General features: G+C 53.0%; 2 protein-coding genes and 1 long non-coding RNA gene across 5 annotated transcripts; 2 read left to right on the top strand and 1 right to left on the bottom strand.

Annotated features, from left to right (window-relative positions):
• Positions 1-4,142: 4,142 nt before the first annotated feature.
• On the bottom strand, positions 4,143-9,421 carry LOC134036048 (N-acetylmuramoyl-L-alanine amidase-like). Of its 2 annotated transcripts, none has more exons than XM_062480768.1 (5): positions 9,244-9,421; positions 7,828-8,697; positions 6,317-6,527; positions 4,949-5,243; positions 4,143-4,282 (listed from the first exon to the last, which is right to left on the bottom strand). In XM_062480768.1, exons 1-5 carry the CDS (start codon positions 9,314-9,316, stop codon positions 4,223-4,225), a joined length of 1,509 nt encoding a protein of 502 aa, XP_062336752.1. In that variant the 5' UTR covers positions 9,317-9,421; the 3' UTR covers positions 4,143-4,222. The 2 variants fall into 2 exon arrangements, with proteins under 2 accessions (XP_062336752.1, XP_062336763.1); XM_062480779.1 differs by lacking the exon at positions 9,244-9,421 and adding an exon at positions 8,956-8,974.
• A 7,897-nt stretch (positions 9,422-17,318) lies between these two features.
• On the top strand, positions 17,319-33,642 carry prr36b (proline rich 36b). Of its 2 annotated transcripts, none has more exons than XM_062480449.1 (5): positions 17,319-17,609; positions 27,728-28,265; positions 28,354-28,414; positions 30,220-30,506; positions 30,686-33,642. In XM_062480449.1, exons 2-5 carry the CDS (start codon positions 27,800-27,802, stop codon positions 32,779-32,781), a joined length of 2,910 nt encoding a protein of 969 aa, XP_062336433.1. In that variant the 5' UTR covers positions 17,319-17,609; positions 27,728-27,799; the 3' UTR covers positions 32,782-33,642. The 2 variants fall into 2 exon arrangements, with proteins under 2 accessions (XP_062336433.1, XP_062336431.1); XM_062480447.1 differs by having other exon boundaries at positions 17,320-17,823.
• A 7,252-nt stretch (positions 33,643-40,894) lies between these two features.
• Positions 40,895-41,925, top strand: LOC134036928 (uncharacterized). The gene is made up of 3 exons (XR_009932467.1): positions 40,895-40,997; positions 41,401-41,570; positions 41,844-41,925. It is a non-coding gene; the product is annotated as an uncharacterized LOC134036928 (long non-coding RNA).
• The last annotated feature ends 28,344 nt before the right edge of the window (positions 41,926-70,269 follow it).

The raw sequence follows: 70,269 nt of genomic DNA, 5'->3' as shown, positions 1-70,269 counted from the left end.
AGAAGCCAGCCTCAGGGAGAAGCCAGCCTCAGGGAGAGGCCAGCCTCAGGGAGAGGCCAGCCTCAGGGAGAGGCCAGCCTCAGAGAGAAGCCAGCCTCAGGGAGAAGCCAGCCTCAGAGAGAGGCAGCCTCAGGGAGAGGCAGCCTCAGGGAGAGGCAGCCTCAGGGAGAGGCAGCCTCAGGGAGAGGCCAGCCTCAGGGAGAGGCCAGCCTCAGAGAGGCAGCCTCAGGGAGAAGCCAGCCTCAGGGAGAGGCCAGCCTCAGGGAGAGGGAGAGGCTAGCCTCAGGGAGAGGCAGCCTCAGGGAGAGGCCAGCCTCAGGGAGAGGCCAGCCTCAGAGAGGCAGCCTCAGAGAGAAGCCAGCCTCAGGGAGAGGCCAGCCTCAGGGAGAGGCCAGCCTCAGGGAGAGGCAGCCTCAGGGAGAGGCCAGCCTCAGAGAGGCAGCCTCAGAGAGAAGCCAGCCTCAGGGAGAGGCCAGCCTCAGGGAGAGGCAGCCTCAGGGAGAGGCAGCCTCAGGGAGAGGCCAGCCTCAGAGAGGCAGCCTCAGGGAGAAGCCAGCCTCAGGGAGAGGCCAGCCTCAGGGAGAGGCCAGCCTCAGGGAGAGGCAGCCTAAGAGAAAGACAGCCTCAGAGAGAGGCAGCCTCAGAGAAAGGCCTAGAGGCCAGTGTGTGTAGTAGTAGTGTAACACCTCCCAGTGTTTTAGAAGCTGTTATGTAAACACACTGATGTCACACAGAAATACACATGATACCAAAGTGTCCATTTGGAGTTATATAGACAAGTCACTATAACGTGAATTTACAAAATAATCAAGCAAAATCATAGCATATCTGTTCTTGTAATTTATGAATCACTATTGTGAATGTCACATTTACTTATTGTTATCATTTTGTTTATTTTTGTCAGTTATCAATTTCATTCATTTTTACATTGAAATAGGATACATCTTTCATAGGACCTACAATTGAACAAGTGGAATATAGTCTCTGACACGAATCCTGTCTTCCAGTCTGTAACGGCGAACAGAGGCGTATCTGTCACATCATCATGCACCCGCAGTGGCCTTTCCGGCTCTGCTTTGGAAACACGCGCTAAATACCGGTCCGAGACGTGCCGGTGTGGAACGGCACCCGGCTCAAGGTGAATGACCGGGCCGGACTGGCAGCGGGGCTACTGCCCGGTCTGTGGCTCTCTCCTACCGGTCTGTGTCCACGTCAATCTGACCGGAATGTCGACATGAACCCGGGTCCGGAGCGACTTTTAACCGGGTGGGTGACGATGATCCGTCAGGGATGTGGGGTTTACTGTCACCTCACGACCTACCGTCTGAAGATACAGTTAGAGAACTTACTTTTAACGGGTCGTTGTTGTTCGCCATCTCCTGTACCGTCCCGTGCGCCGTGGGCAGGTACCGGAGAGTAGGATGACAGTCCCAGGGATCTTGTTTCAACGCGATCGTTTCACACCGTGGCAACAGAGCATGTTAATGAGCGAAACTCGGTCCAGTCGGTGCAAACATTCAGTATAGCTGGTGGAATGTCGGTACATCAGTTAAAAACAAAGACGACGCACTCACTGCAGATGGAGTCCACAAGCTCTTGCTTGACCATTAACAGGTGCGCGCGGACATGTAAAACAGAAACACAAGGTGTTCTATCAACATCCCGTGAGCCAGAAAAGTTACCGGGGTGCCGATGGTCTCGCGTTGGACTGATGTTAACCTCACGGACGTCTCTCTGCCATGAAGGGTAGAGGCTTTCGTCTCGCCTCGGTCCAATGCCCACCGGTTTGTGAACAAAACGCCATTAAAAATCGCCCGCTCGAAGGCAACAGCACACCAAACAACGTGGTGTCCATATCCAAGGTTACCATAAAACATGAAACATGCGGGTGTATTGTTGTTCTAGGTAAACAATAATATTGTTCTCCCGCCACTGTACCCAAAGTGTTAAGGGAGCTTGCTCGACTCCGGCCATCGTCAGTTGGTCAGCGGGTCGTCACTTCACGGATAAACTAATAACGATGCTCGAGGGGGTATACCAGCGGGAAGCGGAGAGCAAGGCTGGCGCGCGCCCTGTTGGTCACCAACCGCAATTCACTGACCTGTTGATGACGTGATCAGGTTATTATTGTATAAACTGCACGATACACTGACTCTCTCTTTCTCTCTCTGTCTGTCTCATGAGTACTGTTGGTCTTGAATCTGAACTGCCTAACCTTGATACAATACACGGAGATTGTAACCCTAACCTTGATATAATTCATAAATAATATAACCGTATAATAACCCGTCTTTGCGTATATTAAATCAAAAGTAATACCATTTTAAGCCTATTCATATAGACTTTTTTACAAGCAATTTCACAGAATGCCTCACAGATGCAGCTATATCGAACATTTAACCTTCATCTCCTTAGAATAACCCTTTACGTCCATATGAAGTCTCTATTATGAGCTGCTATCTGTTATGCATGTATCAGGGGAGTCAGGCGGCCATCCCTGGCACAACCCTCTGCTCCCATACACACACCAGGTACACACACACACACACCAGGTACACACACACACCAGGTACGCACACACACCAGGTACACACACACACACACACACCAGGTACACACACACAGACCAGGTACGCACACACACCAGGTACACACACACACACCAGGTACACACACACACACCAGGTACGCACACACACTAGGTACACATAACAGGTACACACACACACCAGGTACACACACACCAGGTACACACACACACACACCAGGTACGCACACACACTAGGTACACATAACAGGTACACACACACACCAGGTACACACGCACACCAGGTATATACAAACACCCTGCAAGGTGTCAGCCAGCCTCACCCCACCAGATGGCTCAGTCCTCTCCCTCCCCCTCCCCCCTGACAGCAGTCCTCTCCCTCCCTCTCCCCCCTGACAGCAGTCCTCTCCCTCCCCCTCCCCCCTGACAGCAGTCCTCTCCCTCCCCCTCCCCCTCCCCCCTGACAGCAGTCCTCTCCCTCCCCCTCCCCCCTGACAGCAGTCCTCTCCCTCCCCTTCCCCCCTACAGCAGTCCTCTCCCTCCCCCTCCCCCCTGACAGCAGTCCTCTCCCTCCCCCTCCCCCCTGACAGCAGTCCTCTCCCTCCCCCTCCCCCCTGACAGCAGTCCTCTCCCTCCCCCTCCCCCCTACAGCAGTCCTCTCCCTCCCCCTCCCCCCTGACAGCAGTCCTCTCCCTCCCCCTCCCCCCTACAGCAGTCCTCTCCCTCCCCCTCCCCCCTACAGCAGTCCTCTCCCTCCCCCTCCCCCCTGACAGCAGTCCTCTCCCTCCCCCTCCCCCCTACAGCAGTCCTCTCCCTCCCCCTCCCCCCTACAGCAGTCCTCTCCCTCCCCCTCCCCCCTACAGCAGTCCTCTCCCTCCCCCTCCCCCCTGACAGCAGTCCTCTCCCTCCCCCTCCCCCCTGACAGCAGTCCTCTCCCTCCCCCTCCCCCCTACAGCAGTCCTCTCCCTCCCCCTCCCCCTCCCCCCTGACAGCAGTCCTCTCCCTCCCCCTCCCCCCTACAGCAGTCCTCTCCCTCCCCCTCCCCCCTGACAGCAGTCCTCTCCCTCCCCCTCCCCCCTACAGCAGTCCTCTCCCTCCCCCTCCCCCCTACAGCAGTCCTCTCCCTCCCCCTCCCCCCTACAGCAGTCCTCTCCCTCCCTCTCCCCCCTGACAGCAGTCCTCTCCCTCCCCCTCCCCCCTGACAGCAGTCCTCTCCCTCCCTCTCCCCCCTACAGCAGTCCTCTCCCTCCCCCTCCCCCCTGACAGCAGTCCTCTCCCTCCCCCTCCCCCCTGACAGCAGTCCTCTCCCTCCCCCTCCCCCCTGACAGCAGTCCTCTCCCTCCCTCTCCCCCCTGACAGCAGTCCTCTCCCTCCCTCTCCCCCCTACAGCAGCGACAGGAAGGTGAACCAGCGACGCCCCACAGCTGGCAGCATGCTAATGTGCGACAGATGACGGATTAGAGCAGCACATCAAGTTACTGGGAGCATGAGAAATAAGAGTGTTGCAGTTCTGCCTGTGGCCAGAAGATGGCGGTATAGCAGCACCTCTCAGCCCTGGAGGAACCTCATGAAGGAAATCAGACATTTGTTCTTTATTACCACAGCTCTTTATTATGATCACAGCTCATAACCGTGTTTGAAGGAGATACGTAAACGTTTGAAGAAAAAAAAAAATCATTCTTTGTGTAGACGGGAGCTTGGAGTTTCACCGTCCAGACAGAATTTCTGCACTTCCTGTTGTGGATGAAGAGAGGAAGAGTGTTGAGAGCCAGTTCACCCTACACACAGCACTCACAACCCTCGCCCTACACACAGCACTCACAACCCTCACCCTACACACAGCACTAACAACCCTCGCCCTACACACAGCACTCACAACCCTCGCCCTACACACAGCACTCACAACCCTCGCCCTACACACAGCACTCACAACCCTCGCCCTACACACAGCACTAACAACCCTCGCCCTACACACAGCACTAACAACCCTCGCCCTACACACAGCACTCACAACCCTCGCCCTACACACAGCACTAACAACCCTCACCCTACACACAGCACTAACAACCCTCGCCCTACACACAGCACTCACAACCCTCGCCCTACACACAGCACTCACAACACACCTGCTCCCTCTTCTGATGGAGGGACATATGTAGCCTAGGTTACAGGTTACAGTAATTTAGATAACAGTTACCTAGGTTACATGTTATAGTAGCTGAGGTTACAGTTGCCTAGGTTACATGTTATAGTAGCTGAGGTTACAGTTGCCTAGGTTACATTTTATAGTAGCCAAGGTTACAATTGCCTAGGGTATGAGTTACAGTAAGGTAGGTTACAGTAAAATAGATTAAATGTTGCAGCAGGATTCTGGATTACAGCCTAGGTTACAGGACCAACCTTGAAGTGCTCCCAGCCAGTGATCTCGGAATAGAGGGCGTCGCCCGGGCAACTGGTGGAGACCAGCTGCCTGTGTCCATGCAGGGTGTAGTCGGGGAGCAGCCGACCGGCCCCCGTGGCACAGGCCCCTAGCCGGTCCCGGACCAGGTCCAGGGCACTGCGCCCTGGCAGGCTGGAGCTGTAGTCCCCGATGAAGGCCACCCCGTAGCCGCGGGCGTTGTTACCCAGGGTGTGGGCCCCCTGCCACAGCCAGCCACGCCCCTCGTACAGGTAGCCATCGGAGCCCGCCACAAAGCTGGGGAACAAGACGGGCCGTTAGCTAGTGTGTAGTACATTACAGCACAGCGTAGCACAGCCTAGCACAGCCTAGCACAGCCTAGCACAGCCTAGCACAGCACAGCCTAGCACAGCCTAGCACAGCCTAGCACAGCCTAGCACAGCACAGCCTAGCACAGCCTAGCACAGCCTAGCACAGCCTAGCACAGCCTAGCACAGACTAGCACAGCCTAGCACAGCACAGCACAGCCTAGCACAGTCTAGCACAGCCCAGCACAGCCTAGCACAGACTAGCACAGACTAGCACAGCACAGCCTAGCACAGCCCAGCACAGCCTAGCACAGCCTAGCACAGACTAGCACAGCCTAGCACAGCACAGCACAGCCTAGCACAGCCTATCACAGCCTAGCACAGCCTAGCACAGCACAGCACAGCCTAGCACAGCCTAGCACAGACTAGCAAAGCCTAGCATAGCACAGCACAGCACAGCCTAGCACAGCCTAGCACAGCCTAGCACAGCACAGCCTAGCACAGCTTAGCACAGCACAGCCTAGCACAGCCTAGCACAGCCTAGCACAGCACAGCCTAGCACAGCCTAGCACAGCCCAGCACAGCCTAGCACAACACAGCCTAGCACAGCTTAGCACAGCACAGCCTAGCACAGCCTAGAACAGCACAGCCTAGCACAGCCTAGCACAGCCTAGCACAGCACAGTCTAGTACAGCCTAGCACAGACTAGCACAGCCTAGCACAGCCTAGCACAGCCTAGCACAGCACAGTCTAGTACAGCCTAGCACAGCCTAGCACAGCACAGTCTAGTACAGCACAGTCTAGCATAGCACAGCATAGTACACTACAGTATTGTACAAGTATATTGTAGTATAGTATGGTATAGTATAGTGTCGTATAGTACATTACAGTATTATATTATAGTATCGTATAGTACATAACCGTACAGTATAGTACAGTATAGTATATTACAGTATAGTACAGTATAATACAGTACAGCACATTACAGTCTAGCACAGTATAGTACAGTACAGTCTAGCACAGTATAGCACAGTATAGTCTAGTGCAGTAGAAGCAGAGCACCTGTATCCAATGTCGTCCCAGCCGCGGTCATCCTGGTGGAAGCGCTGCATGGCCCTCATGTCACGGGCACAGACCTGGAAGGTGAGGCAGGGCTGGCTGGGCGTGTGTGTGTGGTGGACGTACAGGAAGGACAGGGGCAGGGAGAGCAGCGTGGGGGACCCCCTGTACGGAGACGCACCCCACTGACACCTCGGGATGATGGCTGGACATTCTGGAGAGAGAGGAGAAGGAGGGAGAGAGGAGGGTGAGCAGGGAGAGAGGAGGAGGAGGGAGACAGGAGGAGGAGCAGGGAGAGAGGAGGAGGAGGGAGAGAGGAGGAGGAGCAGGGAGAGAGGAGGAGGGAGAAAGGAGGAGGGAGAGAGGAGGAGCAGGGAGAGAGGAGGAGGAGGGAGAGAGAAGGAGGGAGAGAGAGAGGAGGAGGAGGGAGAGAGGAGGAGGAGGGAGAGAGGAGGAGGAGGGAGAGAGGAGGAGGGAGAGTGGAGGAGGGAAAGAGGAGGAGGAGGGAGAGAGAAGGAGGGAGAGAGGAGGAGGAGGGAGAGAGGAGGAGGAGGGAGAGAGGAGGAGGGAGAGAGGAGGGTGAGCAGGGAGAGAGGAGGAGGAGGGAGACAGGAGGAGGAGCAGGGAGAGAGGAGGAGGAGGGAGAGAGGAGGAGGAGCAGGGAGAGAGGAGGAGGGAGAAAGGAGGAGGGAGAGAGGAGGAGCAGGGAGAGAGGAGGAGGAGGGAGAGAGAAGGAGGGAGAGAGAGAGGAGGAGGAGGGAGAGAGGAGGAGGAGGGAGAGAGGAGGAGGGAGAGTGGAGGAGGGAGAGAGGAGGAGGAGGGAGAGAGAAGGAGCAGGGAGACAGGAGGAGGAGGGAGAGAGGAGGAGGAGGGAGAGAGGAGGAGGAGGAGGCAGAGAGGAGGAGGAGAAGGGAGAGAGGAGGAGCAGCGAGAGAGGAGGAGGAGGGAGAGAGAGGATGGAGTGAGAGAGAGAGGAGGAGGAGGATGGAGAGAGGAGGAGGAGAAGGGAGAGAGGAGGAGGAGGGAGAGAGGAGGAGCAGGGAGAGAGGAGGAGCAGGGAGAGAGGAGGAGGAGGGAGAGAGGAGGAGCAGGGAGAGAGGAGGAGCAGGGAGAGAGAGGAGGAGGAGGAGGGAGAGAGAGGATGGAGTGAGAGAGAGAGAAGGTGATGATGCCATACATAGTTCTTCATGGCCATGGAACCACTTAGCATATTGTAGTAATATAACACAGCCTTCAGATTATTCTAGAGCATGATTCCAGGAAGTCTGAGCTGCATAGTGTCCCAGGACCAGGCTAGGAAGTTTGAGACACAAGTGTAGTTTGTTTTAGGGAGCCCCAATTAGCTACCATTAGCTTTGAGCTCATTCAGGGATATGTTGCTCAAGGTGTCAACTTCCCACTCAATCCGAACTCCCGCGTTGTCGTGACGTTGTTGCCGCAACCTTGAAACACGCCGTTCAAAGACAGAAGTAGACCGAAGTTATCTTAACTAACCTCCTGTGTGCTTCACTTACCCATGTACCTGTGGACGAACTCCTTCATCCCTTCCCTCACCCCAGCCGCCAGTTCCTCTTTCTCCCCCCTCTCCATCTTGGCTCGACCCAGCAACCTGCGCTGTAGTGCCACGGACCGTACCACCTGCCTCTGGAGCAGGGGGGGTCTGACCATCTCTCGGAGGTTGTCTCTGCGGCGTGGGCTGACCAGGCGTGGGGCAGAGTCCAGACCCCCCTCCAGCAGCGGGCGGTAGTAGCTCCTCAGCAGGGCGCTGACCCGGGCAGGGCGCTGGGCAGGCTCCGACACCTCCAGCCCCAGAACCAGCCCATCCATGCCCCCGTTCACCTGTGCCTCCGTGGGCCCGAAGGGAGGCCCTGACAGGGTGAACACCCGGGGGGAGCTCACGCTGTCCCAGCAGCCATCGGGGCCAAGGGCGGGGGCCTGGGCGGGGGCCTGGGCGGGGGCCTGGGCGGGGGCCTGGACGGGGGTGGAGCTGTGGAGCTGCTGGAAGGAGAGAGCCAGGCTGCGGGCTAGGGTGAGCTGGTACAGCCCCCGGACCCGACCAGGTGTGTGGGCCTGCAGCCCCGCCTCCAGGCCCAGCAGGACCGGGGCGAGAGCCACCGTGGTGCCGTCCTGGGTCAGGACCACACCCTCCTCCTGGCCCGCCTCGGTCACCGAATGCTGCGTGGCCCGGCCTAGAGAGGCCAGCAGACCGGCCGCCATGACGGCTCCACTCGAGCCGCTTCCCAGGAAGTGGTGGGTGAGTTCATCGCTGTGATTGGTTGCGGTGCGCAGGGCTCTGAGCATGCCCAGTGGAGTCAGGGCTGGCTCCGCCTCCTCCAGCTGCTCCAGCTGGCTGATGAAGTGTGACATCTTCCTGGGAGGCGAAGCTGTGGCACAACATCAACAACATCAACAACATCAACAACATCAACAACATCAACAACATCAACAACATCAACATCGAGAACATCAACAACATCAACAACATCAACAACATCAACAACATCAACAACATCAACCACATCAACCACATCAACAACATCAACAACATCGATAACAACAGCAAGACAGTGTTTTGGTGGTCAGACTCAAGGTCTGCATTTCTTCAGTTCCCTGTGCTGTGAGGACAGAGCCAGGAGGGTTACCTGTGCTGTGAGGACAGAGCCAGGAGGGTTACCTGTGCTGTGAGGACAGAGCCAGGAGGGTTACCTGTGCTGTGAGGACAGAGCCAGGAGGGTTACCTGTGCTGTGAGGACAGAGCCAGGAGGGTTCCCTGTGCTGTGAGGACAGAGCCAGGAGGGTTCCCTGTGCTGTGAGGACAGAGCCAGGAGGGTTACCTGTGCTGTGAGGACAGAGCCAGGAGGGTTACCTGTGCTGTGAGGACAGAGCCAGGAGGGTTACCTGTGCTGTGAGGACAGAGCCAGGAGGGTTACCTGTGCTGTGAGGACAGAGCCAGGCTGCCAGGAGGGTCAGGGTTAGAGGCAACCATCTCCAGAGATCTTCCATCTGCGTCTCCTGGTTCTTCTCAGCCGGAGAACCGTGTGTCTGACATGAGACACACTCCTTCTTTATAGAGGTCCTGGTGTGACGCAACACCCTCCACACACACCCACGCACACAAACATACATTTTCCTGTCCTGGGCAACATGGGAAATTGGCAGCTGTTGAGAAAATGTTTGTGTGTGTGTGTGTGTGTGTCAAAGGGTGTCAGTGTGTGTGTCAGTGTTTGTTGTGTTATGCCTTTAATCTCCACGTTTTACGCTGTGGGCTTGATTGCATTATTACCAGCCTCCCCCACAGCTGCAACACTACCAGCTCCAGACGGTTAATGATTAGCAGGTCGCCTAGTCCCACGTGACACTCTGCTGGACACATGGGGTCCCATGTTCAACTTTCATGTTTGTTTGCCGCTACAAGTACGTTGCTGTTAGTCTTGCTCCTCTCTACTGTCTCGGATTTTCTTAACCCGTTAAGGAGTAGCGTCACACATATGTGATTCTGAACATTCCAACCGACTATTTTCCGATAGACAAAAACTATATGACAAACGCTATAGTATGGCTTCAAAATTTACAATTAGGAGGCTAACAAGTAACACTAGCAGGTAGTAGCATTGCTACGAGTATTATGCTAGGTTGCTAGGTAACGGAAGCTAACTAAAACTAGCTAGCTTCCGTTTTGGAAAAATAACTCACTCCTTTAAAGGTTAAATCCTGTGAAGAAAGAAATGATTAGTAGGGAAAGGATGAAAGAAGGAGGGAAAGAGAGGAGGGAGGTAGAGAGGATGAGGAAGGAGAGAGAGAGAGTAGAGAGAGAGTGAGAACGTAGGCAGAAAGAAAAAGGAGGAGGCATAGAGAAGGAGGGAAGCAGAGGGGGAGAGATAGAGGGAGAGAAAATGAAGAGGAAGATAGAGAGGAAGTTGTAGAGAATGAAAGGAGGAGAGAGAGACGGGGAGGAGGAGAGAGAGAGGGGAGGAGGGAGAGAGGAGGAGAGAGAGGGGAGGAGGAGAGAGGGGAAGAGGGAGAGAGGAGGAGAGAGAGGGGAGGAGGAGAGAGAGGGGAGAGAGGGGAGGAGGAGGGAGAGAGGGGAGGAGGAGAGAGAGAGGGGGAGGAGGGAGAGAGGGGAGGAGGAGAGAGAGAGGTGGAGGATGAGGGAGAGGGGAGGAGGAGGGAGAGAGGGGGAAACAGAGAAAGGTTAAAGGCTCCATATGGAGAGTTAGGATCAGATCCCCCCCACCACTCCCACATCACTGCGCAAGATGGCAAAAACAGAGGGCATTCCAACTTCCTGTCAAACAGGAAGCACTCATGACACGTACCCCCCTGACAGGAAGTGTCTTTGAGGCAGAGTGCCCCAAGTGAGCGCCAACACCACGCTCTCTTGGTACAGCATTGCCTGTTGAAATCACGGCCTGTTCCATGACGACAGCAGTGGTTGTTGTGTCTGTGCAGAGCCGGTAATTCCTACAGACGACATAGGCAGCAGCCTAGGGCGGCATGAAGAGAGCGTTTGGGGGGGCGGCCCGGGGGGGGGTGGGGGGGCGGCACCTCGATTTAGAGCCCTACACTAAGGTGTAATCAGTGTCATACTATTATATTTATGTACAGCCTTTTGTATATATTTTGGGGGTTATTACACTGTTATAACATAGTTATTACATATAGTCATTACATGGTTATTACATACTTATCATCCACCTGGCTTATTCCAACCCCTACCTGCTCCGGCCCCACCCTGTCACCATGTCATGTGATGTCATGTGATGTCATGTTCCACAGGTGCAGCCAGGTGTGATAGGGAGAGTGTTTCAGGCTCGCTGTCTCAGCAAAAGCCAGCGTCTGGGTGATCTGAGGTCTCCAACACGCCCTGCCTGCTTCCTGCTATCAGCAGAGACACACAGGCAGACAGACTCACCAGCCTCCCTCCAGCCCTGCTCCTGCCCCACCAGCCTCCAGCCTCCCTCCAGCCCTGCTCACCCAGCCTCCAGCCTCCCTCCAGCCCCGCTCCTGCCCCACCAGCCTCCCTCCAGCCCTGCTCCTGCCCCACCAGCCTCCAGCCTCCCTCCAGCCCTGCTCCTGCCCCACCAGCCTCCAGCCTCCCTCCAGCCCTGCTCCTGCCCCACCAGCCTCCAGCCTCCCTCCAGCCCTGCTCCTGCCCCACCAGCCTCCCTCCAGCCCTGCTCCTGCCCCACCAGCCTCCCTCCAGCCCTGCTCCTGCCCCTCCAGCCTCCCTCCAGCCCTGCTCCTGCCCCTCCAGCCTCCCTCCAGCCCTGCTCCTGCCCCACCAGCCTCCCTCCAGCCCTGCTCCTGCCCCTCCAGCCTCCCTCCAGCCCTGCTCCTGCCCCACCAGCCTCCCTCCAGCCCTGCTCCTGCCCCACCAGCCTCCAGCCTCCCTCCAGCCCTGCTCCTGCCCCACCAGCCTCCCTCCAGCCCTGCTCCTGCCCCACCAGCCTCCAGCCTCCCTCCAGCCCTGCTCCTGCCCCACCAGCCTCCCTCCAGCCCTGCTCCTGCCCCTCCAGCCTCCCTCCAGCCCTGCTCCTGCCCCTCCAGCCTCCCTCCAGCCCTGCTCCTGCCCCACCAGCCTCCCTCCAGCCCTGCTCCTGCCCCACCAGCCTCCCTCCAGCCCTGCTCCTGCTCCAGCAGCACCAGGGACCCCTGGCTCCCAGTGAACCCAGGCGGGCTGACCAGCTGTGACGCCTGGCATGGAGAGAGAGTCTTATCTAAGTTGTGTTAGTGCTGTGTGTGTGTGTGTGTGTGTGTGTGTGTGGGGGGGGGGGGGGGGAAGAAGGGATGGATGCACAGAGGGATGGATGGTGGGAGGGAGGGAGGATTGGGCGGGAGAAGGGATGGAGAGAGTGAGAGACAGAGGTAGGGAGGGAAGGAGAGAGTGAGAGACAGAGGTAGGGAGGGAAGGAGAGAGTGAGAGACAGAGGTAGGGAGGGAAGGAGAGAGTGAGAGACAGAGGTAGGGAGGGAAGGAGAGAGTGAGAGACAGAGGTAGGGAGGGAAGGAGAGTGGAAGAGCTTGTCTAGTTTTTGTGTGTTTGTGAAGGCGTGTGTGTTTGTATGTGTGCGTTTGTGTGTGTGTGTTTCTATGTTACATATAGTCATTACATGGTTATTACATACTTATCATCCACCTGGCTTATTCCAACCCCTACCTGCTCCGGCCCCACCCTGTCACCATGTCATGTGATGTCATGTGATGTCATGTTCCACAGGTGCAGCCAGGTGTGATAGGGAGAGTGTTTCAGGCTCGCTGTCTCAGCAAAAGCCAGCGTCTGGGTGATCTGAGGTCTCCAACACGCCCTGCCTGCTTCCTGCTATCAGCAGAGACACACAGGCAGACAGACTCACCAGCCTCCCTCCAGCCCTGCTCCTGCCCCACCAGCCTCCAGCCTCCCTCCAGCCCTGCTCACCCAGCCTCCAGCCTCCCTCCAGCCCCGCTCCTGCCCCACCAGCCTCCCTCCAGCCCTGCTCCTGCCCCACCAGCCTCCAGCCTCCCTCCAGCCCTGCTCCTGCCCCACCAGCCTCCAGCCTCCCTCCAGCCCTGCTCCTGCCCCACCAGCCTCCAGCCTCCCTCCAGCCCTGCTCCTGCCCCACCAGCCTCCAGCCTCCCTCCAGCCCTGCTCCTGCCCCACCAGCCTCCAGCCTCCCTCCAGCCCTGCTCCTGCCCCACCAGCCTCCCTCCAGCCCTGCTCCTGCCCCACCAGCCTCCCTCCAGCCCTGCTCCTGCCCCTCCAGCCTCCCTCCAGCCCTGCTCCTGCCCCTCCAGCCTCCCTCCAGCCCTGCTCCTGCCCCACCAGCCTCCCTCCAGCCCTGCTCCTGCCCCTCCAGCCTCCCTCCAGCCCTGCTCCTGCCCCACCAGCCTCCCTCCAGCCCTGCTCCTGCCCCACCAGCCTCCAGCCTCCCTCCAGCCCTGCTCCTGCCCCACCAGCCTCCCTCCAGCCCTGCTCCTGCTCCACCAGCCTCCCTCCAGCCCTGCTCCTGCCCCACCAGCCTCCAGCCTCCCTCCAGCCCTGCTCCTGCCCCACCAGCCTCCCTCCAGCCCTGCTCCTGCCCCTCCAGCCTCCCTCCAGCCCTGCTCCTGCCCCACCAGCCTCCTCCAGCCCTGCTCCTGCCCCACCAGCCTCCCTCCAGCCCTGCTCCTGCCCCACCAGCCTCCAGCCTCCCTCCAGCCCTGCTCCTGCCCCACCAGCCTCCCTCCAGCCCTGCTCCTGCCCCCACCAGCCTCCCTCCAGCCCTGCTCCTGCTCCAGCAGCACCAGGGACCCCTGGCTCCCAGTGAACCCAGGCGGGCTGACCAGCTGTGACGCCTGGCATGGAGAGAGAGTCTTATCTAAGTTGTGTTAGTGCTGTGTGTGTGTGTGTGTGTGTGTGTGTGTGTGTGTGTGTGGGGGGGGGGGGGGAAGAAGGGATGGATGCACAGAGGGATGGATGGTGGGAGGGAGGGAGGATTGGGCGGGAGAAGGGATGGAGAGAGTGAGAGACAGAGGTAGGGAGGGAAGGAGAGAGTGAGAGACAGAGGTAGGGAGGGAAGGAGAGAGTGAGAGACAGAGGTAGGGAGGGAAGGAGAGAGTGAGAGACAGAGGTAGGGAGGGAAGGAGAGTGGAAGAGCTTGTCTAGTTTTTGTGTGTTTGTGAAGGCGTGTGTGTTTGTATGTGTGCGTTTGTGTGTGTGTGTTTCTACAAAGTAATTACACTGTCTTTCTCTGACAACAATCGGATGGTATCTTCGTGTCTCTCTCTGGACAGATGCACCAATGGCAGGAGACCTAGTGGGTCACCCGATGTGGACACCACCGCCCTCTGCTGTCATTTATGGAGAATTGCACCTGATTTATAAAAACATCACTGACACTAACCTAACCCAGTCTGTGCATGTAAATACAGCAAAGTGACTCTGTGCTGGCAGGTGAGATGACGTGAAGTTCACATGTAAACTCCACACAGAAAGGGTTAGTGTTGGGGTTAAAGAAAGGCCTGGGACAGGACAGGGGGATGAACCTAAGCACCTTTGCTTTTAACTTGCCTCACTATATGTGTCTGTACATTGTATTCCTGTTATTGAACAAACACATTTCTATTTTTTGATGAAGGTCGTTAGCAGGAGGTTGTCGTTCCACACAGCCTCCACTAGGGGGCCTCTCTCAGAGGAAACTGAAGCACTTTCATGTTTTTCTAGATTCTGGATTAATGTTTTTATTGATGTTTTTTTATTGTGGTTTGGTTCAGCGTTTATAGATCTGATTTATTCTAGATGTTTTTATGTGTGTTGACCTACTGAGCAGGGAGCCTCTCTGTGGATGAATCACCATATGTGACTCACACACTCAAACACACACACACAGACAGACAGACACACACACACACTGACATAAACACACAAAGAAGCAGGCCACTGAGGATGTTAAGTGCTGCGTGTTGCTGCTCTGCGGTACCTGGGGCACTTTCATTGGAGCCTGTTTTTATCCTTCCCTCTCCATCTCTCCTTCCTCCGCCCCCCTCTTCACCTCTTCCCCCTCCACCCCCTCTCCATCTCTCCCCCCTCCACCCCCTCTCCACCTCTCCACCCCCCCTCTCCATCTCTCCTTCCTCCACCCCCCTCTACATCTCCCTTGATCTCGAGTCTCCATCTCCCCTCTCTCCACCACTCCATCCCTCCTTTTCTTGTCCATCCCTCCATCCTCGCCTCTTCCCTCCACATCACTCCTGGGGCAGACACTGCAACAGGATATGACATCATTGTGCTGTTCTGCACCCACCCGAACGGATAGAGAGAGCAGGACTAAGGGGATGTGTGTGTGTGTGTGTTTGTGTTGTATGGCTATAACCAGCCAGCCAGACAGTCACCCAGCCAGCCAGCCAGCCAGCCAGCCAGCCAGCCATCCAGCCAGTCACCCAGCCAGCCAGCCATCCAGCCAGCCAGCCAGCCAGCCAGCCAGTCACCTGTCACATCAAGAACAGGTCCAAGGGGCAACAGGATAGTGGTGGAACTGAGACAGGAGTATAAGAGGGAGGGGGAGGAAGGGGAGGAGTGGGACACTATCCAGTCTACATCAGACAAGGGTTTAATCGGTATAAATGTTTGGCACGGTTTTAACCTGCATGAGAGGAGGAGAGAGCAGGGAGGAGGAGAGGAAGAGAGGAGAAGAGGAGGAGGAGAGGAAGAGGAGGAGGAGAGAAGGAGGAGGAGAGGAAGAGAGGAGGAGAGGAGGAAGAGGAGGAAGAGGAGGGGAAGAGAGGAGGAGAGGAGGAAGAGGAGGGGAAGAGAGGAGGAGAGTGTGTCTGTGCGTGCGTGTGAGTGTGTGTGTGTGTATGTGTGTGTGTTTGTGAGTGTGTGTGCATGTGTGTGTAGGGGGGGGGTTGTTGGGTAACCTGGCGCCCTGCAGCAGCTCTGGCTGCTCTCTCAGTCAGCATCTATAATTTACAGCGTGCTGCTTCCAGCACTCAGGAGTTCTCACAATGATTACACTGAGACTGGTGATGGGGCTGGGATGAGGCCGCTGAGTCTGCATGAGTTGGTGTTCAGTGAGCATGCATATCACACAGCAGGCTTGTGTGTTAGCGTGTGTTAGCATGTGTTAGCATGTGTTAGCATGTAAGCCTGCACATGTTGTTGATATGATATGCTGCGTCAGAACCTTTGTGTTCCCTGAGAGAGAAAGCTAAGAACACACTAAGAACACGCTAAGAACATGTTAAGAACATGAAAAGAACATGCTAAGAACACGCTAGAGACACAGATCAGCTACTGCCTTGCGTGTCCTAACACGTGATAACATCAACACACCCACTGCTCCCTGACAGGGGTCTGCTCCTGTACCACTTCCTGTTCACAGATACACTTCCTGTCAGCTGAGCTCTGGATCAGGAAGTTGTCTAGTGGGGGCGTGGCTCCATAACAACCATGTTGCAGCTGTGAGGAGCTGAACCACAGCAGCACTGGCAGAGAGCGTGTGTTCATGTGGAAGCTGGTTGGTATGTATGCTTAGGTGTGTTAGTGTGTGCGTTTTCCATGTGTGTGTGTCTGATATGTCTGTGTACTTGGATTTATGGTGTGTGTGTATAGTGTGTGTATGGTGTGTGTGTTTATAGTGTGTGTATGGGGTGTGTGTGTACAGTGTGTGTATGGTGTGTGTGTGTGTGTGTACAGTGTGTGTATGGTGTGTGTGTGCTGCCCCAGCTGGCGGAGGAAACAAGAGAAAGGACCGGGATCACAGTGGCTTGTACCCGGCCACGCCCCTTCCTGTCCCTGCGGCTACGCCCCTTCCTGTCCCTGATGCCCGGCTGGAACTAACTTCCTGTCTTTGTTGTTCCTGGTTGATTATGCCAACATGTACATCAGTGTCAATACAGGAGCACCCCACACACACCTGTAGACTAGTAACACCACACACACACACCTGTTCTACAGGTCAACGTGACTACAGGGCAAAGCAGGTCACAGCAACAAAGCCATGGCTTAAACATCTCAAGGAGACACCTATTGTTGGTGTGTACACCTGCTGTGTGTCTGTGTGTTATCACAGGCCAGGCCACACTGAACCCCACTCCAGGGTAACAAGTAAAGACAGGCAGACACTGAGCCAGGCAGGGAGGCACGGGGGAGACCGAGAGAAAACTGACAGGAATATAACAATACAGAAGTGTAGCATGACAGTTTGTTGTTATTTTTGCAGTGAAATTATTTAACGATAACGAACGGAAAACACTTGACTCTCCATAACTTCAATTTATCTGGTCACATAGCCTAACTGCCATCAACACAAACTGAATAATTTCATCTCGCTGTTGTATGGCAATTTTTACATAAAATAATGCATACATTAACTGTAACAACGTGACAATAAAGTACCGCCACGCGGACATTATACATTGCTAGTTTAACCGTCCCAGCATCATGGAGGGCCCGTGCATGCCGCCATTGTATGAGGCGCATGCACCGCTGAATGAAACCGCGGGAGGTGTGTGCTACATGCGCGTGCACTCGGGAAGGGAAGAAAAAAGGGTGGAGGGGTACGGGAAGCGGGCGACAACCGGAGGAACTCGAGAAGGAAGGGGGAGACACAGAGGGTGACTTAGGGAATGACATCATCCCTCATTTGAATACATCCCAGTCTGGGCAGCGATTGGTCACGAGCGGGATGAACGGGAGTTCTTTGGCTATTCATTCCTTTCAATTTCACCCCCGCGCGCTCCACCGTGGTAAAGCCCTCTCCTCCGCCTGTCCGTCCGTCCACCGGCCTCCGGGAGTGTGTGTGTGCGTGGACTGCTAAGCGCTGCTCCTTTCTTTTGGCGAGGTACGTGCATCATTTCAGAAAACGGAGACCGACAAAGAAGTTCCTTTACGACCTGGCACCGCTACTTTCTCCTCTCTCTCTCGTGTCTCGTTCGGTTTCATTTTAAGATTTGTTCCACTTTGTGCCTTAGCACCGTGAAAAGGCGTCAGAGGGAAATCGGTTGAACACTGGGCGTATCTGAAGAGGATTTGTAGCCAGAGCGAGCGTTACATCGGTAAGGCCACACTCCGCTCAAGTATGTTTAGTAGCTTGTACAATCTGTTTAACAGCGGTAGTTTTTATTATTTAGCTACTCTTTTCTATTTGAAAGTCATTTCTACCATGTATGAGCAGCAACGCTGAATAGCAGCATCTTGCAACTTGTATATCCTGTTAATGTTTTTGTTCACTGCGTTCACATTTAGACTACTATGCATCGCTACCAGGGCCGGTAAGCTATTCTAAATCTAATGAATGCGTTCATAATTTGTGGGCTAGCCTAGCTACATGAACACGGGCTAGCTAGTTTGCCATTATGTCCGTTGTTGTAAACGGCGCAAAAAAAAGAAAGAAAAAAAATCATTGTAATGCTAAATAGTTCAAGCATCACTACACATTGTTTCACGGCTGTCCTAACATCATTCGTTGAAGCTGCTGAAAGGCGTGTTTTCATTATTTTTGTTTCCTAGTTTAGGGCTTTCCCTCCATCTTAAATGAGCTAGCTAGTCAGACACACTTTGTACTAAGTAGCATTGTCAGCTAGTTACCCACTCCAGTCTTCAGAGACGGGGGGGAGAGAGAGTCTAAATTCGATTATAGCGCCCGGGGTCGGTGGAGGGGCGGTGGCACGGTAGCTTGTGTGCATGTCTGCTTGTTGGATGAAATTGATCGTCATGTATCCAACCTGCGGGTGAACCGGGACGAATCCATAGCGAAGTCTTTGTTAAAATATTTCCCAATGTTTTACCCAGGCTTCATATAATCCCTATAATCATTTTGAAGTCCTTCACTACATGTCTAAACTTTTTTCTGCCCCCTTCGTCATCCTCCATCGCGGATGGCCATTGTTCTGAGAAGTGATTCATTCACTGCGCCGCGGGCCAAATGTCGGCTAATTTAGCGCTAATAATTTCACCCAGGCTCACTTAGTTTGGATCACGGTTCGTTGGCAGACTTTTGTAATTCGTATTCAGGCTACAGTTGATCTTCTTAACAAGCTATGCCTGCGATGGCGAAGTCCAAGTGTTGCTGTCGTGACCAGTGCGCCCCAGTTACCAGACTAGCTGCCGGTAATGTGATTTAAGATGAGTCGCTCCCCTCCGAGCCCTTGCTAGCTAATGTTAGCTCCAGAACAAAAGAGACGGAGAGAAAGAAGACTGGTTCAGTTTGAATTTGGTATCACTAACCTGTCTACAGTACTGTACGATTTAATACAGTTAATCTATGTAGCTAATGCCCCAGGACAGGCACCAGCACCGATCAGGGTGTGATAGCTACTTGTCGATTTAGCTGACATGATCTGCCTGGTGAATATCGATACTACTCTGGATAGACTGTGGCCTGGGGGGATTCATGTGGGCATTTTCCTGGCGAGGTTCGTCTGGCTTGGAGACGGTCCAGAATGACGGACAGGGAGGGGGGGGGGGAGACCCAAATAAATGGAGGTGAACACAAACTGTCAGAAAGAGAGATACAGGTGGATGAGAGAGAGAGACTTTCGGAGAGAGACTATCAGAGAGAGGGGGGGGGGGGGGCGAGATGTAGGCAGAAAGGGCGGATACATACTGGCTAAAAGAGACAGACAGAAACACACAGACAGACACAGGCAGACACAGACCGACAGGCAGACACACACAGGCAGACACAGACAGGCAGACACAGACAGGCAGACACAGACACACACACAGGCAGACACACAGACAGACACAGGCAGACACAGACAGACACACAGAGAGAGGGAGAGAGGTTGTTGTGTTGATATGCCAGGTCAGGCTCCAGGTCCAGGACAGAGTCCAGTACGTTTCTCTCCTGAACAGATACAAACCACCACAGAGACAACACGGTTATTCACATCCCATATTCACATCATAACTATGTGTAGCCTATAACAACTGTATACAGTAAATTATTATGATTATAACTACATAATCTATAACGTAGTTATAACTATACCAATATGTTTTTTAGGTTCCTGTACACACTACATCCAACCAGCCAACCAGTCAGAGACTAAAATATATTTTTTTTATAGTGTTACTGCAAAGAGCCACATTATACACACAGACACACATGAACATCCTCTCTCTCTCTCTCTCTCTCTCTCTCTCTCTCTCTCTCTCTCTCTCTCTCTCACACACAGGCACACATGAACATCGCCCCATCCCTTCCTCACTCTCTCTCTCTCACACACACACACACACACACACAGACAGACAGACACACAAACAGAGAGAGAGAGACAGACACGCACACAGACAGACACACAGAGAGAGAGAGACAGACAGACACACAGACAGAGAGAGAGAGACAGACAGACACGCACACAGACAGACACACAGAGAGAGAGAGACAGACAGACACACAGACAGAGAGAGACAGACCTCTGCTCAGACAGATTTACTGTACGTCACACACCAACATGATAATGACAGAAATTGACTCCTACCGTACTAATACCACATGCCAGGCCAGTCATGTTCCAAGCCACTAGATACAAACAGTATGGTCTCTGAGTGCTTTGTACATTTTTGGAACAACTATATCTGCTTTTGTGCCTGACTTTTCAAAGTGATTACCTTGTGCTTGCGAAATTCAGTCCCTTTTGGAAATCCCTGGTCAATGTTAGCAGGGAGTGAGCTGAAGTGGCACTGAAGATTTGAAGCCTTGAAATGCGCTAATGAGGCATGGCATAAGGCAGAATGGCTTGCCATTACGTTCAACAAAAAAATATAAACTCTCCCTGTTAAAAACGTCCTGTGTTCATCTTCATATTTTCGTTTTGCTGAGCATTTTTTCCCTGCCATTTTCAGAGCGAACTTGACACTAATTGTTTACTCAACAATAAGGTTTCCCCTCCCTCCAAGCTGAGCGTGGAGTTTTATGTTGGTCCACACCAAACGCGTTTCGCGTGTCTATTTTAGATACAAAGTGAATTTATACAGACGCGATCACTTCTAACGTGCATTTGCATGGGATGAAAATATTGAACTCAACATAAATTTGAACACACATACATAAAAAAAAACAACACAAAATTCGATATGAGTGTAAGAGCCGCATGAAACCAGGCAAAGAGCCGCATGCGGCTCGGGAGCCGCGGGCAGGCCAGGCCTTCACTACATGGGTATAACTGTAAAGAACATGGTTATAACTATACATAGAACACGGTTATAACTATATAGAAAATGGGTATAACTATACATAGAACATGGTTATAACTATATAGAACATGGTGATAACTATATAGAACATGGTTATAACGATATAGAACATGAGTATAACTATACATAGAACATGGTTATAACTATATAGAACATGGTTATAACTAGACATAGAACATGGTTATAACTATAGAACATGGTGATAACCATATAGAACACGGTTATAACTATATAGAACATGGGTATAACTATACATAGAACATGGTTATAACTAGACATAGAACATGGTTATAACAATACATAGAACATGGTTATAACTATATAGAACATGGTGATAACTAGACATAGAACATGGTTATAATTATACATAGAACATGGTTATAACTATATAGAACATGGTGATAACTAGACATAGAACATGGTTATAACTATACATAGAACATGGTTATAACTATATAGAACATGGTTATAACTATACATAGAACATGGTTATAACTATGCATATAACATGGTTATAACTATACATAGAACATGGTTATAACTAGGGGTGGGCGATATGGCCAAAATCTTCTATCACGGTATGAGTCATTTTATATCGCGGTTACGGTATATATCACGGTATAGTAATTGTTCTGTAAATTCAATTAAGAAATGGTACAAAATAACCATACCATACTTAATCATCACACTCGATTATTTATTACAAACAAAAACAACTGCCTCACATGAGACAACGCTTGAGTTAAAAACAAAAGACTAAAAAAAGTTAAGAGTACGAGCGTTTCGATTGGCTGATGCGCAGTCATGCCATCCGCGTGGTGACCTACTCACAGTTCAATACGGATCCGTAATGCCCTCCGTCGAAAATTTCAAAATGAGCGAAAGCGATCAGTCTGAGTTTTACTTTCCATATCTAACTTCGGTTTTGGCATATCAACCTCGTTAAAGCTCGGTCGATATGTTAAAGCCTCAGTTTGATATTTCCCGGCATGACCTCACTCTCAGTTAGTAAGTAGTTAGCCTTCACTAGTCATCCTTGATAAAGAATGCTAGCAACGCCACCAGTGTAATTTTACAACAATAATTTTACAGCAGGAGACATAAAACTTGAACAACAAATCGAATTGGTTACCTGCAGAATGGGTCATCAAATATATAATTAATTAGCATCGGCCTGAATGTGGTCCGCTTAGACAAAATACACTCTGTGGCGTCAGACCAACGCAAATGTGCTTCAAGGTCAAACGAAAATAGCAAATCAAATAAAAGTTCAACTACAATTCTAAATATCGCAAGAATGCGATTTATATGATGGCTTATATACAATACAACAACCAGACATTTAATTGACACGTGTAATACAAAAATATAGTATAAAAGTATACCGCGGTTGAAACGGTATAGCCAAATCTCTCCCGGTAGACACATTTCTACTGTCGCACGGTATATACCGTCATACCGCCCAGCCCCAGTTATAACTATATTGAACATGGTTATATAGAGAACATGGTTATAACCAGGGCTGTCCCCACTCAGTCGACTAGTCGAGTGTTTGGTCGATATGCTCTTGGTCGGCTAAGATTTGTATGGCAGTGTGAGATCTGATTCCCGCTTGTGTCACCATTGCTGAATTAATTAAATGTTCTACAGAAATTGTAAATTATATTACTGAAGACAAATAAAGCAACTCTAAAAATATATACTTAACCCATTAACCCATTAAAGAGTAGCGTCGCACATATGTGATCGTTCAAATGCGGGTCTCATAGCGTAACGTCGCACATATGCGATTTCGAACATTTCAACTGAATATTTGCCGATAGACAAAAACTATATGACAAACGCTATAGTATGGCTTCAAAATGTACTAATGAAGAGGCTAACAAGTAAGACTAGCAGGTAGTACCATTGCTACGAGTATTATGCTAGGTTGCTAGGTAACGGAAGCCAACTAAAGCTAGCTAGTTTCCATTTCGGAAAAATAACTCACGCTGTGGGGATCGGCGGAAATATTTAGAACTCGCGCATCTAAATGTAAAAAAAAAAAAGGTGTTACTGTTTTCCCTTTTGTTAATCTGCGTTTTGTTTTTTTTTGCACACGGCACATGAGCACAATTGTAGCTGTTAGCCGAACTACAAACTCTACCATAGGGCTACTTTGTCGAGAGTTGGTGACGTTATTAATCCTTCAGGCAAAGTGGCAAAGAAATCTGTGGTATGGAAGCATTTCATAAAAGTACCTGTCTTCTACGTATGGTAAGTTCGCATGCTGCACTTTTTCAGGCAGTGAATGTCGCTGTCTGTGGTTCTGAAAAAGTCTCCAGTATGCACCCTTTAATTGGCGTGCTCTGATGATTTGCATGTTAAACAAACAATAATTCGTAGTACATTGTAAGAGATAATAAATAATAACCAGGCATTTTTAATTATATCTGCATTCGTTAACAACAGGACTGGTGACACGAGGCTTATTATTAGTAATAGCTAATTTCATAGCGGACGAATCTTGAATGTCCAGCAGCTACATTGAGTCAGATCGGGAAAATGTTTGTACATTCAGATCGTGGCACGGGGGGGGGGGTCTTTGTCAAGCATGCTACTATGCTGCCTCTACCATGCTGCCTCTACCATGCTGCCTCTACCATGCTGCCTCTACTATGCTGCCTCTACCATGCTGCCTCTACCATGCTGCCTCTACCATGCTGCCTCTACCATGCTGTCTCTACCATGCTGCCTCTACCATGCTGCCTCTACCATGCTGCCTCTACCATGCTGTCTCTACCATGCTGTCTCTACCATGCTGCCTCTACCATGCTGCCTCTACCATGCTGCCTCTACCATGCTGTCTCTACCATGCTGCCTCTACCATGCTGTCTCTACCATGCTGTCTCTACCATGCTGCCTCTACCATGCTGCCTCTACTATGCTGCCTCTACTATGCTGTCTCTACCATGCTGTCTCTACCATGCTGTCTCTACCATGCTGCCTCTACCATGCTGCCTCTACCATGCTGTCTCTACCATGCTGCCTCTACCATGCTGCCTCTACCATGCTGTCTCTACCATGCTGCCTCTACCATGCTGCCTCTACCATGCTGTCTCTACCATGCTGTCTCTACCATGCTGTCTCTACCATGCTGCCTCTACCATGCTGCCTCTACCATGCTGCCTCTACCATGCTGTCTCTACCATGCTGCCTCTACCATGCTGTCTCTACCATGCTGTCTCTACCATGCTGCCTCTACCATGCTGTCTCTACCATGCTGCCTCTACCATGCTGCCTCTACCATGCTGCCTCTACCATGCTGTCTCTACCATGCTGTCTCTACCATGCTGCCTCTACCATGCTGTCTCTACCATGCTGTCTCTACCATGCTGGAGAGGAAGAGGGTGGTAGAGGCGGAGGAGGAGAAGGATGAGGTTGGTGGAGGGAGAGGAGGAGGAAGATGGTGGTGGTGGAGGAGGAGGATGGTGGTGGAGGATGGTGGTGGTGGAGGAGGAGGATGGTGGTGGTGGAGGAGGAGGATGGTGGTGGAGGAGGAGGATGGTGGTGGTGGAGGAGGAGGATGGTGGTGGTGGAGGAGGGAGAGGAGGAGGATGGTGATGATGGGAGATTAAAGTGAGTGAGGGAGGTTGGTTAATTAGATGATGAGGATGATGGGAAAGTGATGATGAGGGATTGGCCACCTGTCAGTTGTTTTGTGTTGGAGTTGTCAGAGTTGGTCAGGCGTGTTGTGATTGGCTGTTGAGGTCAGAGTTGGTCAGGCATGTTGTGATTGGCTGTTGTGGTCACCTGGCCAAGGTCCATTTGTACCAGCTGTTTAACAGAAGGAGCTAATCCTCTTACCCTCCCCCCCTGTCCTCCCTACCTCAGGGGAGAGGACAGTGGACCAGTCCAGATGTCTGCTTCCTCTGGTGTCACTGATCCTCCTCACCAGCTGCTGTACTCTACTGCACTCTACTCTACTGCACTCTACTGTACTGTACTGCACTCCACTCTACTGTACTGCACTGCACTCTACTGCACTCTACACTACTCTACTGCACTCTACTGCACTCCACTCTACTCTACTGCACTCTACTCTACTGCACTCCACTCTATTCTACTGTACTGCACTCCACTCTACTGCACTCTACTCTATTCTACTCTACTGCACTCTACTCTACTGCACTCTACTGCACTCTACTCTATTCTACTCTACTGCACTCTACTCTATTCTACTCTACTGCACTCCACTCTACTCTACTGCACTCTACTCTACTGCACTGTACTGCACTGTACTGCACTCTACTCTACTCTACTGCACTCTAATCTACTCTGCTCTATTTCTACACCTGGTCTGTCTCTCTCTCTCCTCTCTAATGGGTTGTGTATGTGTGCTACCGTGCAGTGTACTCTAGTAAAGTGTGTGTGCTTGGAGTGTGATCTAGAAGAGTGTGTGTGTGTGCAGTTTGCTTTAGGACAGTGTGTGTGTGTTATGTAATGCTATTATGATGACTGACCGAGACCTGCAGCAGGGAAGTGGGAGGGGCTTAGCAAGGAGGATGAGAGGGGAGGGGCTTGTGATGTCAGAAGTCCATTCTGTGTGCCGGTGAGGCGGCATGTTTTAGGGTCGGCCAGGGGTCAGGGGTCCTTACTGTGGCATTTAGTCTGTGTGTGTGTGTATGAGTGTATTAGACTGTGTGTGTGTGTGTGTATGAGTGTATTAGACTGTGTGTGTGCGTGTGTGTATGAGTGTATTACACTGTGTGTGTGTGTGTGTGTGTGTGTGTGTATGAGTGTATTAGACTGTGTGTGTGTGTGTGTGTGTGTGTGTGTATGTGTGTATTAGACTGTGTGTGTGTGTGTGTGTGTGTGTATGAGTGTATTAGACTGTGTGTGTGTGTATGAGTGTATTAGACTGTGTGTGTGTGTGTATGAGTGTATTAGACTGTGTGTGTGTATGAGTGTATTAGACTGTGTGTGTGTGTGTGTATGAGTGTATTAGACTGTGTGTGTGTGTGTGTGTGTAATAGAGACTGTGTGTGTGATCAGAAGGATGATCACACCTGTCCAGCTGTCTGACCTCATTAAGCTGCTTTCTCTGATTGAGGATGATTATAAGTGTGTGTGTCTTTGCATTCTCCTTGACATGACCTTAAATAATGAATGTGTTAAACTGTGTGTGTGCGTGTATGTTAGACTGTATATTCTGTATATGTGTGTGTGTTAGAGGGGGGGGGGGCATTCCCAGCTGCAGTGATGGGCTCATTGGGAAGGCTTGAGGAGAATGTAGTGAAGCTGACTGGCTCAGTCTCTAACACACACACACTCCCTCCACAACACACACACACACACACAGAGGAGAGCCTCCTAGCTGTGAGGGTCCTCCAGTCTTCAGGGGTTCAGAGGAGATCTGGCTGGGATGTTTCTTTAAGTGCAGATGTTGTGTGTGTGTGTGTGTGTGTGTGGAAGAGGGAGCGAGAGAGTGTTGTGTGTGTGTGTGTGTCTGGAGAGAGGGAGGGAGAGAGTGTTGTGTGTGTGTGGAGAGAGGGAGAGAGTGTTGTGTGTGTGTGTGTGTGTGGAGAGAGGGAGGGAGAGAGTGTTGTGTGTGTGTGTGTGGAGAGAGGGAGGGAGAGAGTGTTGTGTGTGTGTGTGTGGAGAGAGGGAGGGAGAGAGTGTTGTGTGTGTGTGTGTGGAGAGAGGGAGAGAGTGTTGTGTGTGTGTGTGTGGAGAGAGGGAGGGAGAGAGTGTTGTGTGTGTGTGTGTGGAGAGAGGGAGGGAGAGAGTGTTGTGTGTGTGTGTGTGGAGAGAGGGAGGTAAGGGGGAAGGACAGGGTGTTCTAGAACATAGTGTTTCTGTAAATCAGAATCAGAATGGGATTTATTCGCCATGAAAGTTTGCACAGACAAGGAATTTGCTTTGGCAGGAAGGTGCATACAATAAAAATATACCTAAAATTTAAATATGTGGACTATCTATACTAAGGGTACATAAACTAGCAGTACTAAGTGGGATTAGAATAGAATTAAATATACAATAAAATAAAATATAAGTTGCCGATCTGAAGCTGTACAGTAGAGAAACTTGTTTTCTACCAACACACACACACACCACCTCTGCTTAGCGGAGAAGTGGTGGACAGTGTTACGGAGCTGATTACTTGGTGTGTGTCTACGATGGCTTCTGTTTGAGGGGTGTGTGTGTGTGTGTGTGTGTAGCTGTTTGAGGTGTGTGTGTGTGTGTAGCTGTTTGGGGATGTATGGATTTTCTGAGGGACTTTCCCCTCATCTCAGTTTCTCTTTTCTTTACCCTTCCTCCCCCCCTCCCTCCCCCCTGGCCATGCTCAGCTGCTGATGCCATCTGTGTCAAGAGGGAGGGAGAGAGGAGAGGGGGAGATGGGGAGGGAGGGGGGGAGCTGGAGATGGGGAGGGACCAGCCTGTCCTGGGGTGGTCTGTGATTTGACCAGCCTGCTTTAGTTTAACCCTTGCTTGGGTATAACCCGGGCCAGGGAGTTTCCAGCCGATCAATACTGTTTTGCAAAGTCTGTCTATTCAATCGACCATATTCGCCGTCAAACATCTTTGGTCGCTCCGACATAAGAACAGGAAGGTTAGCGGAATTCCGCAGATTTCCGCAGATTTTCAGTCTGAATAACCGCAGAAAATGTGAAAAAAATCTGCGTATTACGTTTGGGCCTGGGTATAACTCATACTGTACCTATCTCCCTCTGTGAGACATAACCATTTGTTTCTTCTTCTCTCTTCCTCCTCCTCCAGACCTGCCTGACTCCGCCCACTTCCACCTGAGACTCCGCCCCGTCTTTAGACGGCCTAACAGGACCGACGGAGATGAAACCTGATGGGGTTGCCACGGCTGCCATGGAGCCAATGGAAGTGCAGCCCCCGGAGGCAGAGCCTAACCAGGGGGCGGGGCCTGACACCCAGCCGGAGGAGCTGATTGGCCAGCACGGGGAGGCGGGGCAGGGGGAGCCTCAGCCTGAGCCAACCAAGGAGAGTTCTCCCTCCAAAACAGGAACTAACAAGACCAAGCCTGGTGCCCCACCCACCTCCAAGCCCCGCCCCTCTCCGGCCCAGAGCCGACCCACCAATGGCGTCTCCAAGCCCCCGACTAATGGCGTGGCCAGGAAGAGCATGGCCTCCACAGCACCAGAGAAGAAGAGCCCTGCCTCCACCACAGCCAGACGCCCCGCCACCAACAGTGCCGTCAAGGCAACAGGGCCAACAGCCAATAGGAAGACTCCGGCTCCGCCTACTAACGGCGTCAAAACCGCCGCTGCTCCAAAGAAGCCAGCAGGTGGGCTTGTGTGTGAAGCTGTGATTGGTTTAGACCAAGAGAAGTGTGAGTATCGGAAGCACTGATTGGTTGTTGTTTTTCTCTCCAGCTGCCACAAGGCCCTCCTCCTCACTCAAGACTGACAAGCCCCCAGTTACCAAGACAACCAGGTAGGTCAGCCATTAGTGCACAGCTTACAGCATCCTCTGGCCTGTCTGCCTGTCTGTCAGACAGGGAGACAGCTTCGAGCCAGAGGAATGGAGGTGTTGTTGTCTGCAGAGAATCAGGTCACAATGTGCTCTGTACCTGAGTCACACACACACACACTGCCAGGCTGCTTCAGCCTGTAAGTGTGCCAGTAAGTGTGTCAGTAAGTGTGTCTCCTTGTGTGTGTGTGTGTGTGTGTGTGTGTGTGTGTGTGAGTCATCGTGACTATGTCAGTGTGTGATGGGTTGTGACAGGGCCATAAATCTCTGCCTAATTAGATTTAACTCTTATCCCTTTCCGCATCACACACACTCACACACTCACACACACTCACACACTTCCGTTGATTCATCTAATAATGGTAGGACACCGAGTGTGTGTGTGTGTGTGTGAGAGAGAGTTAGTGGAGGTCCACAGCTCTATTTATTGATGTTGCACTTAAGTTTTGTTCTAGTGTAATATTACATCTGTGAAACATGCGGGCGTGCGGGTGAGCTTGTTTCGTTGTCCTGGGCATCTCGCCCATCCTACATGGTTTAGATCTGTCAGGGGGAGACAACAACGCCTGGACGTTACCATGCCGACGATGACCTGGTGTCCCCGGGCAGTGGGTCACATGGTTCTTTATAAGCCCCGCCCCTAGGAAGAGTGTCACTTGGTTCTAGGGCTGGGCGATATATCGAATATCGGTCGATAATATCGCAATAATTTGGACATTTCTTTTTTTTTGCTGGTCTTTGTGTTGCTTGTGTTTTAAGATCACCGTCAGGCTCCTCTGTGTTCACACACACACAAACACACACAGACACACACACACACACACAGTCACACAAACACACACAGACACACACACACAAACTGAAAATTGCATGCGCACAGGCACTCTCTTTTGCTCTCTTTTTGTCCTGTCACATAAGGACCTCTGCATGAATTGTTCCATGTGAGGTCCATTTTGTCAAGTTGCAAGTACCTTGCTATGGCAAATTTAACCAGCCACTGGTTAAATTTGCACTACACATTTTGTACTTTGTAACAATAGCTGTTCTATCTAAATTGTTTTTGTTGTTTTCTAAAGGAGGAAAAAGAAAATAATGTTTTTTTAAATTATGTATTTAAATGCAAACATATCGAGATATATATCGAATATCGTAATTTTTTTAACAATATCGAGATATCATTTTTTTTTATATATATCGTCCAGCCCTACTTGGGTCTCTCCTTCCCTCTCTCTCTCTCTCTCCCTAGAACTGACTTGTATCTTTATTTAGAGCTGTGCTAGTGTGTTGCTAGCATGTCACTGGCGTGTAGCTAGCGTGTCACTGGCGTGTAGCAGCCAATGTAGCGTGATGTGAGAACAGGAGCCAGAGTGTCTGGGTCAGTGGATGTAGGTTATCCAGCCCCAGCCTCACATCCAGCCGCTGTCCCAGCCTCTGCCCTAGCCTCACATCCAGTCTCTGCCCCAGCCTCACATCCAGCCTCTGTCCCAGCCTCACATCCAGCCTCTGCCCCAGCCTCACATCCAGCTGCTGTCCCAGCCTCACATCCAGTCTCTACCCCAGCCTCACATCCAACCTCTGTCCCAGCCTCACATCCAGCCTCTGCCCCAGCCTCACATCCAGCCGCTGTCCCAGCCTCACATCCAGCCTCTGCCCCACCCTCACATCCAGCTTCTGCCCCAGCCTCTGCCCCAGGTCTGGAGAGAGGAGAGAGGTGATTCCCTTCTTGTCTCACTGTCTCTAACCCCACCCCTCCCTGCTGCCCTCCGCAGGCCTTCCACAGCCACTACACCCACCCGCCCAGCCTCCGCCAAGACCACCACACCCACGGCCAAGACCTCCACCCCCACCACCAAGACGGCCACGCCCAAGACAACCACACCCAGACCAGCCTCCTCCGCCCCCAGACCGGCCTCCACCACCCCCAGACCGGCCTCCACCACCCCCAGACCGGCCTCCACCACCCCCAGACCAGCCACCACCCCCAGACCAGCCGCCACCACCACGCCCTCTGCTGGTCGCACCCCCACATCGCAGACTAAAACACCTGTGAAGAAGGGTAAGAGAGCCGTCTTGGTTGGAATGGTGACGGGAAAGTATGATGTAGTATTATAGTCTGTAGACCGGTCTGTTCTCTTGTGCGTCAGTGTTTAACATTTGTAACATCATGAAAGTGTAATGAATGTAATCTGCCATCCTAACCCTAACCCATCTTCTCCATAACCTTGTGTGCTCCAGACGCCCCCAAACCTTCCACCCCGGCCGCCAAGAAGTCCACACCCGTCCCTCTCAGCCGCCCCTCCACAGCCAAGACCGCCAAACCCGACACACCCAAGGTAGTCGCTGCCGCCAAGCCAGACGCCGCTCCCAAGAAGCCTGCGGGGGTCAGCAAGGCTGCCGCCCCGAAGGCCAAGCCCCTGGCCCCCAAAGAGGGAGGCCCGAGGCCCCTGGCCTCCAAGCCCCCGGCCCCCAAGGCCTCCAGCCCCAAGAAGGCTGTTGGTAGCAGCACTCCCATGCCGGTGAAGCGGGGGCCCAAACCCACACTGGCCTCCGAGCCTCGCCCAGAGGAGGCGGGTCAGGAAGGTGAGGCTCCAGCCACTACCGCAGTTGCCGCAGCAACCACCGTTGCTGTAGCAACCGCCGTTGCCGTGGCAGCCGTCGCCACCACCACGGCATCCTCGGAAGATACCAAGCCTCTCCTAGAGCTGGAGGAGGAGATTCCGGTGGCCCCCCAGGCACCCCTGCCCCCAGCCCCCCTGCCCCCGGCCCCACTCCCCCAGCTGTCTGCCCAGCTGGACCTCCTCCACCTGGGGACAGCTGCCCAGGACTCCTCCTCCTCCCTGGGCACCACGGTCCTGTCCCCTCCCTGCTCCCCTCCAGGGCCCCTCTCTCCGGCCCAGGAGCCCCAGGCTGCCTCTCCCCTGCTGGGCCTGCATGCCCAGCCTGACCCCTGGGGCCCCAGCCAGGCCCCTGAGCCCCCGGCCCTGGTCTCACACAGCCTCCAGCAGGCAGCCTCCCCCGGGGCCTCCCCCCTGGCCTCCACCGGGGCCTCCCCCCTGGCCTCACCCTCCCAGGAGAAGGAGGAGGCAGTAGAGAAGGCTGACGATGAGATCAACCAAGACGATGATGAGGAGGAGGAGGAAGAGGAGGAGAGGAAGGTGGGCCTCTCTGAGCCTGCCCACCACTTCCAGGATAACTCCGCTGGTTGGCACGGCGACAACCTGCTGTCCGATACCAGCGCCAGCCAGCAGGAGGAGCCAGAGAGTTTAGACTCCTCCCCCCTCATGGGCTTGGCAAACCAGGAGGCCCCGAGCAAGCATGAGGCGGAGCATGTGGACGACATGGACGTGAGCTCTGAGAAGGCCGACCAGGGCAGGGTCCGTCAGGAGGATGAGGAGGAGGATGAAGATGTGGAGGAGGATGAAGATGTGGAGGAGGAAGAGGATGAAGATGTGGAGATGCCCAGCGAGGGTGGCAGGGAGACAGAGAGCTTCTTCAACCAAGAAGAGCGTCATGACAACCTCAACCACTCTGCCCCGACCCCAGCCCCGCCCCCCTCTGCCTGGGGCCCCTCCTCCTTCTCTGACACCTGGGCCCCGGCCCCCCACGCCTCCCCCAGCCCTGAGCCCCCCACCCAGGCCTGGCTGCAGCCCAGCGGCGCCCCCCTGCCACCCGGCCCCCCCAGCGCGCCCAGCACCCCTGAGGAGGACGACAGCAGCTCGGGAGTGGAGTCTCGCTCCGACAAGCAGGCCACGCCCCTGCCCCCCCGCGGGGCGGAGCAGGAGCAGGACCTGGGCATACACCTGGGGGGCGGGGACGGCGAAGAGGAGGAGCCAGAGACGCTCCCCGCTGATGAGGTTCTGGGCACCGGCCCCCCCACAGCCCCAGCCTCCGCCCCCTCTTCCCCCTCCACATCTGGGGACGAGGCCAGCGACACGGAAGGGGAGATGCAGATCAATGAGCCGGACGAGGAGGGGAGCAGCCTGGCCGCCCTGGGGGAGGAAGGGGAGGAGGGGGAGGAGCCACGGGCCGAGGGGGAGGACGGGGGAGGGGCCACGCCTCAGTCGGCCAACTCGGTGGCGTCGTACGGGTTTGATTGCCCGTCCTCCACCGCAGAGAGCAGCAGGAGGAGCCCAGGGATCTTCTCCCTGGAGGAGATGCTGAGCGAGGAGGCCAAGGAGCCCTCCCTGGTCCAGGAGCCGGGGGGCCCGGGGGCCCTGCTCACCCTCGGTGGGGCCGGCTTACAAGAGGCCGCGGCCCCCGGTGACGCCCACCACCCATACTACTCTGCCATTGGTGATAAGACTGATAGCTTCCTGGCAGGTAACGTATAAGGCCCCCCCCCCCCTTGGAATGCACCTTCTCCCCCGCACCCTCCACCCCCTCCCCCATCTACCTGTGGGTGTGCCCTCCAGGGTTAGAAGTAGAAGAAGGGATGGCGACAGACCGTAGGAAAACGAGAGACAGATTGAGTGAAAGACTGTAGATGTCTGGTGATGCCCCCCCCCCCGCTGTGGTCCTGGTTTTGTGATTGGCTCCTACTCAGTGTGCCGTAGTTAAACCATTTTCTATTCCGATGTTGTTCTGAAGTGAGTCTGCCCGTCCGGGCCCGGGCTCTTAGGACAGACTGGACTACACCTGTACTATCCTACTGTTTTTACCCTAAAAATGTCAACAAACTTCTTTTTTGTACTTGCTGTTTGTATGTGTATTTTTATTTTGGTTGAAACCTTGTCTTCCCTGCCCCATGTACACACTTCCTGTGCTCCTGTCAACATAGCGATACTTCTTCCTTTTTTAAGTTTTGTGTTCTTGTTTTTAAGACTGTTTTAGCGCTAGAATAAAGTCTAGATATTTACAACGCTTCTGCCAGACAATTGTCTTGAGTCGAGGTGGGTATGGGAGTGTAAGGTTTACTGTGGGGTTCCACTGTGGAGTTCCACTGTGGGGGTCCACTGTGGTGTTCCATTCTGGGGGTCCACTGTGGATTTCCACTGTAGGGATCCACTGTGGGGGTCCACTGTGGAGTTCTATCAAAGGGTTTGGATTATTTGGACAGTAACTTGCATGTTTGGTTAACTAACAGACTGGTTTGTGTATCTGAAGACATGACACTGCTTAGGGATGTTCAGAGATACTCTAGACCTCCACACTAACTAGGGGTTCAAAATTCCATTAAACATCATTGCACCCTGGCTGGTTCTCTTCTTTACCCTGCTGAGGTCAGAGGTCAGCACGTTCTCTGTGTCACATGGTCCCACGACATCACTTCCTCTCCTAGCAAACACGCTGGCACTGAGCTGCCGGTGGGTTCTGTAGTACAGCTGTACAACCATGAACACCACCCCAGGTTCCTCACAAAAACGTAACATACAAAGTTGGGAAAAACATATCTGTTCTAACCCATGTTTATGATGTAACAGCTCTGGGACAGTAAACTGTGTTTGTCTTCTGTGAGTTCTATCCTGGTTGAGGAAACTATAATGAAATGTCAGTTAATATAAACAAGGAATATGCTAATAGCTTTACAAGGCTACGGAGATGCTAACTGCACCAGCAGCACTGGTGGTTACTGAGCATCACCATGCCTCTGGCCCAAACAGGCCAACATGATTGGATGCCCTGTGTGGATGTGATAGCAATGCAATTATGACCTCACAACCTCTCCACGGCAACAGCCAGCCACACAGGAAGTGATGTACCTCTGTGGAATGGTGTTGGAACAAAATGGAATTTGGGGAAGTTTGAAAAGTCTGGTCCACCTCCATCCCTGCCCAGCATGCACCTGTTTGTACGTGACCTGCACACCTGAAACCCACCCTCCACACACACACCCTGGTAGGACGTTGTCAAGAGAAGATCACTGCTGTCCCTGTGTTTAACCTCTCTGGTCCTCAAACCTGCCTGTACGCTTCTGAATGCTACAAACACACACACACACACAGATGATGCCACCCTCCTGAATGCGTCCGGAATCTTCATCAGCAGAAGAGGATGAGCTCCCCAGCCTCCACACCTCCTCCTCCTTCCCCCTGTTCCTCCTCCCCCTCCTCTTCCTCTACACCTCCTCCTTCCCCCTGTTCCTCCTCCCCCTCCTCTTCCTCTACACCTCCTTCCCCCTGTTCCTCCTCCCCCTCCTCTTCCTCTACACCTCCTTCCCCCTGTTCCTCCTCCTCTTCCTCTACACCTCCTCCTTCCCCCTGTTCCTCCTCCCCCTCCTCTTCCTCTACACCTCCTTCCCCCTGTTCCTCCTCCTCTTCCTCTACACCTCCTCCTTCCCCCTGTTCCTCCTCCCCCTCTTCCTCTACACCTCCTTCCCCCTGTTCCTCCTCCCCCTCCTCTTCCTCTACACCTCCTCCTTCCCCCTGTTCCTCCTCCCCCTCCTCTTCCTCTACACCTCCTCCTTCCCCCTGTTCCTCCTCCCCCTCCTCTTCCTCTACACCTCCTCCTTCCCCCTGTTCCTCCTCCCCCTCCTCTTCCTCTACACCTCCTCCTTCCCCCTGTTCCTCTTCCTCTACACCTCCTTCCCCCTGTTCCTCTTCCTCTACACCTCCTCCTTCCCCCTGTTCCTCCTCCCCCTCTTCCTCTACACCTCCTTCCCCCTGTTACTCTTCCTCTACACCTCCTCCTTCCCCCTGTTCCTCCTCCTCTTCCTCTACACCTCCTCCTTCCCCCTGTTCCTCCTCCTCTTCCTCTACACCTCCTTCCCCCTGTTCCTCCTCCCCCTCCTTCTTGCTCCTCCCCCTCCTCTTCCTCTTCAGCTCCCCCTCCTCGTCATCTAGTCCTCTGCTCCACTACCTCCTCTCTTCCCCCCACCAGTGATAGAGAGAGACCAGTCCTGACAGGAGGGATGTAGTGGAGAGGCAGAGAGAGAGACCAGAGATAGAGAGAGACCAGTCCTGACAGCAGGGATGTAGTGGAGAGGCAGAGAGAGAGACCAGAGATAGAGAGAGACCAGTCCTGACAGGAGGGATGTAGTGGAGAGGCAGAGAGAGAGAGACCAGTCCTGACAGCAGGGATGTAGTGGAGAGGCAGAAAGAGAGACCAGAGATAGAGAGAGACCAGTCCTGACAGCAGGGATGTAGTGGAGAGGCAGAGAGAGAGAGACCAGAGATAGAGAGAGACCAGTCCTGACAGGAGGGATGTCGTGGAGTGGCAGAGAGAGAGAGACCAGAGATAGAGAGAGACCAGTCCTGACAGCAGGGATGTAGTGGAGAGGCAGAGAGAGAGAGACCAGAGATAGAGAGAGACCAGTCCTGACAGGAGGGATGTCGTGGAGTGGCAGAGAGAGAGAGAGACCAGAGATAGAGAGAGACCAGTCCTGACAGCAGGGATGTAGTGGAGAGGCAGGCGTATTCTCACACTGATGTTATGTCACTAACAAGGGCCTCACTGTTATAACAGGAACTCAGGACTTAGGACCGAGCGACACTGAGGCAGAGGGGGGTGGAGCAGAGAGGAGGAGAGAGAGAGAGAGGAGAGTCAAATAGATGTATTGTTCATATTCCCAATATAACAGGTCATTCTGGAACAAAAAACGTATTTGGACAAAGCAAGGCAACAGCCATTTAGTAGGCATTAAAAAAAGCCCCAAATTACTAACAATCCTGACCAAAATAGCACTAACATCAACACCAATAAAAGTATCAACAGCATTAAAAACCGCAACGGTAAATGGAAATAACAACAGCATTAAAAAATAGTATTAATAAAATGGCAAACCTTAGCAGAGGATATGGGTGTATAAACAGTTACAAGGGGGAATTAAATATAAATATACAGTGATCGAATGGGTGGAGGAGAAGAGAGGGTCCACAGGCTGGGTGGAGGATAAGAGAGGGTCCACAGGCTGGGTGGAGGATAAGAGAGGGTCCACAGGCTGGGTGGAGGATAAGAGGGTCCACAGGCTGGGTGGAGGATAAGAGAGGGTCCACAGGCTGGGTGGAGGATAAGAGAGGGTCCACAGGCTGGGTGGAGGAGAAGAGAGGGTCCACAGGCTGGGTGGAGGAGAAGAGAGTGTCCACAGGCTGGGTGGAGGAGAAGAGAGGGTCCACAGGCTGGGTGGAGGATAAGAGAGGGTCCACAGGCTGGGTGGAGGAGAAGAGAGGGTCCACAGGCTGGGTGGAGGATAAGAGAGGGTCCACAGGCTGGGTGGAGGAGAAGAGAGGGTCCACAGGCTGGGTGGAGGATAAGAGAGGGTCCACAGGCTGGGTGGAGGATAAGAGAGGGTCCACAGGCTGGGTGGAGGAGAAGAGAGGGTCCACAGGCTGGGTGGAAGAGAAGAGAGGGTCCACAGGCTGGGTGGAGGATAAGAGAGGGTCCACAGGCTGGGTGGAGGAGAAGAGAGGGTCCACAGGCTGGGTGGAGGAGAAGAGAGGGTCCACAGGCTGGGTGGAGGATAAGAGAGGGTCCACAGGCTGGGTGGAGGAGAAGAGAGGGTCCACAGGCTGGGTGGAGGAGAAGAGAGGGGAGGTAGGCTGGGTGGAGGAGAAGAGAGGGGAGGTAGGCTGGGTGGAGGAGAAGAGAGGGGAGGTAGGCTGGGTGGAGGAGAAGAGAGGGGAGGTAGGGAGGGGAGGGGGGAGGAGAAGGGAGGGGAGGAGAATAGAGGGGAGGTAAGGAGGAGAAGTAAGGGGAGGTAGGGAGGAGAATGGAGGGAGGAGATGAGAGAGGGGAGGTAGAGGAGAAGAGGAAACGAGGAGAGGAAGAGAAAAGGTAAGGGGTGGGGGAGAGATGAGTAGTTTAATTTGATGTCATTAGCAGCTTTCTTATCTTACTGATTTCAGTTTAGTTTTCTGACCATCCATCCTGCCTCTGTTTAGCCTCACCCCTCTTCCTTCCTGCCTGAACAAAGCCACACCCTGCATCTCCTTTAGCCTCACCCCTCTGGTCCTTCCTGGTTGAAGCCACGCCCCCCCCCCCCCCCCCCCCCCTTGTAGCCCCTTCCCCAGGTGCATGTGTTTCTAAATGACTCCAGATGATGTCAGCTGTCTCACAGCAGGACTGGGAGCAGGACACCAAGCAGAAGGCAGCCAGGACCAGGACCCAGCATCTCTGGACCAGGTAAATGACCAGAACCTGACCTCAGCACCCCTGGACCTTTTAGATGACCTGAACCAGGACCCAGCATCTCTGGACCAGGTAAATGACCAGAACCTGACCTCAGCACCCCTGGACCTGGTAGATGACCTGAACCAGGACCCAGCATCTCTGGACCAGGTAGATGACCAGGACCTGACCACAGCACACCTGGACCAAGTAGATGACCTGAACCAGGACCTGAACCAGGACCCAGCATCACTGGACCAGGTATATGATCAGAAACAGGACCCAACATCTCTGGACCAGGTAGTTGACCAGAACCAGGACCTGAACCAGCACCCAGCATCTCTGGACCATGTAGATGAGCAGAACCAGGACCTGACCACAGCACCCCTGGACCAGGTAGATTATCAACATCTGAACTCTGAAACACTGGAGCTGCTAGATGAGCAGAACCAGGACCCACCAGCACCAAGAGAGTTACAGAACCAGGACCCACCAACACCAAGAGAGTTACAGAACCAGGATCCGAGCCCAGAGCAGAGAGTTGACCCAGATGTGACCCCAGGACCTCTGGAGCTGGTAGGTAACCAGCCCCAGTACCTGACCCAAGCCCAGACAGGTGAGCAGCACTCAGGCCACATCCAGACCCAGTACCAGTGTCAGTTCCAGACTATGACCCAGATTCTCACCCAGGACCAGAAATGGAACCAGGCCCCTCTAGCTCCTCTGGCTAACGGCCACTACCTGGCGAAGGTCGCAGGGAACCGGAGGCCCGCCGACTCGTCGTCCTCCTTCTGCCCCAGGATGACCCCCCAGACGCCAGGCCCAGGCCTCGGCCAGCTGGGGCGCATGGAGCAGCACCAGCTTCAGCTGAGGCAGAGGCAGGAGGAGAGGCAGCAGGAGGAGAGGCAGCAGAAGGAGAGGCAGCAGGAGAGCGTGAAGAAGGAGGAGTATTTGAGGCGGGAGGAGAGGCAGAGGCAGCAGGAGAGCGTGAGGAAGGAACAGGAGGAGTATTTGAGGCGGGACGAGGAGGAGAGGCAGGAGAGGCAGAGGCAGCTAGAGAGGCAGAGGAGGGATCTGCTCCAGCTGCAGCTGCAGCAGCAGGAGCACTGGCAGCGCAGGCAGATCCTGCAGTGGCAGCTCAAACAACAACAACAGAGGAGGAGCCCTCCCGCTATGCTCTCCCCATCCTCAGGGCTGTGCACCATCTACGAGGCCATGGAGACCAGCGAGGAGGAGGAGGAGGAAGAGGAGGAAGAGGTGGAGAGGGACATAAATGTGGCGCGAAGGTTGGAGATGACCAAGAGACCGCTGCCCCCCCAGGATCTGGACTGGGACAGGAAGGTGGACATGGTCCAGCAGCTCATCAACCAGACCCTGCTGCTGTCTGGAGACGGGGGCTGCCCCCCCCTTCTGCTGCTGCCCATGGGGACAGGCTGCTCTCCAGGGGGCTCACTGAGCCCCCTGGAGAGCAGCCTGTGGCCCAGCCTCCTGCCCCCCCTCATCCCCCCCTCCGCCACTGTAACCTCCATCAGCTGCTTCTCTCCAGACAGCCAGGGCAGCTCCCCGCCTGGGGACTGGACTGTGGTAGAGCTGGAGACACAGCACTGAAGCTGGGGGGTGAAGGGGCTGGGGGGCCTGGGGGCCAGGTACTGAGGCTGGGGGGTGGAGGGGCTGGGGGGCCTGGAGACCCAGCCCTGAGGCTGGTGGTAGGTGCCGTGGACTGAAGGAGGGGGGCTGACATGGAACACTTTTGAAGTAGAACACAGAACACTTTTGAAGTAGAACACAGAACACTTCTGAAGTAGAACACAGAACACTTCTGATATAGAACACAGAACACTTCTGATATAGAACACTTCACAATCAGAATACTGAGTCTGACACTATTTATATTATTATTATTATTTAAAAGTAAAAATATGTTTGGATACATGGTTGATACGTCTTGGACTTCGTATTTTACTAGTCCGTATTTGCGTCTAGGCTTCATATTAACCTGTAAGGCTTTTCTGTGTCGACCGACAAAGAAAACTCGTTTGTGTTCTTGTGTGCTGTGTATGTTGTGAACATAGAGCTAGATCAACACCGCCACCTGCCGGCTTCGCTTCCTGTTCCTCTAAACCCGCTCCTGTTCATTGTTCAATTGTTCATTGTACATTGGAAACTTGGCCTAGTATGTGAAATGATACTGTGTGTCCAGAGTGAATGGATTCTTGTTGAAACACTCGAAGCAGCGAATGAGAACTGTTCCTAAATCGAGTGCAGCGCGTGTGAAATAAACATGTCATGGAACACTAATGCTAGACTATTTACTGGAGAATATGATTCTTAGAATATATTATTTCATGAATTTATGCAAGCTACTGCGCATGATGTAGGCCTATCAGATAGACTGTCATAAACTAAAAACATAGAAATAGATTGCTATCTATTACAGCAATTATCTTTCACTGTGCACGATCTACAACCTAGTATTTTTAAGCAGTTCTTACATATGGAAACACAACGTTTTCACATTATTATAACTATGTTATGTTTTGTGTTTCAAACTATGGGCATGTGTTATACATTGAGATGTGTATGAGGCCAGTTGTAATGATCTGAAATTGCAATAAATGGTGTTTTTGACCCTTTCTAATCGAGTTTTAATACCACACAAAGATATACATCCTCCATTGCATACATAATGTGTGCCCTGAATGTTACTATACGTATAACACTAACAAACACACATACATACTGGTAGGCTGAATATGACTGAACTCAATTTATGATTTTTAGGGTGAACATCTTTTTTTTCAGTTCGGATGAAGGATGCTTAAATAAATGACAAAATATTTCAACAAATGTTACAGAAACGTTGCTACCGATTTCAGAAATCCAAACGACAACCCAACTCAACTGGAACTTGCCCGCGCGCCTCAAACTCTTTCCCCCCTCCCGAGCCCCCTAGACCGACGTCACGCACGCTGCCGTGGCGTGGCTGCAAGGCATTTAACATGGAGTCGATTATGTGGTCGCTGCCGAAGGCTCGCGCAAAAAACTGAGTACCGATGCGATCCCGTTAATACAGCAACACACGGCTCGTGCATCTTAGTGCATGCATGGACCGCGGACACCGGCAGCTTTGTTCGGGTAAAAGCATGAAGAAAGCTGCATAATCAAGGCTGTCCTCGAGCCGAGGCCGTTTCTGTAAGTATCAAACCCGTTTGGCTTACAAAAAAATAAAAAATAAACAATTAAAACCAAAAGTAAGACATGTACACTGACACACGAGCTCAGACGGTCTGTCAAAATGATCTGCTAACGACTCAGGCACGCGCTGGTCACCTTGATGTTCACTTGCATCTGCCTGCTTAGAAGGCAGCTGGCGACGAGACGGGGACAAAATTAAAAGTCTAGTTATTAGTGTGTCTTTTGCGGCGTTCGTTCTTATTCTTCAGCTCGGCTGTTAAACTGGGCCAGGGAGACTGACTGCAGGGAAGGGAGGTATGACGTCTACCCGGTAAAAAAAAGAAGCAACATTGCGTAATCGTTCCCCATATCTAATGATCCTACTAGAGGTGTGACGTTCCATTACTAGTTTTAAAATGTCACTACTACGTGTCTCGTGGATCCATGGAGCTGCATGTCACCGTTCTGAACTCTAAAATGTGCATATCTGTGCTTGTGTATCTGCGGTTGTGCATCTGTGTGTGTGTGTGTGTGTGTGTGCTTGTCTGTGTGAATATTGGCTTGGTATATCTGTGATTATGTGTGCTTGTGTTCTTGTGTCTGTGCATGTGTGTGTGTATGTATGTGGGTGTGTGTATGTATGTCTATGTGTGTGTGTTTATGTGTGTGTATGTGTGTGTTTGTGTGTGTGTGTGTGTTTGTGTGTGTGTGTGTGTGTGTGTGTGTGTGTGTAGGGGAAGACAGGAGTGTGATGTAGCAGTGCTGGTGAGGAGGTCGTAGAGGTGTGGTCTGTCCTGGCATTATGGAGCCAGCAGGGGGCGCTCTCTCCCCCCCAGGGCCCAGCCTCGGAGCCCTTCCCTCCCCCCCTGCCCAGAACCCCTCCAGCCTCCATCTCACCTCGCAGGTAAGACCCTTCACCATGGAGACCGGCGCTCCAACACTCCCTGGGCCGACTGACACCATCTAAAGGTCTGCTTCTGAAACTTACCCTTACTCTTCCTCTCTCCCTTCCTTCCCTCTATCCTCCCACCCCGCTCCCCTACTCCCCTCTTCCCTCCCCTCCCACCCTCTCCCACCCCCTCCTCCCACCCACTCCTCCCACCCCGCTCCCCTACTCCCCTCTTCCCTCCCCTCCCACCCTCTCCCACCCCCTCCTCCCTATCTCCCCTCTCCTCAGCAGTCCTGCTCCCTGCCTGGACTGGATCGTGTCCCCAGCAGAGGCCTGTGGTGCGGGCCACCAGAGGGGGCAGGGGAGGGGGTGTGTGGGAGGGCAGGACAGGGGGGGGGTGAGGGGGGAGGTGAGGGGCTGGATGTAGGGAGGAGAGCACAGAGGAGATTCAGATCCTCAGCCTTCCCCTCCTCCCTCACCTGGGACTCTGACTCTGAGAAGGAGACATTAGACGGTAATGCTACTTTAATACTACAATAGAGAATGCGAAGTTATGTCACTGTAGGTTAACGATACGTCACGCCGTGTTGCATGTTTTGACGTCGCTGCCATCTTTGCAGGTACACGCCCTTTCCAGCCGGCCAGTCCAAATATGGGAACTTACATTCCCATGGCTCCTGCCTTAATGTCTTCGCCGTCCAATCACGCATTTTATTTCTGAAAACTTCCAGATACTCATGACAACACAAGCTAAAAGCACATATAATTGGTTAAGGGTTTACTGGGGCGTGAATAATAAATGTATCGTCATCATCATCATCATCCATCTTTTGCCAAGCGGAGCCAGAGTGGATACCATGGGAGATTTCCTACAGTGTTTACTAGTAATTTAATGCTTCAAATTGAAAACAGATGCTATATTTCAATTAACAACAAGTTTTTTTATGTGTTGTAAATTTTGGAAATTAAAAGTCTAAACTTTTTAGTTACAAAGCATTTGTTTGTAGGAGTAACGAGTTTTGGACAAAATGACATGATCAGGCTTCTGCGTTGGTGACAGGCAGCTACTGACCGTAGTAGAGCTGTATAGCCTTGTTTTTTAAATAAATAAACATTAGCTAGCTACACTATTTACCCTTTAAGCTAAATATCTATAACTTGTTTGGCCAATTTGATTGTGGAAAAAAGTCAAACCTTTTTAGTTATGGAGAGGAATATAGCTAGCTAGCGCTAACTAGTTTTTTTTGGGGGGGGGATTCAATTTTTTCCACTAATCACTAGATTGGTCATAACTTTTGATAACATGATATATTTTCAATCTGCTGTTCTACATTGCACACAGATTTATGTATATTTCATATGCTCTAATTTTTCCTCTATCTTGTAATAAAAGTGGTTAAAAATTAAGCTGTATGGACGGAGAAGATTATTGTAAAAATTGGTGTTTGAAATCTTCTTGATAAAGGATGATTTGCCTTAAATAATCGATACACAACGGATGCGGGACAACCTTAGTAAATGTGGCCCAAACAAAACAATGTTGAAATCTACCCAGAATTCAACACGGCGTGACGTCAACTTCGCATTCTCTATACTATATATACTAATATACTACTACTATACTATATATACTACTACAATACTATATATACTACTATACTACTACTATACTATATATACTACTACAATACTATATATACTACTATACTATATATACTACTACTATACTATATATAGTACTATACTACTACTATAATAGATATACTACAATACCACTACTATACTATATACACTACTATACTATATTATTACTATACTTACATTTACATTACATTTAGTCATTTAGAAGACGCTCTTATCCAGAGCGACTTACAGTACTTACAGGGACATTCCCCCCGAGGCAAGTAGGGTGAAGTGCCTTGCCCAAGGAAACAACGTCATTTGGCACGGCCGGGCATCGAACCAGCAACCTTCTGATTACTAGCCCAATTCCCTAACCACTCAGCCACCTGATTTCCCACTACAGTAATCCCTCGTTTATCGCGGGGGTTACGTTCCGAAAATGACCCGCGATAAGTGAAATCCGCGAAATAGAAAACTTTTTTTTTTTTACAATTAGCAACTATTACATGTATACAAATACAGTGACTCACGTGTAGGCCGTTTCACTGCTCTTCAGACTGGGCCGCTGCATCTTGACTGCGCTCTGCAGTGTTCTCTTCTTCTGAAGCCCGCGGTGTAAATTTGCCAAGCTGTTTTATGTACGTACACATACCTGCACGAGACGACAAAATGATAGCACAATTCGTAGCATGTTTTGATACAAGAAGCGGGAGTGAGTTTTTAGCGAATCAGAATGCAGAGCACAATGCACCAAAAAAAATAAAAAAATGCATTATGAAAATCCGCGAAATAGCGAATCCGCGATAAGTGAACCGCGAAGTGGCGAGGGATCACTGTATACTATATATACTACTATACTATACTACTACTACTATACTATATATACTACTATACTACTACTATACTATATACTACTATACTACTACTATACTATGTATACTACTATACTACTACTACACTATACTATACTACTACTGTACTATATATACTACTATACTATGTATACTACTATACTGTACTACTACTGAACTATATATACTACTATACTACTACTATACTGTGTATACTATATATATACTACTATACTATATATACTATAACCATACTATATATACTCTATACTACTACTATACTATACTACAGTACTACCCCTACTTACTATATGACATTACTATAGTTTGCTGAAATAGTGAACTACTACTTACTATACTACTTACACTCATGCACTACAGCACACAAGTATGCTACTGTACTCGGAAACTATTACACTACTGCATACTGTTTGTGTCTGTGTATTTACCTGTGGCAGTCACTGGCTATGTGCAGTGATGTTGTTTGTGTGTATGTACGCTTGTGTGTGTTTACATGTGTGTGTGTGTGTGTGTGTGTGTACGTGTGTGTGCGTCAGAGGAGGAGCTGCAGCACTTTTCTAATCCTCATGGTCTGGCTGCACACAGCCCCGGATCTCCATCATCTGGACTGAGGTGAGAGAGAGAGGGAAGAGAGAGGGGAGAGAGAGGAGAGAGAGAGGAGAGAGAGGAGAGAGAGGAGAGAGAGGAGAGAGAGGGGAGAGAGAGGAGAGAGAGGGGAGAGAGGGGAGAGAGGGGAGAGAGGAGAGAGACAGGGGAGAGAGAGGGGAGAGAGAGGAGAGAGAGGGGAGAGAGAGGAGAGAGAGGGGAGAGAGGAGAGAGACAGGGGAGAGAGGTGAGAGAGAGGAGAGAGGGGAGAGAGAGGGGAGAGAGAGGAGAGAGAGGGGAGAGAGAGGGGAGAGAGAGGAGAGAGAGGAGAGAGAGGGGAGAGAGGGGAGAGACAGGGGAGAGAGAGGAGAGAGAGGGGAGAGAGGAGAGAGAGGGGAGAGAGAGGAGAGAGAGGGGAGAGAGGAGAGAGAGAGGTGAGAGAGAGGAGAGAGGGGAGAGAGAGGGGAGAGAGAGGAGAGAGAGAGAGAGGGGAGAGAGAGGAGAGAGAGAGAGAGAGGGGAGAGAAAGGGAGAGAGGAGAGAGAGAGAGGGGACAGGGGGAGAGAGAGGGGAGAGGGGGTGAGAGAGAGAGGAGAGAGATGATGTGGAGAAACAGACAGACAGACCAGATGTTTGTGTAATTGTGACAGTGCTGTCTCCATGGCAGCAGACTATGAGGATGGTGATGATGTGTCTGACAGACCCATGTGTAACATGTACCTGTTCTCAGATTGGACAGTGAGGAGGACAAGCCCCTCCCCCTCAAGACACACACAGCCAGTCTATTGGAGGGGCGGAGCTTAGCCATGGCAAGCACACAGGGGGATGAGTCAAATACATTACCACTCAGCTCAGCAGAGGGTAAGTATGATGGAGGGAGGAGGGGGTCAGGAGAGAGGGAGAAGGAGGGGGGGGCAGGAGGGAGGGAGGAGGAGGGGGGTCAGGAGGGAGGGAGGGAGGGAGGAGGAAGAGAGAGGGATGGGGAGGAGGGGAGGGAGGGAAGAGGAAAGAGAGAGGGTGAAAAAGTGAGGGAGGGGAAAAGGGGGGGGTGAGGAGGAAAGAGAGGGAGGGAGGAAGGGAGAAGGAGGGAGGGAGGAAGGGAGAAGGAGGGAGGGAGGAGGTAAAGTAGGGGTTGAGGAGGAGGGGAGGGAGGAAGAGGTGACAGAGGTGAGGGAGAAGGGGTGCAGACAGAACATTTTCACCCTTCTCTCTTTTCATCCACAGCGGCAGACGACAAAGTCTGTAATGCACCTGTGGCCAGCGTCACGCCAAAGACACAACACCAAATCGAGGAGGAGGAGGGGGAGGAGGAGGAGGGAGGTGATGGAGGGATGAATAAGGGAAACGATAGGGAGAGAGATGTGTACAGCTTCCCTGGAGACTCGGACGGAGAGAGCCCTCCCCCTGCGCCCTGGGCCCACTGCACCTTCATCCAGAGGCAGCGCAGGAAGCGGGCTCTGCTGCGCCCCTTCTCTGGCCTGGCTGGCCCACCAACCTGGCAATGCAGCCCACCAACCTGGCAACGCAGCCCACCAACCTGGCAACGCAGTGCGGCGGGGGCCAGGAGGGGGACCCCAGAACCCCCGCAGGAGGCTGGAGGGGTCGACGACTTCAGAGAGGAGGAGGCGGCGGTTGGGGAGAAAGGAGGAGAGGGAGGTAGAGGAGTAAAGCAAGAGCTGGAGCAGGAGATCTTCACCTGTGTGGAATGTAGCATTTACTTTAAGAAGCAGATCCACCTGCAGGACCACATGACTGAGCATGCCCAGAGCGCATCGGGGGTGGGCAGGAGGGGGGGCCCAGGGAGGGGGGGCCCAGGGAGGGGGGGCCCGGGGAGGGGGGGCCCGGGGAGGGGGGGCCCGGGGAGGGGGGGCCCGGGGAGGGGGGGCCCGGGGAGGGGGGGCCCAGGGAGGGGGGGGGCGGTTCCGCTGTGTGGAGTGTGGCTGGTGCCTGGCCAGCAGGCTGGCCCTGGCAGAGCACCAGGGATGCCACCAGGAATCCCGCCACAAGATCCTGGAGGGGATCAGGAAGCTGGGGGGCGAGGGGGCCGGAGAAGGGGGGCTGGGTGATGAAGGATGTAGAGAGAGGACGCTGAGAGGGCCGAGAATGGTAGTCAAGCTTGGCAGCTCAGCCTCAGACCTAGCCCCAGTTCCTGTCCCAGATCCAGTCTCTACCCCAGCCTCCACCCCAGCCTCCACCCCGGCCTCCACGACGGCATCTAGACGAGGTGTGCCCCCAGGCCGCCGGCGCTATTTCTGCTCCAAGTGTGACTTTAGCACCAGGACATCCCAGGCACTGGCCAACCACGCAAAGACCCACAACAGGAAACGCTCCAGTGCCCTGCAGCGCACCTCCACCCGTCTGCGCCCCCAGGCCCAGCCCCCTGGGGGAGACCAGACCTCCGGCCAGAGGGGGTTCAGGGAGCTCCCCGGCTCGGCTCCCCCGTTCCAGACCTCTGGCGCTGGGGAGGCTGAGGAGCTGGGCCCCGTGCCTGGTGCTCACCAGCTCACCGGGCTCTGCTCCACAGCTGAGGGGAGAGTTCCAGAGGGCAGGGCCCCCCCCTTGTCTATGGTGGCCAGGGAGGGGGGCAGCAGCCCCGGGGCTCTACCCCCCAAGCGCCCATCTCTCCGCCCCCCAAGAGAGCTGGCCTTCAAGAGCATCGGGACGCAAAGGACCAGCCGGCGAGGGAGCTCCTCCACTCAGCCTCCACCCACACTGGACAACACCACTAGTCTGCCTGGGGCTGAGCGCCCCCAGGGCCAGGACCAGGACCAGGACCAGGGCCAGGGCCAGGGCCAGGACCAGGACCAGGGCCAGGGCCAGGGCCAGGACCAGGACCAGGGCCAGGGCCAGGACCAGGGCTCTGATATGTCGGTGCTGGGACAGAACCGTCTGGGCTCTCAGGTGGAATCCAGACCGGTCACCAGGGCCAGGTGCATGCGAGGTGAGGCCCATCTGAATATAACTGAGTTACCATGGCAACACAACCAATGGGAAACCAGTGGGTTTTGGTTGGTTGTTATGTCATCATTTCACTAGATTATATACATTTTATTGAAGAAATGGTTGTTTTCATATTTTGTTACGGACAGTTAGCCACCATTAGCTTTTAGCTCATTTAGGGATCTGTTGCTATAGGTGTTGAGTCACGACTCATCTGATGTCTGGATTAGGGTAGACTAGGGTAGCTGTCTGGATTAGGGTAGACTGGGGTAGCTGTCTGGATTAGGGTAGACTGGGGTAGCTGTCTGGATTAGGGTAGACTAGGGTAGCTGTCTGGATTAGGGTAGACTAGGGTAGCTGTCTGGATTAGGGTAGACTGGGGTAGCTGTCTGGATTAGGGTAGACTAGGGTAGCTGTCTGGATTAGGGTAGACTGGGGTAGCTGTCTGGATTAGGGTAGACTAGGGTAGCTGTCTGGATTAGGGTAGACTAGGGTAGCTGTCTGGATTAGGGTAGACTGGGGTAGCTGTCTGGATTAGGGTAGACTAGGGTAGCTGTCTGGATTAGGGTAGACTGGGGTAGCTGTCTGGATTAGGGTAGACTAGGGTAGCTGTCTGGATTAGGGTAGACTGGGGTAGCTGTCTGGATTAGGGTAGACTAGGGTAGCTGTCTAGGCAGACACCTTTACCAGGAGCGACATACAGTAGGGTATTCCAACCTTCAACCTTTCGATCTGCAGTCAAATGCTCTAACTGCTGAGCTACATCGACCACCAGCGATCATTTTACCTTTCTCTCTCTTTTAGATGACACGTCTCCACGACAGAAGAAGCTCCCAGCCTCATGCCCTATTGTGGAGAGGGTTGTGAAGCAGGAGGAAGAGGAGGAGGAGGAGGAAGAGGAGGAGAGGACAGTATCATTAGCTCGGAGTGCGGCCTTCACTAAAAACCACAAAGAAGAAGAGGAGGAGGAAGATGAAGAAGAGAGAGTGAGGCGTTTCCTGGCGGAGAGCATCCTGGCTGAGGAAGAGGAGGAGGAAGGTGAGGAGGAGGAGAGCGGGATCCTGAGAGGCGTGGACAGGAAGTGCCCCTACTGCCCCGACCACTTCCACAATGGAATCGGCCTGGCCAATCATGTGAGAGGGCACCTGAATCGAGTGGGCGTGAGCTACAATGTCCGTCACTTTATCTCCCCAGAAGAAGTGAACGCCATCGAGAGGAAGTTCTCTTACCAGAAGAAGAAGAAGAAAGGTCTGTAGCTCTCCTCTCATTGGCTGACCAGAGTATATAACACTCTAACACAGCCTATCAGATGTGCGGATGCACTTCCCTTTATGGAATACACACCTTCCATTTAGCCCTCTAACCCCTGTGACCTTATGTAACCTAGCTGAGATGTGGTTACTTTACACTGTGTCTGGTAGCTGAGGTGTTACTTTACACTGTGTCTGGTAGCTGAGATGTGGTTACTTTACACTGTGTCTGGTAGCTGAGATGTTACTTTAGACTGTGTCTGGTAGCTGAGATGTTACTTTACACTGTGTCTGGTAGATGAGATGTGGTTACTTTACACTGTGTCTGGTAGCTGAGATGTGCTTACTTTAGACTGTGTCTGGTAGCTGAGATGTTACTTTACACTGTGTCTGATAGCTGAGATGTTACTTTACACTGTGTCTGGTAGCTGAGATGTTACTTTACACTGTGTCTGGTAGCTGAGATGTTACTTTACACTGTGTCTGGTAGCTGAGATGTTACTTTACACTGTGTCTGGTAGCTGAGATGTTACTTTACACTGTGTCTGGTAGCTGAGATGTTACTTTACACTGTGTCTGGTAGCTGAGATGTGGTTACTGTACACTGTGTCTGGTAGCTGAGATGTTACTTTACACTGTGTCTGGTAGCTGAGATGTGGTTACTGTACACTGTGTCTGGTAGCTGAGATGTGGTTACTTTACACTGTGTCTGGTAGCTGAAATGTTACTTTACACTGTGTCTGGTAGCTGAGATGTTACTGTACACTGTCTCTGGTAGCTGAGATGTGGTTACTGTACACTGTGTCTGGTAGCTGAGATGTGGTTAAAACTGTCTGCTAAATGAATAAAATGTACATTTTAAACAGGCCTCCTGTTCACCCCTCCCCCTTCCTCCTCCTCCCTCCCGCCTCCCCCCTCCCAGTCGCCAACTTCGACCCGGACACCTTCAGTGTGATGCGCTGTGAGTTCTGCAGCGCTGGGTTCGACACGCGGGCAGGTCTGTCCAGCCACGCCCGCGCCCACCTGCGAGACTTTGGCATCACCAACTGGGAGGTGACTGTCTCGCCCATCCACATCCTGCGGGAGCTGTTCTCCAGCCGCCCCGACCTGGCCCTCCCCACCGCGCCCCCGCGCAGCCCCGGGACCCAGGAGGACGAGGACGAGGAGGAAGGAGGAGAGAGGAGGAGAGCTGCCTCTGAGTCCAGCCTGGTGTCCCTGCCACTCCCCCAGGCCTGGAGGGAGGAGCCCCGGAGAGAGCATGCTTACGGTGGGTGTGTGGGTGTGCCTGGAGGATGTGTGTGGGTGTGCCTGGAGGGTGTGAGTGGGTGTGCCTGGAGGGTGTGTGTGGGTGTGCCTGGAGGGTGTGAGTGGGTGTGACTGGAGGGTGGGTGTGCCTGGAGGGTGTGTGTGGGTGTGACTGGAGGGTGTGTGTGGGTGTGCCTGGAGGGTGTGTGTGGGTGTGTGTGGGTGTGCCTGGAGGGTGTGTGTGGGTGTGCCTGGAGGGTGTGTGTGGGTGTGTGTGGGTGTGCCTGGAGGGTGTGTGTGGGTGTGCCTGGAGGCTGTGTGTGTGTGGGTGTGCCTGGAGGGTGTGTGTGGGTGTGTGAGGGTGTGCCTGGAGGGTGTGTGTGGGTGTGCCTGGAGGATGTGTGTGGGTGTGACTGGAGGGTGTGAGTGGGTGTGACTGGAGGCTGTGTGTGGGTGTGCCTGGAGGGTGTGTGTGGGTGTGACTGGAGGGTGTGAGTGGGTGTGCCTGGAGGGTGTGAGTGGGTGTGACTGGAGGGTGTGTGTGGGTGTGCCTGGAGGGTGTGTGTGGGTGTGACTGGAGGGTGTGAGTGGGTGTGACTGGAGGGTGTGTGTGGGTGTGCCTGGAGGGTGTGTGTGGGTGTGCCTGGAGGATGTGTGTGGGTGTGACTGGAGGGTGTGTGTGGGTGTGCCTGGAGGGTGTGTGTGGGTGTGACTGGAGGGTGTGAGTGGGTGTGCCTGGAGGGTGGGTGTGCCTGGAGGGTGTGAGTGGGTGTGACTGGAGGCTGTGTGTGGGTGTGCCTGGAGGGTGTGTGTGGGTGTGTGTGGGTGTGCCTGGAGGGTGTGTGTGGGTGTGCCTGGAGGGTGGGTGTGCCTGGAGGGTGTGAGTGGGTGTGACTGGAGGCTGTGTGTGGGTGTGCCTGGAGGGTGTGTGTGGGTGTGCCTGGAGGCTGTGTGTGGGTGTGACTGGAGGGTGTGAGTGGGTGTGACTGGAGGCTGTGTGTGGGTGTGCCTGGAGGGTGTGAGTGGGTGTGCCTGGAGGGTGTGTGTGGGTGTGACTGGAGGGTGTGAGTGGGTGTGCCTGGAGGCTGTGTGTGGGTGTGCCTGGAGGGTGTGTGTGGGTGTGCCTGGAGGGTGTGTGTGGGTGTGCCTGGAGGATGTGTGTGGGTGTGCCTGGAGGGTGTGTGTGGGTGTGCCTGGAGGGTGTGTGTGGGTGTGCCTGGAGGGTGTGTGTGGGTGTGTGTGGGTGTGTCTGGAGGGTGTGTGTGGGTGTGCCTGGAGGATGTGTGTGGGTGTGACTGGAGGGTGTGTGTGGGTGTGCCTGGAGGGTGGGTGTGACCGGAGGGTGTGAGTGGGTGTGACTGGAGGGTGTGAGTGGGTGTGACTGGAGGCTGTGTGTGGGTGTGCCTGGAGGGTGTGTGTGGGTGTGACTGGAGGGTGTGAGTGGGTGTGACTGGAGGCTGTGTGTGGGTGTGCCTGGAGGGTGTGTGTGGGTGTGCCTGGAGGGTGTGTGTGGGTGTGACTGGAGGGTGTGAGTGGGTGTGACTGGAGGCTGTGTGTGGGTGTGCCTGGAGGGTGTGAGTGGGTGTTCCTGGAGGGTGTGTGTGGGTGTGCCTGGAGGACGTGAGTGGGTGTGCCTGGAGGGTGTGTGTGGGTGTGCCTGGAGGGTGTGAGTGGGTGTGACTGGAGGCTGTGTGTGGGTGTGCCTGGAGGGTGTGTGTGGGTGTGCCTGGAGGCTGTGTGTGGGTGTGACTGGAGGGTGTGAGTGGGTGTGACTGGAGGCTGTGTGTGGGTGTGCCTGGAGGGTGTGAGTGGGTGTGCCTGGAGGGTGTGTGTGGGTGTGACTGGAGGGTGTGTGTGGGTGTGCCTGGAGGGTGTGTGTGGGTGTGCCTGGAGGGTGTGTGTGGGTGTGCCTGGAGGGTGTGTGTGGGTGTGACTGGAGGGTGTGTGTGGGTGTGCCTGGAGGATGTGTGTGGGTGTGCCTGGAGGGTGTGTGTGGGTGTGCCTGGAGGGTGTGTGTGGGTGTGCCTGGAGGGTGTGTGTGGGTGTGCCTGGAGGATGTGTGTGGGTGTGACTGGAGGGTGTGTGTGGGTGTGCCTGGAGGGTGGGTGTTCCTGGAGGGTGTGAGTGGGTGTGACTGGAGGCTGTGTGTGGGTGTGCCTGGAGGGTGTGTGTGGGTGTGCCTGGAGGCTGTGTGTGGGTGTGACTGGAGGGTGTGAGTGGGTGTGACTGGAGGCTGTGTGTGGGTGTGCCTGGAGGGTGTGAGTGGGTGTGCCTGGAGGGTATGTGTGGGTGTGCCTGGAGGGTGTGTGTGGGTGTGACTGGAGGGTGTGAGTGGGTGTGACTGGAGGCTGTGTGTGGGTGTGCCTGGAGGGTGTGTGTGGGTGTGCCTGGAGGGTGTGTGTGGGTGTGACTGGAGGGTGTGAGTGGGTGTGACTGGAGGCTGTGTGTGGGTGTGCCTGGAGGGTGTGAGTGGGTGTTCCTGGAGGGTGTGTGTGGGTGTGCCTGGAGGGTGTGAGTGGGTGTGCCTGGAGGGTGTGTGTGTTTTAATAATACCTGTGGTGTGAGGTTGTGGTCGTGGGGAGATTCTGAGGTTGTGGTTGATGTGAGGTTTTCCTTAGAGTGAAGTTCTAGTCTGTGTGTCTTTGTGGTCAGTGTGATATTGTGGTCAGTGTGAGGGTGTGGTCTGTGTGGGGTGTGGTGGTGTGGTTGTAGTAAGTTGGGGGCAGTATATGTTTGTGGTCAGTGTCAATTTCTGGCCAGTGCAAGGTTGTGGTCAGTATAAGGTTGCTTTCCGTATGACTTTGTGGTTAGTAAGTTTATAGTCAGTGAAAGGTAGTGATCATTCTGAGCTTGTGGTCAGTTTGCGGTTTTAATCAGTCTGAGTTTGTGGTCAAAGTGCAGTTGTGGTCAGTATTGCGTGCGGTGGGTAGTGGTCAGTAGCCTTGCTGTTAGGGTCCAGCTCTCTCACAGATGGCCCAGTTCAGCTGCAGCATGTCCGTTTCCATGACGGACTAGGCTGCGTGAAGGAATCGGCAGACAAGGCGTTAACGGCAGTGTTTCGGGCTGTGATTGGTAGCTTGCAGCCGTACTGAGGGGCTGTGATCCCCGCGGTAGGACTTTTCTGCTTCCAGCCTCCCGCCTCGGCTCGATTGGTCACGCCTTAGCTTAGCAGTGCATATGGGGGCAAAATGGCTGCTTCCACCGCCCCGCATTCCCAAACAATAGCGGAAAAACTGTCAGGATACAGATGCCGGGATTCCAGCGCGCTGCAGCGTCTGAGCGGTGAGTAGCTCATCTCACCGTCATTACCGTGCAACTTGTGTTCTTTCGCGGTGGTCCTGCAACAATGTCGCACGTCGCGTCTGATCCCGCATCTCGGAGAGTCTGTCAGATTGTCTTCAGACACAACAGCCATCAGAAACTCCAGACGTACGAGACCGTTAAAAATCCCTGCCGCGCGGGTCAGGTATGACAAAGTCAAAAGCTTATCGCGCGCTCATGTCATTGTTGCAGGTGAACGAGGTCTTGTAGGTGTTGAGGAATGTGATTTTGCAACTTGGATGCAGGACTGCCAGATGTGTGATTTATTATGTGCGTCTAGAGTGACGTTCGCCGTTTCCAATACAGTACTGCAGAGTCTGTAAAATAACCTACAGTTCCCAATCCTCGCCATTTTACTTTCCTGTGATATTTTGATTGAGAACGCGTTGTTCTTTATCGCATGAATGAGTTCGTGTATTCATAAGCATGACAAAGACGGGACCGATCATGTTGCTGCTATTCACGTAACTAGTTTAGATCTTAGTTAGAAAACGAAGTGTCACTTTTGCATCCTTAAGTGTCGGGTTGCTAAATGGAACATAGCCAAGTCCGCCTGGATTTCAAACTCAAGTCTCGTGGAGTAAGGTAGTCTAGGCTACTGGTCCAACTTAGTGTTGTTTAAATATTTCAACGTAATATTAGGATCGGTTACGTTTGTGGAGGTGATAAGCATCGGTGTCACTCGGGTGCTGCCACAGACCAGGAGGCGGGCGAGACGCCTATACCAGACAACAAGCTTTGTCTGTCTACGAGTCTCTTTTGATTTACTGGTTTGTCGCATAACATGGCACTTTGGTCCCACAAATGCAGTGTCGGAATGAATTGGGGCGTTTCAATATAGACCGGATACAGATTCTCCCGAATAGCGTTACAGGCTACTAATAAAAAAATACATAGTTTATTAAACGCTCAAAGAAGGAATTTTTGCCGCTGTTTCCTCCGTTTGGTGATTAACGGTGGTTAGCCAACTGGGATCCTAATAGCATATTTGACCCCTGAACCTAAAAAACTGCTGTAGGTCTACAGTTTTAATTGCTATCGATTAATATGATAAAATATATGTTTATATCTTGTCTATCTTCACATATGTTTATTTGCATTTGGTCATATAAATTTAATTTGCGATTGAAAATACAAGATTTTTATTCCCAGAAAGGATTTGTTTGGCGGTGTGTATATTCTACACTTCAACACAACAGGAATACACCATTCAAGCTTGTATAACATGACTGTAGACCCTTCCTCACATTTCTGGTGTGTTCCGTCTCAGGTGAGGAGGGAGAGGAGGAGGGAGAGGAGGAAGAGGAGGAGGAGGAGAAGGAGATGCCAGACCAGTCCAGTCCCAGTGCTACCAGCCCAGCCTCCAGGAGAGGTCTGTTCTCCCTGGACGATGAGGACTCCAGCCCCAGGGAGCAGCTCAGCTCCAGGGGTAAGCCCGCTCTGCCTCCTCACTCCCCAGCATACTGACCCTGGGTCACAGCATACTGGCCCTGGGTCACACCATGCTGGCCTGGGTCACAGCATACTGGCCCTGGGTCACAGCATGCTGGCCCTGGGTCACACCATGCTGGCCTGGGTCACAGCATGCTGGCCTGGGTCACAGCATGCTGGCCCTGGGTCACAGCATGCTGGCCCTGGGTCACAGCATGCTGGCCCTGGGTCACACCATGCTGGCCTGGGTCACAGCATGCTGGCCCTGGTCACAGCATACTGACCCTGGGTCACAGCATGCTGGCCTGGGTCACAGCATGCTGGCCTGGGTCACACCATGCTGGCCTGGGTCACAGCATGCTGGCCCTGGGTCACAGCATGCTGGCCCTGGGTCACAGCATGCTGGCCCTGGGTCACACCATGCTGGCCTGGGTCACAGCATGCTGGCCCTGGTCACAGCATACTGACCCTGGGTCACAGCATACTGGCCCTGGGTCACACCATGCTGGCCTGGGTCACAGCATGCTGGCCCTGGTCACAGCATACTGACCCTGGGTCACAGCATACTGGCCCTGGGTCACAGCATGCTGGCCCTGGGTCACAGCATGCTGCCCTGGGTCACAGCTTTCCTCATCTGGTGTAGTCCCTAAGCGAGTGTCATGTGTTGTAGCCTGACTTTAGTTATGTGTTCTAGTGTAACTGTGGTTTCGAATGTGGTTCTAAGTGAGTGAGGTTCTAAGTGAGTGAGGTTCTAAGCGTGGTTCTGTGTTCCAGGGGGCCTGCTGAGGTGTGATCTGTGCGGCGCTCCGTTCGAGACGAGGCGTGGCCTCTCCAGCCACGCCCGCTCACATCTGCGCCAGCTGGGCGTCGGCCTATCAGAGAGCAGCGGCGCTCCCATCCACCTGCTCTATCAGATCACCAAGGAGCGCGGCCACGAACCCCCTGTCGTCAAGACCACCCCGTCGCCCCGCCCCCCTATCGCCAAGACGACCCCGTCGCCCCTCCCAGCACTGGCCTCCCAGAAGCAAGAGTGTGATGAAGACATGGACTCTGAAGACAAGCCTGTCTCTCTCTCTCCCCTGGCCCCCACCCCCTCTCCAGCCTCATCCCCCCCTCCCCCCGCCCTTGCCCGGCCCTACCCGCCCTCCCCCTCTTCCTCCCCCTCTTCCTCCCCCTTCTCCTCCCCCGGGGTGAGGAAAGCCCCCATCTCCTCCCTGCTGCCCGTGTCCTCCCCGCTGCGCCCCTCCGGGGGCGGGAGGAGTTTAGCCGACCCCAGCAGCAGCAAGCCCTTCTGGGCCCCCCAGGAGACTGATGCCCCTCTCAACCTCAGTAAGACACACACACACTCTCACACACATTTAGACATTTACATTTTAGTCATTTAGCAGACGCTCTTATCCAGAGCGACTTACAGTAAGTACAGGGACATTCCCCCGAGGCAAGTAGGGTAAGTGCCTTGCCCAGGGCGCAACATAATTTCCACTGCCGAACCAGCAACCTTCTGATTACTAGCCCGATTCCCTAACCGCTCAACCACCTGACTCCCACCTGACACACACACACACAGACACGCTCTCACACACACACACACTGTGTATTGTTATGTATAGTTCAGTGTTGTTAGGCCTCCGGTGGTTAAACATCATTGTGACAGAGGATACATGTTCTTCCACCTGCAGCCCTGGAGGTGGACCCCACCAAGGACATCATCTGCCAGCTGTGTGGGGCGTGGTTCGAGACCAGGAAGGGTCTGTCCAGCCACGCCCGTGCCCACCTGCGCCACTTTGGGGTAGAGTACTCTGAGTCCAGGGGCTCCCCCATCGACCTGCTGGACCAGCTCATCCACACGGACGACTTCAAGCACAGGGCCTCCACCCTCTCCTCCACCCTCACCTCCCCCAAACGCCCCCTCTCCTCCTCCTCCTCGCCCCTCCTCTACAAGGTCACATCCGTCGGGGGAGGGGCAGGGTCCAAAGCTACCTCATCTCTGATTGGTCCAGCTCCGAAGCGTGCCAAGCCCTCCCAGATACAAGTCTTCCGTCTGAGTGGTGGAGAGCTGATGCCCCTCCCCCACAGTGAGTAGGCCACGCCCCCATCATCATCATATTCACCCTCCTGGGGTCGATCTCAAAGGCAGGTTCATGGACTGTGTCGCTGGTGACATGTAGAGAGCTGTGTTGTTGCTGTGTTCTGATCGCTTCTCCCTGCCCAGGTGAGCCTACCAAGGAGATCGCCTGTGAGTTCTGCGGAGAGTTCTTCGAGAACCGCAAGGGCCTGTCCAGCCACGCCCGCTCTCACCTGCGCCAGATGGGCATCACAGAGTGGACGGTGAACGGCTCCCCCATCGACACCCTCCGGGAGGTCATCACCCACCGGGGCCTTCCCTGCGCCCTCCCCCTCCGCCCCCTCAAAACCCCCCCTCCCTCCCCCGGGCCCTCCCCTGCCTCCCCCTCCTCTGCCGTCACCTTGCTGAGCCGTTTTCCCTTCGCCTTCGCCCACCCCTCCGCCTCCCCCATGCCCGCACGCAAGCCGACCGCCCCTCCCCCCTCATCCTCCTCCCTGGTGGCCAAGCTGAAGCCAGAGCCTGTGCAGCTGGAGGTGACCCTGGGGGGCAGGGGGGCCGGGGGGGGAAGGAGGTTTGGGTCAGAGGCGCTGAAGTCCTGGAGCAGCTCTGACGGGATGCTGCCCCTCAACCTGGGTGAGCCTGCTGGGGTGTGTGTGTGTGTGTGTGTGTGTGTGGCGTGTGTATGTGTGGTGTGACTGGGGTGCTGTCTGTGTGTTTAGATGAATCTGACTGGTACTTAAGATGTCTATACACGTCAACACGACATACTATATATGTCGTGTTCCTCTGGATGAAGGAATCGGCTGAATGAAAGCAGTGTAACATGGAGATGACAGGCTCCAGCCGGTGGCTGTGGTGGTTTGTGATAAGGACTTTCACACCCTTACTTCCCTCCTCTCCTCCCCAGCCGTGGCCCAGGAGGCGGAGCCTACGAGAGACATCCGCTGTGAGTTCTGCGGAGAGTTCTTCGAGAACCGCAAGGGCCTGTCCAGCCACGCCCGCTCTCACCTGCGCCAGATGGGCATCACAGAGTGGACGGTGAACGGCTCCCCCATCGACACCCTCCGGGAGGTCATGCTCCAGAGGGGGGGCGCCCAGTCCCCCCCACCAACCCCGGGGGTGAAGAGGGAGGGAGGGGGGGCCTGGGAGGGAGGGGGGGCGGGGCTTAGCTTCCAGAGGAAGTCCGCCCTCAACCTGCTCCACTCTGGGTCCCGCCTCCATCGCCACGGCCTGGGGGCTCTATCCTCTGGCCCCCCTGGGGGGAAGCTGCTAGGGGCCGTGCCCCTGGGGAAGAGGCCCCTGCTGCTGGAGACCCCCACGCCCCCAGGGGCTTTCTCCCCCCAGGCCCCCCTGCCTCCTGACCTGCCCTTCAGGGGGAAGTCCTCCCCAGACAAGCAGGCCGCCGGGCACCAGGGTAGGCCACACACACACACCACACACTTACATACACACACTCACACACCCTGATACACCCTTCATCTACTCATACACTTCATTATGACTGGAGCTGTTTACTCTCTCGCTACCCTTCTTCTTCCCTTTCCCTCCCTCTCCTCCCCCTCTCCGTCCTGTCTCTCCTCCGGTCCCTCCCCCCTCTCACTCCTCCCACTCCTCCCCCTCTCCCTCCAGATGCCAGCTGTGAGTTGTGTGGGTTCTACTTTGAGAACCGCAAGGCCCTGGCCAGCCACGCCCGGGCTCACCTGCGGCAGTTTGGCGTGACGGAGTGGTGCGTGAACGGCTCCCCCATCGAGACGCTGAGCGCCTGGATGAAGAGCCGACCTCCCAGGCTACTGGACATGCACCGCTGCTACACACAGGGCAGCCGGAGAGAGCCCCCACGCATGGTCTGTCTGTGTCTACCTGTCTCTCTCCTCTCTCAACCTGTCTGTCTCCTCTCTCTACCTGTCTCTCTCTACCTGTCTCTCTCCTCTCTCTACCTGTCTCTCCTCTATTTAACTGTCTCTCCTCTCTTTACCTGTCTCTCTCTACCTGTCTCTCTCTACCTGTCTCTCTCCTCTCTCTACCTGTCTCTCTCCTCTCTACCTGTCTCTCCTCTCTGTCTCTCTCCTCTCTACCTATCTGTATTTTGTGGTCTCTAGGTACCAGCTGTGTGGACCAGGGTCAAGGTCAGGACTAGAAAAGGGCTAAATACACTTACTCTTCCCTTCTCCCCCACCTCTCCTTTCTCCCCCATCCCTCTCCTCCTCCTCCTCTCCTCCACCTCTCCTTTCTCCCCCATCCCTCTCCTCCTCCTCCTCTCCCCCACCTCTCCTTTCTCCCCCATCCCTCTCCTCCTCCTCCTCTCCCCCACCTCTCCTTTCTTCCCCATCCCTCTCCTCCTCCTCCTCTCCTCCACCTCTCCTTTCTCCCCCATCCCTCTCCTCCTCCTCCTCTCCCCCACCTCTCCTTTCTTCCCCATCCCTCTCCTCCTCCTCTCCTCCTCTTCTGTTTTAGAAGAGCAGCTCATCCGTGTCTCCCTCCTCCTCCCCCGACCACGCCCTCTCCTCCTCCCAGTGTGGGGTGGGCGTGTCCCCCGGGGCCCATGTGGGCGTGGCCCGGAGTGCAGGGGCTGAATCTGGACCCTTCCCCTTCTCCGCTCCATCCACCCGGCCCAGCCCTGCCACACACTCACACACGCTCACACACCCACAGGTGGCTCGCAGTGAACTCAACGTCCGTCTGCCAAGAGGTAAGGGAGTTATATGAGAGGCCGTATAGGCCTTAATTCATACTTGATCTCACATACACGCCATGACCTCACATATATACCATCATACTCTCACATATATACCATTATACTCTCATGTATATACCATTATACTCTCACATATACACCATTATACTCTCACATACACGCCATGACCTCACATATATACCATTATACTCTCACATATATACCATTATACTCTCACGTATATACCATTATACTTTCACATATATACCATTATACTCTCACATATACACCATTATACTCTCACATATATACCATTATACTCTCACATATATACCATTATACTCTCACATATACACCATTATACTCTCACATATACACCATTATACTCTCACATATACATCATTATACTCTCACATATACACCATTATACTCTTGCACATAAACTGGCATACTCTCTTACACACACAAAAATACCGTCTTATATGCACCATCATACTAAAGTATGACAATATATGTAAGAGACAAATAGTATGTGTGAAACAGAATGTTACTATATGCAAGAGAATAACAGGATGTGTAAGAGAGAATACTTATCTATGTGAGAGAGAATACTTGTCTATGTGAGAGAGAATACTTGTCTATGTGAGAGAGAATACTTGTCTATGTGAGAGAGAATACTTGTCTATGTGAGAGAGAATACTTGTCTATGTAAGAGAGAATACTTGTCTATGTGAGAGAGAATACTTGTCTATGTGAGAGAGAATACTTGTCTATGTAAGAGAGAATACTTGTCTATGTGAGAGAGAATACTTGTCTATATGAGAGAGAATACTTGTCTATGTGAGAGAGTTTGATTGAAACGGAAGGCAGTTTGATTGAAAAGGAAGTAGTACTGAATTCTCAGTTCCTGATTGGCTTACACATGAAGAAGGATTTGGGGTAGATGTAGCTAACGCCCACCTTCCCTATCAAGACGAGACTGAGTGACATGACAAGATGGATTCATCAATAACATTTTGCATACTCCAAATCCTAAGGCGTCATTGTCAGAAATGTTGTATCAAGGACGACAGCCATACGCGGGGGCTGTTTCTAACGCTAACGTTGACAATGAAATGCGCCGGCTCTTCAGACCTGGATCAGGTGCATCAAGGAGCGGCAGCAGCACTCTGTCAGGAGCTCGTCTTAATGCCAGCCAAGTGATGGCGCAATCCCAATATCAAACTCCGCAGTATTTCGGTTAAGACTCCTGACAGAGTGCTGCTGCCGCTCCGTGATGCACCTGATCCAGGTCTGAAGAGCCGGCGCATTTCATCGTTAGCGTTAGAAATAGCCACTGTGGATGGCTGTCGTCTTTGATTCCAACATTTCTGACAACGATTCAAGCAAATCCACTAAAAAACTCAAATGTAGAATTCCATAGTTGTTTAGGAAGCTATACCGACCCCCACTACTTGAGTCAAAAGTCCTAGATCAGTTTTTCAATTGATGAAACAAACTATCATTTAAATTAAAGCCAATGCCTGTGTGAATACCGTCCCGTGGCACTGGGGTTTTAACCGTTGACGTCTTTAATTAGCCGAGTGGTCTTTACACCCTTGGCTATTAACCTAAACTTCAATGCCACAAACTGAACTTGATGTCAATCTGTTCACAACATTTTCCAGTTGGACTTTTAAGATCCTATTTGAGTGTAGGCCCCTATGCCCGATGAGTGCCCGCACCCATTCACTGCAACGAAAGCTTCATGGATCCGACTCGGAATCTGAGTTTAGAGACGCTTGACAAAAAAAATTGTTTGGCGTGTGGTGCGTTTTGGAATTGTTAATGTGATGTGTTCCCATCGTATTTAAGTTTACAAAGAAGAGGTTTGTTAATGTGACTGTATACAGTTAGGTCCATAAATATTTGGACATTGACACCATTTTCATCATTTTGGCTCTGTATACCACCACAATGGATTTGAAATGAAACAATCAAGATGTGCTTTAAGTGCAGACTTTCAGCTTTAATTTCAGGGTATTTACATCCAAATCAGGTGAACAGTGTAGGAATTACAACACATTTGATGTGTGGCCCCCCTCTTTTTAAGGGACCAAAAGTAATTGGACAATTGGCTGCTCAGCTGTTCCATGGCCAGGTGTATGTTATTCCTTCATGGGAGTTTGTTATTTCATTGACAAGGAGCAGATAAAAGGTCTAGAGTTCATTTCAAGTATGGTATTTGTGTTTGGAATCTGTTGCTGTCAACTCTCAATATGAAGTCCAAAGAGCTGTCACCATCAGTGAAGCAAGCCATCGTTAGACTGTAAAATCAAAACAAACCTATCAGAGAGATAGCAAAAACATTAGGTGTGGCCAAATCAACTGTTTGGTACATTCTTAAAAAGAAAGAACGCACTGGTGAGCTCCGCAACACCAAAAGACCCGGAAGACCACGGAAAACAACTGTGGTGGATGACAGAAGAATTCTTTCCCTGGTGAAGAAAAACCCCTTCACAACAGTTGGCCAGATCAAGAACACTCTCCAGGAGGTAGGCGTATCTGTGTCAAAGTCAACAATTAAGAGAAGACTTCACCAGAGTAAATACAGAGGCTTCACCACAAGATGTAAATCATTGGTGAGTCTCAAAAACAGGAAGACCAGATTAGAGTTTGCCAAAAAACATCTAAAAGAGCCTGTACAGTTCTGGAACAACATCCTATGGACAGATGAGACCAAGATCAACTTGTACCAGAATGATGGGAAGAGAAGAGTATGGAGAAGGGAAGGAACTGCTCATGATCCAAAGCATACCACCTCATCAGTGAAGCATGGTGGAGGTAGTGTTATGGCGTGGGCATGTATGGCTGCCAATGGAACTGGTTCCCTTGTATTTATCGATGATGTGACTGCTGACAAAAGCAGTAGGATGAATTCTGAAGTGTTTCGGGCAATATTATCTGCTCAGATTCAGCCAAATGCTTCAGAACTCATAGGACTGCGCTTCACAGTGCAGATGGACAATGACCCAAAGCATACTGCGAAAGCAACCAAAGAGTTTTTTAAGGCAAAGAAGTGGAATGTTCTGCAATGGCCAAGTCAATCACCTGACCTAAATCAAATTGAGCATGCATTTCACTTGCTAAAGACAAAACTGAAGGGAAAATGCCCCAAGAACAAGCAGGAACTGAAGACAGTTGCAGTAGAGGCCTGGCAGAGCATCACCAGGGACGAAACCCAGCGTCTGGTGATGTCTATGGGTTCCAGACTTCAGGCTGTCATTGACTGCAAATGATTTGCAACCAAGTATTAAAAGTGACAATTAGATTTATGATTATGTTAGTTTGTCCAATTATTTTTGGTCCCTTAAAAAGGGGGGGGCCACATATAAAATGTGTTGTAATTCCTACACCGTTCACCTGATTTGGATGTAAATACCCTGACATTAAAGCTGAAAGTCTGCACTTAAAGCACATCTTGATTGTTTCATTTCAAATCCATTGTGGTGGTATACAGAGCCAAAATGATGAAAATTGTGTCAATGTCCAAATATTTATGGACCTAACTGTACATATCTCACTCGTACTGGCTAATCAGCTAACATGTTAAAGTAGCCTAGTATACATCCAAAGTCGCTGTCGTGAAACTAGCCTCATTTTCACAAAAGGCTTCGAGGTCAAATTAAAAACCTTTAAAAACGTCTACATTTAGCAAATATTATTGTGCACAAGTATTTTAGTATAGTTAATATGTAATTTAATTCCATAATTTCCCCAGGAATAACTGTAAAAACGTAATTCAGGAACGGGTCTGTCCTCCCTACAATAACGCCGCAGCATTTGGAGTATAAAATGTTAATAAAATGTTAATAAAATGTTATTAATGAGTCCAATGGCTTCATTAAGCCGCCCACTCTCTACCATCTTATCATGTCACTCAGTCTCGTCTTGATAGGGAAGGTGGGCGTTAGCTCCATCTACCCCAAATCCTTCTTCATGTGTAAGCCAATCAGGAACTGAGAATTCAGTACTACTTCCTTTTCAATCAAACTGCCTTCCGTTTCAATCAAACTCTCTCACATAGACAAGTATTCTCTCTCATATAGACAAGTATTCTCTCTCACATAGACAAGTATTCTCTCTCACATAGACAAGTATTCTCTCTCACATAGACAAGTATTCTCTCTCACATACACAAGTATTCTCTCTCACATAGACAAGTATTCTCTCTCACATAGACAAGTATTCTCTCTCACATAGACAAGTATTCTCTCTCACATAGATAAGTATTCTCTCTTACACATCCTGTTATTCTCTTGCATATAGTAACATTCTGTTTCACACATACTATTTGTCTCTTACATATATTGTCATACTTTAGTATGATGGTGCATATAAGACGGTATTTTTGTGTGTGTAAGAGAGTATGCCAGTTTATGTGCAAGAGTATAATGGTGTATATGTGAGAGTATAATGGTGTATATGTGAGAGTATAATGGTGTATATGTGAGAGTATAATGGTGTATATGTGAGTGTATAATAGTGTATATGTGAGAGTATAATGGTATGTATGTGAGAGTATAATGGTATATATGTGAGAGTATAATGGTGTATATGTGAGAGAATAATGGTATATATGTGAAAGTATAATGGTATATATGTGAGGTCATGGCGTGTATGTGAGAGTATAATGGTGTATATGTGAGAGTATAATGGTATATACGTGAGAGTATAATGGTATATATGTGAGAGTATAATGGTATATATGTGAGGTCATGGCATGTATGTGAGACCAAGTATGAATTATGGCCTATACGGCCTCTCATAGAGTTACGCTCACACACACACACACACACACCGTGTGTTGACACACACTCAAACATACACACACTTCTTGCCTGTGTCTGTTCCTCATATGTGCCTCCTGGTCTCTCCTGGTGCCTCCTGGTCTCTCCTGGTGCCTCATGGTGCCTCCTGGTCTCTGCTGGTGCCTGCTGGCCTCTCCTGGTCACTCCTGGTCTCTCCTGGTCTCTCCTGGCCTCACCTGGTCTCTCCTGGTGCCTCCAGGTTTTGAGAGGCGCCCCCCCAAGCATCCGTCCCACCCTGAGGAGGGAGAGGGGGACAGTGCCCCCCCCAGGCCCCCCCGCTCCGGCACTGTCCCTTCCCTGGTCCCCAGGCCCCCCTCCTCCCCCCTGGTCACCCTGGTGGGCAAGCTCTACACACTCAAGTGCCGGTGAGTGAGCCCCGGCACCACACACACTTCAGAACAAGACATGTACACACACACAGAAACGCACACAAGGTAGTTTTTCTATCTTAGTGGGAGATTCACTTCCATTCAAAATCGTTTCATCTCTAACCCCTAACCATAACCATGTGTGTGTGTGTATACGTGTGTATGTGTGTCAGGTTCTGTGAGGTGGAGTTCCAGGGGCCTCTGTCCATCCAGGAGGCCTGGATCCGTCACCTGCAGCAGCACATCCTGCAACTCAACTACACCAAGCCTGCCTCCCCCTGCGCTGCCCCTGGCCCTGCCTCCCCCTGCGCGGCCCCCGTCCCTGCCTCCCCCTGCGCGGCCCCCGTCCCTGCCTCCCCCTGCGCGCCCCCCGGCCCTGCCTCCCCCTGCGCTGCCCCCGACCCTGCCTCCCCTTGCGCTGCCCCCGGCCCTGCCTCCGGCCCTGCCTCCCCCTCCGCTGCCCCCGGCCGTGCCTCCCCTTCAGCTGCCCCCGGCCCTGCCTCCCCCTGCGCTGCCTCCGGCCCTGCCTCCGCTGCCCCCGGCCCTGCCTCCCCCTGCGCTGCCTCCGGCCCTGCCTCCGCTGCCCCCGGCCCTGCCTCCCCTTCAGCTGCCCCCGGCCCTGCCTCCCCCAGACCCCCCTCCTTCGCTGTCCCCCCAGTCCTGGATGCCCCAGCCTCTACCTCCTCTCCATCCCTAGCCGCCCCCCACCCTCCCAGCCCCTCTACCTCCCCCACCGCTCAGTCCCTTCCTCCTGCTACCCCCCCAGCCTCCCCCAGCCTTCCTCCTGCCTCCCCCACCAACTTCTCTGCCTCCAACCCCAGCCCTGTCGTGACCACCGCCTCCGCCCCTGCCTTGTAGGGCCCCCCCCATCCCAGCCTCCGCCCCCATATATTGAACCCACCCCCTCCCCACACACACATCCTTGTCTCCAAAGAGTTCCCAGAATCCCGAGCACCTTCTTGAGACGGTTCCAAAGCCCTGTTACCTTGGGAACGGAGTCCTCCCGGCCTCCAGGGGACTGAGAAGCCTGTTGCCAAGGGAACCTCGGACAGGGGGTGGAGGGGTGGGTGGATGAGGGGATGAGGGGTGTGTGGCCTGTGTCTAACTATACCTGCCAATAAGAAGTTTGTTGGTGTGGATCTGATCACAATACATCGACTCTTTCACCTGGACCCAACATCTAGGATGGACAAGCCCCTACCCCTGTCCACATAGGGCAGACAAGCTCCTCCCCCTGTCCACGTAGGGCAGATAAGCTCCTCCCCCTGTCCACGTAGGGCAGATAAGCTCCTCCCCCTGTCCACGTAGGGCAGATAAGCTCCTCCCCCTGTTCATAGGGGGAGGAGCTTGGTAAATAAGCTCTTCCCCATGTCCATGTAGGACAGATAAGCTCTTCCCATTTGTCCATGTAGGGCATATGGCCCCTCACTCTGTCCATATAGGGTAGATAAGCCCCTCCCCCGTGTCCATATAGGGCAGTCAATCCCCTCCCCTATTGAGCTCTAGGGTGGGTCCCCCCCCCTTGTCCAGATATGTGATGGTGCTTAATAAGGACTGTCGGAGCCCAGCTCCCTGATCAGCAGAGGGCTGATGATGTATCCAGTCTGTGATGCAGACTTTAAACACACACAAACACTTTTGATTTTGATACGGCACTTTTTGATGTGGAATTAACAAAGCACTTAACCATCCTATTGAAGATGGACGCGATGACGAAGATGAATCTCTATTGGCTAAGAGAACAGGAAGAAGAGGAGCCCAAGGAGGAAGCACACCCTTAAAGGGAAACGCCCCCAGTGACCTTCCAGTGTTTGACAGACGGGCTCAGTCACACCTGAGAAACTCTTCCTCGAATGTAGCGCATGCACCTTGACCATCACACACACGCAACACACACACAAACTCACATTAGCACCTTGACCATCACACACACACACATTAGCATCTTGAACCTCACACACACACACACACACCAGAGCCCTGCCATGTCAGCACAGCGTCTTAACCAGTGTGAGTCTCCCAGAGTTCCTCTCCTGGTCCCCCTGGTCACCTGGCCCCCCTGGTCACCTGGCCCCTGGTCACCTGGCCCCCCTGGTCACCTGGCCCCTGGTCACCTGGTCCCCCTGGTCACCTGGCCCCCCTGGTCACCTGGCCCCTGGTCACCTGGCCCCCCTGGTCACCTGGCCCCTGGTCACCTGGCCCCCCTGGTCACCTGGTCCCCCTGGTCACCTGGCCCCCCTGGTCACCTGGTCCCCCTGGTCACCTGGCCCCCCTGGTCACCTGGCCCCTGGTCACCTGGCCCCCCTGGTCACCTGGTCCCCCTGGTCACCTGGCCCCCCTGGTCACCTGGCCCCTGGTCACCTGGTCACCTGCCCCCCCTGGTCACCTGGTCCCCCTGGTCACCTGGCCCCCCTGGTCACCTGGTCCCCCTGGTCACCTGGCCCCCCTGGTCACCTGGCCCCCCTGGTCACCTGGCCCCTGGTCACCTGGTCCCCCTGGTCACCTGGCCCCTGGTCACCTGGCCCCCCTGGTCACCTGGCCCCTGGTCACCTGGCCCCTGGTCACCTGGCCCCCCTGGTCACCTGGCCCCTGGTCACCTGGTCCCCCTGGTCACCTGGTCCCCCTGGTCACCTGGCCCCTGGTCACCTGGCCCCCCTGGTCACCTGGCCCCCCTGGTCACCTGGTCACCTGGTCCCCCTGGTCACCTGGCCCCTGGTCACCTGGCCCCCCTGGTCACCTGGCCCCTGGTCACCTGGCCCCTGGTCACCTGGTCCCCCTGGTCACCTGGCCCCTGGTCACCTGGCCCCTGGTCACCTGGCCCCCCTGGTCACCTGGTCCCCCTGGTCACCTGGCCCCTGGTCACCTGGCCCCCCTGGTCACCTGGTCCCCCTGGTCACCTGGTCCCCCTGGTCACCTGGCCCCTGGTCACCTGGCCCCCCTGGTCACCTGGCCCCTGGTCACCTGGTCCCCCTGGTCACCTGGTCCCCCTGGTCACCTGGGTGGCTGATCTAAGAGATCAGGTGAGTGAGAACAGGGCTGAAGAGAAACCACGGCCGCTCTGTAGGAACAGGATGGAGCCGCTCTGGACCCTGCTGGCCCAGCCTGAGATGCCTCTCTGGCGCCCCCTAGAGGCCCCTGGGGGCAGCACAGCCCCTGCTGGGAGGAGCCTGGTGGTCTGTCTGGGTGTCCAAGAAAACCTCCGTTTTATTTATTTGACAAACATTTGAATGTTTGAGAATGACTTGTAGTCGTCTTAAAGAAGACAGAAATGTGTGACAGTAGACCAACAACACGCTGGTATTTATGTGCCCTCCTTGAGTGTGTGTGTCAGGGAGTCAGGTGGAGTCAGGTGGCTGAGCGGTGAGGGAATCGGGCTAGTAATCCGAAGGTTGCCAGTTCGATTCCCGGTCATGCCACTGATGTTGTGTCCTTGGGCAAGGCACTTCACCCTGCTTGCCTCGGGGGGAATGTCCCTGTACTTACTGTAAGTCGCTCTGGATAAGAGCGTCTGCTAAATGACTAAATGTAAATGTCATGTAAATGTGTGTGTGTGTGTGTGTGTGCTACACCACTGGTGTAGTGTGTGTGTGTGTGCCATCTCATAGGAGATAGTACAGGCCTATAATGTTCAAGGGTTTAGGTCAGAAACCTAACCTGACTCTAGGGGGCATTCAAGGAGCGTAAAAGCTAGGACCTGCTACCATGCTAGGTCCCGCTACCATGCTAGGACCCGCTACCATGCTAGGACCCGCTACCATGCTAGGACCTGCTACCATGCTAGGTCCCGCTACCATGCTAGGACCCGCTACCATGCTAGGACCCGCTACCATGCTAGGACCTGCTACCATGCTAGGACCCGCTACCATGCTAGGACCTGCTACCATGCTAGGAAGATGCTACCATGCTAGGACCCGCTACCATGCTAGGACCTGCTACCATGCTAGGACCTGCTACCATGCTAGGTCCTGCTACCATGCTAGGACCCTCTACCATGCTAGGAACCGCTACCATGCTAGGACCCGCTACCATGCTAGGAAGACTGTCTACTCAGATCTCGTAAGCTGTAGCTCCGGGTCTAGAACCCACCAGACTGAAAGGTTCTGTTCAGTCCCATATCCACCTCTGTCAGGATGTGCCAAAGAGTGCCCTCCCCCCCTCTCCTACACACCACTACACACCTACACACCACTACACACACACTCACACCCCCAAACACACACAGACACACACCTCAGAAGTCCTGCCTGTGTTTTCCTCACCTGGGACAACTCCCATGGTCTGGAGCACCAAGTTAGCAGGCTAACTACAGTAGCCCCACCCTGTACCACGATCTACAGAGATGTGGTAGTCACCTTAACATATTTATTATATGTGTTATCATCTGGTCAAGTTAATCTGAACTCTAGTGGGGAAATGCTCTTTCTGGAACGGCTGATCCTAGGTGCCTGATTGGACGAGAGGCAGAAGGAGGTGCGGTTTACTGTCTGATTGGCAGTTCTAGGCTCTGACCCGCCCCCCCTGCTCTCTGAAGAAGGTGTGTGCTCTGGTGACCGTACCGTGGCAAGGAAGTTGCCATGACCAGCACGTCTGTTGGTATCAGCCCCCCCACTGTTCGGGAACCCAGATATGTAAACTACATGTGCTTCTAGAGCCTTCAGCCGTTCTGTAAACGGATAGTTACCAAGACAACGCGTGAAACTACTTCCTGTGTCGTGATAGCCTCCTATGCTACGTGTGTTTATTGCTCTGTGCATTTATGTATTTGCAGTCTTTAGGAAGGTATAAAATAGATAGGAGTATTTTTTATTTCTATCTTGTCTAGCTATTTTCTCTAAGCTGAAACTATGGTGCTGATTAGAGTGGGTGTGAGACAGAGTGTGATTGTCCTGTCCCTTTAATCCTGGGACACTAAATCCAGTCTTAGAGAGGGGGGGGGTTACCATGGTCACCCTGCCCCCCCCCCCCCCGCCAGGGTTGTCATGGAGACAGGTACAGCCCCTGGCAGGTGTTGGACTGTCACACAGTAACACAGACACTTTTCTGTGTGTGCGTGTGTGTGTGTGTGTGTGTGTGAGAACCTTTCAGCTGGTCAGACTTGCTGAGGTGTGTGTGTGTTTATGTAGAGCAAAGACAGTGGTGGTGATGATGATGATTAGGAGGAGGGGGGGGGGGGGTAGAGAAGCTGTTATGTACTAAAAAGGGTTGGGGTTCACGTGAATCAGCTCCTGAACAATAAATGTGATTTCAAACTTACAGCGAATCCTGACTCTCACTCTCTTTGAACATCTGAAGGAATTTGTCACCTGCCTGTGTGAGCAACAGCAGATGAGCTGAAAAACATACACTCACACACACACGCACATATACACTCACACACGCACACATACACTCACACACACATTCTTACACACGTGCATATACACACACATGCACACAGACACTCGCACACATACATGCATGCACACACATAAACACACATGGACCCCATGTG

This window comes from Osmerus eperlanus, chromosome 2 (genome assembly GCF_963692335.1).
Source record: "Osmerus eperlanus chromosome 2, fOsmEpe2.1, whole genome shotgun sequence".
Classification (NCBI taxonomy): domain Eukaryota; kingdom Metazoa; phylum Chordata; class Actinopteri; order Osmeriformes; family Osmeridae; genus Osmerus; species Osmerus eperlanus.
This window is presented reverse-complemented; position numbering and strand designations above follow the sequence as displayed.

Bases quoted from the DNA above. Each gene is read 5' to 3' on its own strand.
- prr36b (XM_062480449.1), top strand. From the start codon at position 27,800: ATGAAACCTGATGGGGTTGCCACGGCTGCCATGGAGCCAATGGAAGTG. The intron at 28,266-28,353 runs GTGGGCTTGTGT...TTTTCTCTCCAG, and splicing joins TGCTCCAAAGAAGCCAGCAG to CTGCCACAAGGCCCTCCTCC. The intron at 30,507-30,685 runs GTAAGAGAGCCG...TGTGTGCTCCAG, and splicing joins TAAAACACCTGTGAAGAAGG to ACGCCCCCAAACCTTCCACC.
- LOC134036048 (XM_062480768.1), bottom strand. From the start codon at position 9,316: ATGGAAGATCTCTGGAGATGGTTGCCTCTAACCCTGACCCTCCTGGCA. The intron at 8,698-9,243 runs GTAACCCTCCTG...GTTGTGCCACAG, and splicing joins GCTCTGTCCTCACAGCACAG to CTTCGCCTCCCAGGAAGATG. The intron at 5,244-6,316 runs GTGCTCTGCTTC...CTTGTTCCCCAG, and splicing joins TGGGACGACATTGGATACAG to CTTTGTGGCGGGCTCCGATG.